Source organism: Heterodontus francisci, unplaced genomic scaffold (assembly GCF_036365525.1).
Source record: "Heterodontus francisci isolate sHetFra1 unplaced genomic scaffold, sHetFra1.hap1 HAP1_SCAFFOLD_214, whole genome shotgun sequence".
In the NCBI taxonomy this organism is placed as follows: domain Eukaryota; kingdom Metazoa; phylum Chordata; class Chondrichthyes; order Heterodontiformes; family Heterodontidae; genus Heterodontus; species Heterodontus francisci.
In genome coordinates this window covers 2,820,862-2,892,950 of record NW_027140909.1, presented here as the reverse complement: position 1 = coordinate 2,892,950, position 72,089 = coordinate 2,820,862, and the positions used below count along the sequence as shown (strand labels likewise).

Sequence of the window (72,089 nt, the reverse complement as noted above, 5' to 3'; positions counted from 1 at the left end):
TCCTACACTAATACTAATTTAAACTGTTTAAATTCCCCTGGCTCTTTAAATCAGTTCATTTTAGCCCTATCTAAAAGTTAACAGTTAGTTTAGTGTATGTTACCTGGGCCCACTGCCCTCCCCCAGCCACACCTGCTCTTTGTTTTCTCAATGAAATTGATCCTGATGAAACTGACGAGCACAGCTGCCGATACTTCAATCTCCGATCCTGCTGTCTTCAAGCTGCGGGACCCGAGAGAAGTCCTGTGAAAAGGTGCCCCGAACACCCAAAACATCCACGAACGCCCCCCCCCCCCGGCCGCAACTTCAAAGCGCCCGCGGGAGATGGCTCGGAGAGCATCTGCAGCGCACTGTCGGCAATGCTGCATGCCTTTATTTAAACCACTGCAGAAAAAAAAAACCCTTAGCAAATGTAATCACCTCTAAGTCTGCCAAATGATGCTTCACCTCCCGAAGGACGTGGATGAGCTTTCCGGACGTCGATGGTGGGCACTGAGGAAATGGCTTATTTCCTGCACCAGATTCCACTCCCCCTCCCCCCACTTTACCCCCCTTCCACCCCCCCACCCCCGTCCCCTTCCCTGCTCCACCCTCTCAGCTCACCCCCTCACAACCCCGTCCCAGCCCGCCCCCCCTCGCACCATCTTCACCCCGCACCCCCTTCCCCTGCAACCCCCCCCACCCCCTCCCTCTACCCCTCCCCCTTGCATCCCCTCCTCCCACCGGCACCATCCTACACCTGTGTAGGGGCCCCAACAACCCCACTGCCTTGTGGGCGTCTCGGGAGAGACCAAGGCTAAGGGAGTAAACCCTAACAGAAAATCCGGAGCGGAACCCCGTAGGCGGTCATGTGTCACCTTTGGCATGTTTCCGGCAGTTCCTGCAGCCATACTGGTGCCAAAGGTCGTGTCCTGCACTCCTTTGGACCCCACCAGAAAGGCCGAGAGGGGGGTTTTGACGACTGGGCAACTCTCAACCTCCATAAATTTGCCCAGGCATGCGCCATGGAGCGGTCACTCCATAGTTGCCTCACAGCGACTAAAACAACACGGAAGGCAGCAGTTACGGGTTATAAGTCCAGATAAATTGGCGTAGAAACTGGGCGCCACGGGTTGCCTTTGTCGGTGGGAGAGGTCATTGCACCTCACTGGACAGCTACCGCCCGCCTCAAACCGGGCAGCCCCCGGTCAATAAGGTTCTGTCCCGCCACAGTCTGCCTGCTTCAATGGGTGCTTGGAGCTCAGGGTCATTGCCCGAAAGGTGGACTGATACACCGCACCAAACAACATGAAAAAAGGAAAGAAGGTACCAGCCCTTCGCTTTGCAAGCTGGAACGTCAGAACTATGTGTCCTGGCCTGTCGGAAGACCTTACACAAATCAACGATTCTCGGAAGACCGCCATCATTAACAACGAGCTCAGTAGATTCAATGTGGACATTGCAGCACTTCAGGAGATTCGCCTCCCCGCGAGTGGCTCTCTAGCAGAGCAAGACTGCACCTTCTTCTGGCAGGGCAGGGATCCTGAAGAACCAAGACAGCATGGAGTGGGCTTCGCCATCAGAAACTCCTTGCTCAGCATGATAGAGCCTCCCTCAAATGGCTCGGAACGCATACTGTCCATCCGACTGCTCACCACCTCTGGTCCAGTACACCTACTTAGCATCTATGCTCCAACACTCTGCTCCGCACCTGAAGCTAAAGACCAGTTCTATGAACAACTCCATAACATCATTAGCAGCATCCCCAACACCGAACACCTATTCCTGCTGGGGGACTTTAATGCCAGGGTTGGGGCCGACCATGACTCATGGCCCTCCTGCCTTGGGCGCTATGGCGTTGGAAGGATGAATGAGAACGGGCAGAGACTGCTTGAGTTGTGTACCTATCATAACCTCTGCATCACCAACTCGTTCTTTCACACTAAACCCTGTCACCAGGTTTCATGGAGGCACCCAAGATCACGTCGTTGGCACCAGCTAGACCTCATTGTCACAAGGCGAGCCGCCTTAAACAGTGTTCAAATCACACGCAGCTTCCACAGTGCGGACTGCGACACCGACCACTCCCTGGTGTGCAGCAAGGTTCGACTCAGACCAAAGAAGTTGCATCATTCCAAGCAGAAGGGCCACCCGCGCATCAACACGAGCAGAATTTCTCACCCACAGCTGTTACAAAAATTTCTAAATTCACTTGTAACAGCCCTTCAAAACACTCCCACAGGGGATGCTGAGACCAAGTGGGCCCACATCAGAGACGCCATCGATGAGTCAGCTTTGACCACCTACGGCAAAAGTGCGAAGAGAAATGCAGACTGGTTTCAATCTCATAATGAAGAGCTGGAACCTGTCATAGCCGCTAAGCGCATTGCACTTTTGAACTACAAGAAAGCCCCCAGCGATTTAACATCCGCAGCACTTAAAGCAGCCAGAAGTACTGCACAAAGAACAGCTAGGCGTTGCGCAAACGACTACTGGCAACACCTATGCAGTCATATTCAGCTGGCCTCAGACACCGGAAACATCAGAGGAATGTATGATGGCATGAAGAGAGCTCTTGGGCCAACCATCAAGAAGATCACCCCCCTCAAATCTAAATTGGGGGACATAATCACTGACCAACGCAAACAGATGGACCGCTGGGTTGAGCACTACCTAGAACTGTACTCCAGGGAGAATGCTGTCACTGAGACTGCCCTCAATGCAGCCCAGCCTCTACCAGTCATGGATGAGCTGGACATACAGCCAACCAAATCGGAACTCAGTGATGCCATTGATTCCCTAGTCAGCGGAAAAGCCCCTGGGAAGGACAGCATTACCCCTGAAATAATCAAGAGTGCCAAGCCTGCTATACTCTCAGCACTACATGAACTGCTATGCCTGTGCTGGGACGAGGGAGCAGTACCCCAGGACATGCGCGATGCCAACATCATCACCCTCTATAAAAACAAAGGTGACCGCGGTGACTGCAACAACTACCGTGGAATCTCCCTGCTCAGCATAGTGGGGAAAGTCTTTGCTCGAGTCGCTCTGAACAGGCTCCAGAAGCTGGCCGAGCGCGTCTACCCTGAGGCACAGTGTGGCTTTCATGCAGAGAGATCGACTATTGACATGCTGTTCTCCCTTCGTCAGATACAGGAGAAATGCCGTGAACAACAGATGCCCCTCTACATTGCTTTCATTGATCTCACCAAAGCCTTTGACCTCGTCAGCAGACGTGGTCTCTTCAGACTACTAGAAAAGATCGGATGTCCACCAAAGCTACTAAGTATCATCACCTCATTCCATGACAATATGAAAGGCACAATTCAACATGGTGGCTCCTCATCAGAGCCCTTTCCTATCCTGAGTGGTGTGAAACAGGGCTGTGTTCTCGCACCCACACTTTTTGGGATTTTCTTCTCCCTGCTGCTTTCACATGCGTTCAAATCCTCTGAAGAAGGAATTTTCCTCCACACAAGATCAGGGGGCAGGTTGTTCAACCTTGCCCGTCTAAGAGCGAAGTCCAAAGTACGGAAAGTCCTCATCAGAGAACTCCTCTTTGCTGACGATGCTGCTTTAACATCTCACACTGAAGAATGCCTGCAGAGTCTCATCGACAGGTTTGCGTCTGCCTGCAATGAATTTGGCCTAACCATCAGCCTCAAGAAAACGAACATCATGGGGCAGGATGTCAGAAATGCTCCATCCATCAATATTGGCGACCACGCTCTGGAAGTGGTTCAAGAGTTCACCTACCTAGGCTCAACTATCACCAGTAACCTGTCTCTAGATGCAGAAATCAACAAGCGCATGGGTAAGGCTTCCACTGCTATGTCCAGACTGGCCAAGAGAGTGTGGGAAAATGGCGCACTGACATGGAACACAAAAGTCCGAGTGTATCAGGCCTGTGTCCTCAGTACCTTGCTCCACGGCAGCGAGGCCTGGACAATGTATGCCAGCCAAGAGCGACGTCTCAATTCATTCCATCTTCGCTGCCTTCGGAGAATACTTGGCATCAGGTGGCAGGACTATATCTCCAACACAGAAGTCCTTGAAGCGGCCAACACCCCCAGCTTATACACACTACTGAGTCAGCGGCGCTTGAGATGGTTTGGCCATGTGAGCCGCATGGAAGATGGCAGGATCCCCAAAGACACATTGTACAGCGAGCTCGCCACTGGTATCAAACCCACCGGCCGTCCATGTCTCCGTTATAAAGACGTCTGCAAACGGGACATGAAATCGTGTGACATTGATCACAAGTCGTGGGAGTCAGTTGCCAGCATTCGCCAGAGCAGCCATAAAGACAGGGTTAAATTGTGGCGAGTCGAAGAGACTTAGTAGTTGGCAGGAAAAAAGACAGAGGCGCAAGGGGAGAGCCAACTGTGCAACAGCCTCAACAAACAAATTTCTCTGCAGCACCTGTGGAAGAGCCTGTCACTCCAGAATTGGCCTTTATAGCCACTCCAGGCGCTGCTTCACAAACCACTGACCACCTCCAGGCGCGTATCCATTGTCTCTCGAGATAAGGAGGCCCAAAGAAGAAAACACTAATCCCATATTCCCAACAAACATCCCCACCTATCCCTATATTTCCCTACCACCTACCGATACCAGTGACAATTTATAATGGCCAATTTACCAATTAACCTGCAAGTCTTTTGGCTTGTGGGAGCAAACCGGAGTACCCAGAGAAAACCCACGCAGACACAGGGAGAACTTGCAAACTCCACACAGGCAGTACCCGGAATCGAACCCGGGTCCCTGGAGCTGTGAGGCTGCGGTGCTAACCACCGGGTTGTTGTGAATCGTCTGTCTGTTCAGCATCTCTCCCCTGTTTTTACCTCAATGGGAGCTAAACTGATGGAAAGCAGGATCCCTGTTCACAATCACCCTGTACAACACCAAGGCAGCAAGTTCAAATCCACCACCGTGAAAAATAAATGGAAAAGGAGATGGAGAATGAGATGCAGGTAGTCAGAAACCAGTGAGAGAGAAACGGAGAGCAGAGGTAACAGAGTTACATTGACAGCTGGAGGTGCAGAGAGTGAACACAGCAACGATATAGATATTGAGAGACGCAGAGATGGAAAGAAGTGGAGGGGCAGAGATACAATGTAAGATGTGTTAACATAATAACGAGTGGTGCCCCGGGGCATGGTGGTGGTGGGGGGAGGGGGGGGGAAGCAGGGATAATCTTTCAGGAAAGGAGGAGCAAAGATGGAAAGAGTCAGGTATCTGGAAGTGACTGAGTGAAGAAATGGACTGAGAGAGAGACAGATAAAGATGCAGAGAGTGGCAGAAAGAGAATGAAAATGAAAACTTGTGAGACTCTAGAGAGGGCCAGAGATAGAAAGATTGTGGAGAGATACAGAGATAGGGATTTAAAGATGTGAAGAAACAGAGCACGGAACATGGAGGAAGGTGCAGGGAACAGGTTGCAGCAAGAGATGTAGAGAGGGAAATCTACGGGATTACATTGACTGTTCTGGATCAGCACTTCCCAAACTATTTGCTTCGGAGCGCCCTCCAGCCCCTCCCTTGTGGTAAAAAAAAAATCGCAGACCCCCGAAAACACAAAACCAAAATACTGCGGATGCTGGAATTCTGAAAAAAAAACCGTGCTGGAAATACTGAGCATTTGCAGCACTTGATTTTTTTTTCTATCAGCCCCGCAAACACACAGTCTTCTTTTCTGTATCTAGAAATGAATTTGACAATGACACATATATCTTTATTACTACTTACCTCAAAGGTTAAAGTTCTTGTCTGACGACTCCACGTGGCCAGAAGATTCTCCCTCTGCATCATCAAAACTGCAGCTTCTAAAAAGATTCTTCTTGGATATAAGGGAAATAAAATTGATTCAAAGAAAGCAAAGCATTTTTGAACAGAAAAAAACACAGCAAGAGCCCAGGACTCCTTCCCTCACTCACAAACACAAAACCATCTCTCAGTGACTCCCCATCTTACAAACACATCCCCCGACACAGAGCTGAAGAATGGGAAGTGTGGATGTGTTTACCCTGTCATTTCCTGTTGTCTCACTCCATCTCTCTCTCTCACTCTCCCTCTATTACACTGTGTGGCTCTGTCCATCTGTTTCTGCCTCTCCTCTACCCCTGCTCTCCCCCTCTGATTCTCTCCATGCTTCCCTCACTCCCCTGCGTCTCTCTCCCTCTTGTTACTCTCATTCAGAAAGACAGATGGAGAGACAGGGAAAGAGACACGGTAATCAACTCTCAGAACCTCACTCTCAATTCAAATGACTGCAGCACATTTCATTTAACACTCAAATTCATGGCACTGCCCAAAGCACCAGCATTATTCGGGAATTATACCGGCTTCACGCTCAGGACATTACTCCCAGGCCTTCTGGAGAGCTTTACACACAATGAATTCACTTCTAAAATTCAGTCACTGTTAAAAGGCAGGGAATTCTGCAGGCAAGCTGTGCACACTAATATCCCAGCAATGGTGACGCAGCAGTAATCAGTTTAGCAAGGTTTTGATTGTGGATTCCTTTATCTCTCTCTCTCTCTTCCTCCATCTTTCTCTGTCTTCCCTCCCTCACCCACACCCCAGCTGCCTCTCTCTCGCTGTCTCTCTCCATCTTTCTCTGCCTTCCCTTCCACTCCCACACTTCGCCTGTCTCTCTGCGTTTAAACTGCCACGTTCAGCTTAGATTAGATTAGAGATACTGCACTGAAACAGGCCCTTCGGCCCACCGAGTCTGTGCCGAACATCAACCACCCATTTATACTAATCCTACACTAATCCCATATTCCTATCACATCCCCACCTGTCCCTATATATTTCCCTACCATCTACCTATACTAGGGGCAATCTATAATGGCCAATTTACCTATCAACCTGCAAGTCTTTTGGCTTGTGGGAGGAAACCGGAGCACCCGGAGAAAACCCACGCAGGCACAGGGAGAACTTGCAAACTCCACACAGGCAGTACCCGGAATCGAACTCGGGTCGCTGGAGCTGTGAGGTTGCAGTGCTAACCACTGCGCCACTGTGCCGCCCCCTGTTTCTCACTCTCCCTCTTTTTCTCTCCATCTGTTGTAATGTAGGAATTGATGTAGGGAATGTATGCACAGCAGGATCCCACAATGTGATTATTGCCAGATATCCCATCACAGTTCTCAGAAAATGCTGAACTCCATCTTTAAACTTCGAACAAGCCTTGACACAGCTTCACGTTCAGCTCTTGTAATTATTGGCCCTCAGGAGCAGTTGACACTCAATAAATTATTTCTTTAAAGTAGCCATCACTGCTGCAATGTCGGAAACCTGCAGGCAATCTTTGCACAGAAAGATCCCACATCCAGCAAAATGATCAGATGCAGATAATCTGTTTTTCGTGATGTACGTTTAGAGATCCCAGAGGGAGGAACATTCCTGCAGTTTGAAAATCTCAAACACCCTTCTCCCTGTCTTTTTTCCTGCTCCGCCATCGCCCCACCGCCCCTCAGCACCCCCGCACTCCATACACATCTGTTTCTTCTTCTCTCGATCTGGGATTTAATCTGGATTGGACTGTCCTGTGAAGTAACTCTATCGCCGTTTAAAATAACCACACCTCACATTGTGGCACCTATTGATTCATGGTTAAAATAGAGAAAGTGTGGGGGAGAGAAAAGCAGAGGAAGATGGAGAGAAAACACAGAGAAATCCACACTCAGACCCTCAGGAACTGAATTTTAAAGAGTCCTCATTGCTGTCATGTATGTAATGCAGCAGTGCACCGGAAGCACAACAAGATCCCACAAGCAGCAATGTGATAATAGCCAGATTTCAGTCACCAGAAAGGGTGAAACTCCCTCTTTAAACGGGAACAAGCTGTTGATTCTGTCTCACCATTTCAAATAACGACATTGCTGTGTGTGTCTTTTTATTAATTTATTAAAGGTTTAAGTGGAGAAGGGGGGTGTGAAACCGAGACAGAGAAGAGAAAGCATGGGCAAGATAGAGACAAAGGAAAAGAATGCGGAGATGGAAGGAATGCGAACCTCAGAACAACTGTAAAATGAATTTAAAGGGGCACCAACAAACCTCACAGACAGCGCTGGAAGGAGCAAGTGGCAAATGGGACTTCCTCCTGGGGCTGCTCCTTCAACCCCAGTCTTTCAACCGATCTAAAACTCCAAGGCCCCAATTCAGCAGGAGCTCGTTAACACGGGGCCCCAGAGAGGAAATTAAACCTCGGGCTAATAAACAGAGACAACTCACTTGGTCCCTTTGAGTGCAGCCTGTGGACAAGGCCTCAGTCTGTCCCCTCTGGAGGAAGCTCCTGTCCAAGGATTTCTCATCCCAAACTTACCCTATCTTCACGATGCAGTTTTCAGAATGAAAATTCCTTAAAGCAAGAGGGACAGAGAGCAAATTGATTAAAAGGCATTGCAAAATACCATAGCACAGCAAGAGCCCATGAATTACCCTCGGTGACACAGAGACTATCTCAGCAACACCCCAAAAACTGAAAAGCGGGATTAGACTGGATAGATCCAGCACAAGGATGATGAGTCGAATGGCCTCCTTCTATTCTGTAAATATTTTCACTTTTCTTTGTTTCTAAAACATTTTCTTGAAGCCGGATATTACCCCGTGAAAATTGCGGAGAGAAGACAGTTGTCTAAACCATGGGAATGAGTGGGAGTTTATGTTGGCCAGCGTGAGCAGCAATCGAGCAAGCTCTGCGTTCATTTTATTCTCTGATTGTTCCCCTTTGCAATACAATACCATGTGATAAATGCTTTCATTTGGCTGGACATGAAAGGTATTAATACAACATAAAACACGAGGACGCCTACTGTGATGAACATATTCAGGTTGTTCACCAGTACTGTGGACAGGAACGTTATCTAACGGACAATGTAATATTCAAGCTGTCCCGAATTCTAACTCGCACCAAGTCCTGTTCACCTGTCACTTCTTGTGCTTGATGATTTACATTAGCCGCTGATCCAGCAACTCTGGCATTAAAAAGATCCTCTTTCTTCAAATCCCTCCCTGGCCCTCACTCCTTTCCCTATCTCTGTGACCTGTTTCAGCACCTACGACCCTCACTAATTCTGTAACCGTCTCCAGTCCCACACTGCTCACTATCTCTGTAACCTTCTGCCGAATCTACAGCCCTCCTTATCTCTGTAACCTCACCGAGTACTACAAGCATCCCTATCGCTGAAACCTCGTCCAGAAGTAAACTCACCCTATCTCGGCAATCGAATCCAGCTCTGTCTCTGTAGACTTTCCTGCAGCCCTACAATTCCTTCAAGATCTCTGTGACCATCCAGTTCTGACGATTTTCGTCCCTGATTTACGTCGCTCCACAATTGGCAGACGTGTCTTCAGTTGCTGACGCCCTGAGCTCTGGAATTCCTTTCTTAAGCTTCCCCACCAACATACCCTGTAATACTTTTCAAATGTATGCATCGTTTATTTATTTCTTTATTTTGCCCTGATGCGGCCTAAAACGGTTGACTCCTTTTGAAGGCTGGAGGATACTACAGAGATAGGGAAGTTTTTTGTGGTTGGACAGGTTACAGAGACAGGGAGGGTTTAGTGACTGTAGGAGGTTACAGAGATAGGGAGGTTTTCAGGGGCTGGAGGATTTTGCAGAGCTGGGAAGGCATTGGAAGAGGTTACAGAGATTCAGAGAGCTGCAGGGTCTGGTGGAAGATATAGAGTTATGATGGTGATAGGGCTTGGAGTAGGTAGGGATTCATGAGGGTATAGGGGCTGGTGGAGCCCACAGAGATAGGGAGGTTTGCAGGGGCTGGAGGAGTTTTCAGAAGTATTGAGGGTTCGTGAGAATGACATGGTGAGTTTTAATTAGTATCAGTGTGTGTGTCTTTGAGATGGTGTTTATTAATGTGACTGCACATTTGTACTTATGTGTATGTCACATTGAGCGGAGTTTGGGTTAAATGTGTTAACCCATGTGGCTCCTAAAAATATCTTTAGTTTAAACATTTTCAGTTTTCTTTCATTCATTTGGAATGATCTGTATTTTAATCTGGCCCTTTTGAAGTTCATTTGTAATTTTTTTTTGGTCTTTGTCTCTCACAAAAATGGCGGCCGCTGACGGACAACAAGACAGGCTAAGGCCGTTATTGTTGGCAAAGCGAATCCGGGAAGAGACAGGAATGAGCCAAAATTATCCGTCTTCTCCAACAGCACCAGGAGGAAATTGTGGCTTTCCAGCTGCAGCAAGCAGATTGTTTTATTTGTTTAAAATAGTTATGAAAGAAAATGCGTTACATTTCTTTCTGGCAATTCCTCAGACTCCCTCATCCAACTGGCCCAGTTTCCACCTGAGAAAAAAAAGACAGAATTTGTTGGCAGGCTATTCTACCATGGAGGGCTGTACAACTGAGCCATATCCTGGAACTCACTCAATAGTAGCATCTGTGGGAGCTCCATTGCCGGGGAAAGAGCAGCTAGTTGAAGCCAGAAGGCTGGGCATTATCTTCTCAAGGGGCAATTAAGGATCGGCAATTAATGCCATAGTTGCAAATGGGAAGCACATGCTGTGAACCAATCTACACAGAAAATATTTTGAAAACAGCTTTATTCTTTCATGGAGTGGCGAATGACACTGCAGTATGTACTTATGATCTGAGAGTAAGTAAGTGTGGTTTATGAATGGGTTAATGTGCGATCTCAATCTAACAGTGCCACTGAATGTGAGCGGGAGGGTGAATAATGTCCATATTCTCCATTGTCTCAGCTCATCTACGGTGGAAACCATCAGACATGACTTTGTTATCTAAAACTTGATAAATCAAATACTCTCCTTGCTGGCCTCCCTATTTTCACTCTCCATAAAGTTCAGTATATCCAACTCCCTGCTGTCCCATCTCTTAACTAGGATTAGGTCCCGTTCACCCACATCCCTCGTGTTTGCTGACCGACATTCGACCCTGGTACAACAACATGATTTAAAAAATAATAAATATTCATCCTTGTGTTCAGATCCTTCCATGACCTCATCCCCATCTCTGTAACCTCCTCAGGCTCTTCACCCCTCCCTATTTCTGTATCCTACACATGCCCCAGCAATACTCCCCAACTGTAGCACCTCCTGCAACCCCTATTACAGTCGCTATTGCTGAAACTTCGTCCAGCCCTGCAACCCGCCCTATCCCTGTATCCTGCTCCAGCTCTGCAACTCCCCCTATCTTCGCAACCACCTCAAGCCAGTACAGCCCCCCACCCCCTTACCTCGGTAAAATCCTCCAACCCTCCAGCCCACCCAATCTCTCTAACTTCCTCAAGCCCCTACAACCCTCCCTATCCCTTTAAAATGTACAAACCCTACAACCATCCCTATCTCTGTTTCCTACTCGAGACCTTCATCCTGTCTGTGTATGGAATCTCTTCCAGCCACTACCAATCTCCGAGATTCTGCACTCCAATAAGAGAGAGAGAGAGAGAGAGAGAGAGTGAGTGAGAGAGAGAGAGAGAGAGAGAGAGAGAGAGAGAGAGAGAGAGAGAGAGAGAGAGAGAGAGAGAGAGCAGTGACCAGGTTGGGGGGAATGTAAGGGAGTCGGAATCAATAAAGTGTCTACAAAATAAGAACGAATAATATTAATAATAATGACTGACACAAAAAGCTTCCCACCATCAGCAGCATTTTGCTGGTCTCGGACCAAGTTTTGTTTTCTGAGCAGCACTGATGAACTGTGAATGGAACTAGTGGCAGTTGAGGGGAGACTGTGATTGCAATTTCTCTTCATATTCTACAGAGGGAATTCTGACTCTCTATCTTCCTCCTTTTCTGTCCAGTGCTCCGAAGGTGAATTCTTGCCCGCCAGCATATTGTTATTTGTCATGTGCAACCATCCACCTTGCCAAACCCAGTCAGTGTATTTCCAGTATCCAAATGTTCACTTCTGGCACAGTGCCCAGCTGCCCTTTGGTGTGTGTGACAACCCTAACACCAGTGGTTTTTCAGTCATCGAGCTGTCTGTCATCTCTTCTCTGCTGCTGCACTGCTCTTTGGCGTGTGTCTCTTCATGACCCCAACCCACCAATGTATTGTGGGTCAACCCGCTGTCAGTCACATCTTTCCCATTGTGGATAAATATTACATTCATGTACTGGAAATACTTGGACCTGCCTTGGACTGCTCTCAGTTGTATTGTTTATTCATTAGTTGAATAATTGATGTAACTGGATATTTCACCGTGCTCTTGAACTGCTCTCTGAACTTGGACTGAGTCACCCCATAAATAAATGTATTTGTGCAGCAACTTAAAATCCGCAACATCCATCCGACTTGTCGAAATATAGATTCAGAACTGTTGTAATCCCTGGGATCAGATAGTGTGATGTTATAATATAAGAAATGTATAACATGCACCAACCATAGAAGTATGAAGCTGCCTGATATGGAGAAGAGTAAAATCACAGACTTCCTTCTGTTCTCCATCTCTGGGTCACTGCGATTCTCTCTCTTGTTTTGACCCCTCAGTACGTTACGGACTCGACTGGCCACTAAAATGTGTCTGACTGTCAGAGCGTTGAGCAACAGAATTGAAGCGAATGGGAGCAATGGGGTTAAAATCTTATTAAACCAGTCGAATCCCACCCATCCATTATCAGTATAATAGCTTGCTTTTATAACACAAAACCATGGTACGTTGTCCATTATCCATATAGGTCCAAGCATAAAGTAGTAGGGGATGTTTTGTGAACAGAGCAGAATGCAGGTTGTTGCGAGAACCACAGCCGCAGTTTTCTCAGTGCAATATTTTGTTTTCAGCTTCTGGCAACAAATGGCCACAAATCGATCAAAGGTGAAAGTGACAGTGAACCAGACAGAACAGTCTGCGGCTGCACAAACCAGGACAATGTTAACACTACACACAGGGGTGATTTTCAGGAAGGAACCTGGGAAATACGATGTACTGATCCTTAACAGTATGACCTCAGTGATAATGACCAGTAGATCTGCCGTTGCCATAGCCTCCAGGTAACGAGTTGTGCAGGTGGAGAGGCCGCATTTTCCCTGAGCCAGGATAACAATCGCGAGTAAATTAACTGGAAGGGAGAAAAGGGAATAATGACTGGAAATTAAGGATCAACATTTTACCGACAGTAAGGGCAGGTTTTTATCACTTCAAATAGGTGAGTTGCTGATGCGTCAGAGGTTAAAATTTTAAAAATCTCACAACCCACCTCTGACCCGTCCATTTCTGGTTTTAATGAAGCTGTGACAGGGGATGGGCAGACCCACGTTCCAAGGAGGCAGGTTAGCAACTGGAATATTTTACTGATGCTGGAAATTTCTGATTTTATGTGTTTGACAGGTTTAACTCTGGCCGGCCCGCTTTCCCTGTTATCATAGGGAACATTTGCATGTCATGTAAAAATAAAGCCAGGTTTGGCCATTCTAACCATCCCCCACCAGAACTGGACCCCGAACGGCGAGATTAAAACGCACTCCCGGAATTAGACCCGCACTTGCGGGATCAGAATTCCCTCCAGGATTGGACCCACCTCCCTTGATCAGACCAGTCGTCGTCTCTTGGATCACATACTCTCCAGGACCCATCCTGCCCTGGCCTGAGATCACACTTCAGGATACGAGTCCCATCCCCTGCTTTCAGGATTGGGAACCCAGTGATCGGACATTTCAAGACACTCTTTCGCTCTAGTGTTAGCCTTTGGAGACCCCAATGTCAGGCAGCTCTTCCCATACCCCGGGGTCAGTATTTGGACAGCACTGATCCTAAGATCTGGTCGACACTTCTTCCTACCCAATTGGAAGCAAAGCCTGTTAGTGTGACATCAGGCGGTGTACCTGTCAAGGATTAAAAAGTTAGTGCGTGCAGTTAAAACTCAGGAACACCTATCCCCACGTATGTCATTCATTCTTTAATATCTATCCCAAAGTAAAAACAAAATATTGACACTGCTGTAAATCTGATTGAAAATCAGACAATGATGAAGAGGAAAATGTGTTGTCGTGCCACTAAGCTAGTAATCAAGAGGACCAAGCTAATGCCCCGGGGTCACGGATTCAAATCCCACCTTGGCAGTTGGTGGAATTTAGATTCAATATAATTAATAAAGTCAGCAAGTCAACAAAAGGCAGGAATTGAAAGTTAGTCTCAGTAATGGTGGTACTCGCATTTATATTGTCAAAACTTATCTGCTTCACTAATGTCCTGTAGGGAAGGAAATCTGATATCCTTACTTGGCCTGGACTACCTTTAACTCCAGTCCAAGCACAATGGGGTTGACTCTTAGCTGCCCTCTGAACTGGTCTGGCAAATAACTCAGTTGTCGAGGGAAATAAGGGATAGCCAGCCAATGCTGGCCTTACCAGCAGCACACACATCCTGTGGCAGAATTAAAGAAAACACTCAGCAGGGCAGACAACATCTGTGGATACAGCAAGGGTGTTAACGATTCAATCTGATAGGTTTTCTCCAGTACTGGGCGATATTAAAGATAAACAGTTTTAAAGCAATGATAGAGTCTGTGAAAAGTCTGGTATGGGGGGAACTAACAATGGGGAAGATCTGTGATCAGTTGCAGGGCAGGAATGATGCAAAGACAAAAAAATATGGCGAATGGGACAAAGAAACAGGAGAGGATTAAAAAGTGGGTTGTTTAAATGGCTACAGCAGATTACAGAAGGAGGGTGGAACCTGGAAAATCTGGCAAATACGAGCCTGGAAAAGTGACTCAGAATGGTGAGTAAACCCACCAGCTGTGTATGAATTGGGAAACCCTGCACCACATCCACTCTGACTGACTCTGGTGTAACCATCCCCCAGTAACAGCACAGGCTGTCCGAGAAAGTGGAAGCAATGTTTATTATCTGAATATTTTAATCTAAGTGTTGAACCCGCGATGCAATAAAACACCTATTCGAAATTAAGCTGCAATGAAAGAGGATAGGGGGTCAGCGGTAGAGAGGTCAGAGTGGAGTAGGATGTAAAATTAACATGAGAAGTGACTGGAAGCTCAGGGTTACATTTTGCAGACTGAATGGACGAGTCATGCAATGCAATCACCCAATCTGCATTTGCTCCTGTCCCAATGTCCAGCAGATTTCACCATGCGCACTGAATACTATTACTAAATGGTAAATAGTACAGCAAATTGTTTTCTGGGAACGATTGTTTGGGGCCCTGGATACCTCTCCTGCCCTTGCATGGAAATGTGACAGGGAAAATTACCTGACATTGTGGGTAATTGAGGAGTGGACCAGGGTGCAGGGAACAGGGTGGCAGAAGAGGAGCCAAATATATGTTTAGTGCTGGACTTAACCGGATATGGTGGAAATGTTGGAGGATGGTGTGTTCATTGTGGAGGCGAGTGGGTTGGAAAGTGTGGACAAGGGGAACATTATGATGGTTTTTGCTGGGAGGGGAATGGGTGAAGGCAGTAACACGGAAAATACGATAGACATGATGAAAGGTCTTGTTAACCACAGTGGCGTAATCTTTGGATGACGGATAATGACGACATTTCTGAAGCACTGGTGTGAAGGGGCGCATCATCGGAACAGACGGAATAGAGATGGAGAAACTGGGAGAATGGCACGGAATCTTTCTAGGAAGTGGGGTGGATGAAAGATAATCAAGGTAGTTGTGGGAGTTGGTGGGATTAAAGTAGATAATCGTGGATAGCCAACCCATGAAATAGAGGCAGTATGGTCAAAGAAGGCAAGGGAAGTGTCAGAGCTGGCCATGAGAAGCCCAAGGACGGAATATATTGAGAGAAAAAGTTGATGAAATTTTCCAGTTCAAGGCAAAATAAGTAAAAAGCAGCAGCACAGTCAGCAAACTATCGGGAAAAAATGTGAAGGAAGGGAACAAAGAATGGTCCCCGTATTCTAAGCAAATGAAGCACTGCTTATCCCATACAGTCTTCCAGAGATATTGTTTGAGTGTGTAATATCCCATTGTTTACACCCGAGGTCCAATTACAGGGAGCAGGGTCAGGAATGGATGTTGCGGGTTCCGGGATTTAGATGTTTCACTAAGAACAGAGAAGATGGTAAAAGAGGGAGGGATGTGGCATTGTTAATCAAGGAAAGTATTACAGCGGCAGAAAGGACGTTTGAGGACTCGTCTACTGAGGTAGTCTGGGCCGATGTTAGAAACAGGAGAGGAGAGGTCACCCTGTTGGGAGTTTTCTATAGACCTTCAAATAGTTCCAGAGATGTAGAGGAAAGGATAGCAAAGATGATTCTTGACAGGAGCGAGAGTAACAGGGTAGTTGTTACAGGGGACTTTAACTTTCCAAATATTGACTGGAAATACCATAGTTCGAGTACTTTAGATGGGTCTGTTTTTGTCCAGTGTGTGCAGGAGGGTTTTCTGACACAGTATGTAGACAGGCCAACCAGGGGCGATGCCACATTGGATTTGGAACTGGATAATGAACCCGGCCAGGTGTTAGATTTAGAAGTTGGTGAGCACTTTGGTGATAGTGATCACAATTCAGTTAGGTTTACCTTAGCGATGGGCAGGGACAGGCATATACCGCAGGGCAAGAATTATTGCTGGGGGAAAGGAAATTATGATGAGATTAGGCAACATTTAGGATGCGTAGGATGGGGACGGAAACTGCAGGGTATGGGCACAATCGAAATGTGGAGCTTATTCAAGGAGCAGCTACTGCGTGTCCTTGATAAGTATGTACCTGTCAGGAAGGGAGGAAGTTGTCGAGCGAGGGAGCCGTGGTTTACTAAATAAGTTGAAGAGCTTGTCAAGAGGAAGAAGAAGGCTTATGTTAGGATGAGACGTGAAGGCTCAGTTAGGGCGCTTGAGAGTTACAAGCTAGCCAGGAAGGATCCAAAGGGAGAGATAAGAAGAGCAAGGAGAGGACACGAGAAGTCATTGGCGGATAGGATCAAAGAAAACCCGAAGGCTTTCTATAGGTATATCAGGAATAAAAGAATGACGAGAGATAGGTTAGGGCCAATCAAGGATAGTAGTGGGAAGTTGTGTGTGGAATCGGAGGAGATAGTGGAAGTGTTAAATGAATATTTTTCGTCAGTATTTACAGTGGAGAAAGAAAATGTTGTCGAGGAGAATACTGAGATTCAGGCTACTAGGCTAGATGGGATTGAGGTTCACAAGGAGGAGGTGTTAGCAATTTTGGAAAGTGTGAAAATAGATAAGTCCCCTGGGCCAGATGGGATTTATCCTAGGATTCTCTGGGAAGCCAGGGAGCAGATTGCAGAGCCTTTGTCCTTGATTTTTATGTCGTAATTTTCGACAAGAATAGTGCCGGAAGACTGGAGGATAGCAAATGTTGTCCCCTTGTTCATGAAGGGGAGTAGAGACAGCCCTGGTAATTATAGACCTGTGAGCCTTACTTCGGTTGTGGGTAAAATGTTGGAAAAGGTTATGAGAGATAGGATTTATAATCATCTTGAAAAGAATAAGTTCATTAGCGATAGTCAGATCGGTTTTGTGAAGCGTAGGTCATGCCTCACAAACCTTATTGAGTTTTTTGACAAGGTGACCAAACAGGTGGATGAGGGTAAAGCCGTGGATGTGGTCCATATAGATTTCAGTAAGGCGTTTGATAAAGTTCCCCACGGTAGGCTATTGCAGAAAATACAGAAGTATGGGATTGAAGGTGAATTAGTGCTTTGGATCAGAAATTGGCTAGCTGAAAGAAGACAGAGGGTGGTGGTTGATGGTAAATGTTCATCCTGGAGTATAGTTTCTAGTGGTGTACCGCAAGGATCTGTTTTGGGGCCACTGCTGTTTGTCATTTTTATAAATGACCTGGATGAGGGTGTGGAAGGGTGTGTTAGTAAATTTGCGGATGACACGAAGGTCGGTGGAGTTGTGGATAGTGCCGAAGGATGTTGTAGGTTACAGAGGGACATAGATAGGCTGCAGAGCTGGGCTGAGAGATGGCAAATGGAGTTTAATGCGGAAAAGTGTGAGGTGATTCACTTTGGAAGGAGTAACAGGATTGCAGAATACTGGGCTAATGGGAATATTCTTGGTAGTGTAGATGAGCAGAGAGATCTTGGTGTCCAGGTACATAAATCCCTGAAGGTTGCCACCCAGGTTAATAGAGCTGTTAAGAAGGCATATGGTGTGTTAGCTTTTATTAGTAGGGGGATCGAGTTTAGGAGCCACGAGGTCATGCTGCAGCTGTACAGAACTCTGGTGCGGCCGCACCTGGAGTAGTGCGTGCAGTTCTGGTCACCGCATTCCAGGAAGGATGTGGAAGCTTTGCAATAGGTGCAGAGGAGATTTACGAGGATGTTGCCTGGTATGAAGGGAACGTCTTACTACGAAAGTCTGAGGGACTTGGGGTTGTTTTCGTTAGAGAGAAGGAGGAGGAGAGGTGACTTAATAGAGACATATAAGATCATCAGAGGGTTGGACAGGGTGGATAGTGAGAGCCTTTTTCCTCAGATTGTGATGGCAAACACGAGGGGACATAGCTTTAAGTTGAGGAGTGATAGATATAGGACAGATGTCAGAGGTAGTTTATTTACTCAGAGAGTTTTAGGGGCGTGGAACGCCCTGCCTGCAACAGTAGTAGACTCTCCAACTTTAAGGGCATTTAAGTGGTCATTGGATAGACATATGGATGAAAATGGAATAGTGTAGGTCAGATGGTTTCACAGGTCGGCGCAACATCGAGGGCTGAAGGGCCTGTACTGCGCTGTAATGTTCTATGTTCTATATACTTATAATTTACAACAGGTTCCTGCGCAGGGGTCAGGATCACAAAACGGGGTTGGCTTTAATTCCCAGGCCAGAGTCACTGCCAAAGAGTGGAATTCCAGTGGAAATGGTGAGAGAATGACGCAAAACCAATCAGGAAATTAGGTGGGAATCAGACTCATTTTGCTGGAACCTGTTCTCCTCCCGAAGTCGTGTTTTGTAGTGCAAGCTTGGAGAATCAAGGCAGAATCATTTCCCACAGAACCTGACACCAGGATTGCAGGTTCTGATTCTCCTGGGAGCTGGATAGGCCAAATGATACCTTCACACCTAGAGGCCAACTGAGGCCCTGGAGTGGCATATTAATGGGGTTACAGCTTCACAGGACTGGAACTAATATCCTCATAGGGAGATTGGACAGTGCTGCTGGGGAGGGTTTGAACAATCCTGTCAGTGGGATGGGAACCGGAGGTATGGCTCAAATTGGAACGATGTGGAGCTTAAAGCAGGAGGTATAAAAGTAGACAGCAGCATTAGAAGGTAGGCGAAATAAAGGCAAGCCTCAACTAGGTTTAGAATGCAGAATAATATTAAGAAGACAAGGTTAAGAGCACTCTACCTGAATGCACACAACATTCGAAACACGGTAGGTTATTTAAAGGCACAGATAGTGGTAAATGGGTATGATCTCATTGTCATTACGGAAACGTGACAGTAGGGTGACAAAGACCGGGAACTGAAGATTCAAAGAGATTCAACATTTAGAAAGGAAAGGAAGGCAGGAAAAGAAGGTGGTTTAGCGCTTATAATAAGGGATGGGATTAAAGCAAAAGTACGGGATGATCTCAGATTGTAAGAAAAACATGTGTTGTTTGGGTGGAGCTACCAAACAGCAAGGGGCAGCAAACATTGGCAGGAGTTGCTTATAGGCAAACAAGCAGTAGTGACAGTTGGGGCAAGGTATTAATCAGGAGATTAGAAACATGTAGCATGTGTAATAGAGTGATTATGGGTGTGTTGAATCTGCAGATAGACAGGGTAAATCTAATGAACACTAATGCTGTGGAGGACGAGACGTTGGAGTGTTAGGAATGGTTTTCTAGAGCAATATGTTGAGGAGCAGACTAGAGAACAGGTCATTATAGATCAGTATTAGGTAACGAGAAAGGGCTAATTAATCATCTTGTTGGTAAAGATGCTTCCGGGATGAGTGACCATATATGATAGAATTTTACGTTATGTTTGAAAGTGAGGTAGTTCAAACTGAAGCCAGGGTGTTAATTTTGGACAAAGGAAATTATGAAGGTATGAGGGGCAAATTAGCTGCGGTGGATTGTGAAAATACATTAAAAGGTCTGACAGTACAGAGGAAATGGATAGTCTTCAAAGAAATATTGCATAGTTTACATTCCCTCAAGGTACAAAAAACCCAACAGTAAAGGCAGTCAACCGTGGCTAACAAAAGAAGTTAAGGGTTGTATAAGCTAAAAATAAAATGCCAATAAAGTTACCAGAAATAGTAGTAACCAGTTGAATGGGAAGATTTGAGAATACATTAAAGCAAGACCAAAAACTGATAAAGAAACAGGGAACAGAAGATGAATGTAATAATCAAAAAACAAACAAAATAATGCACTGAAAAAGCTTCTATATGTCCATAAAAAGGAAACGTTTGGCTCAGTTAAATGTGGGTCCATTACAGGCAGTGTCAGCAAAATTTATAACTAGAACAAAGAAATTGCAGAGAAGCTAAATTATTTCTTTCTGCATTTCTTCACTAAGGAAGATACAAGAATTCTCCCAAACTTAGAAATCCAAGGGACTCGGGAGAAAGAGGAGATGACGGAAATTAGTGTGAGGATGAAGACTGTATTGGAGAAATGAATGGGGCTGAAGGTTCCTGCAGGTTTGAAGGTAGCAAATGTCACACCACTATTTTCGAAGGGAGGGAGAGAGAAAACCGGGAACTATAGACCTGTTAGCCTTACATCAGCAGTAGGGAAAATATAAAAATCTATTGTACAGGATGTGATAAATGGACACCTGAATAATGATGATCTGATTGGGCATAGTCAACATGGCTTCATGAATGGGAATTCATATTTGACGAACCTTTTGGAGCTTTTTGAGCATTTTACCAATAGAATTGAGAAAGGGGAGTTGGTGGACCTGGTATACCTTGATTTTCCGAAGGTTTTTGAAAACGTCACCCACAGCAGATTGCTAGCAAAATTAAAGCACGTGGCAATATACTGGCATGGATTACGGATGGTTAACAGGCTGAAGACAGAGAGTAGCAGTAAACGCATCATGGCATTGGCAGGTTCCCATTGGCAGGCTGCAAATAGTGAGGTACCACAGGGATCAGTACAAAGGCCCCAGCTGTTCACAATAAATATTAATGTTTTGAATGTGGGGGCCATATGTAATATTTTCAAGTTGTCGGATGACACAAAACTAGGTGTGAATGTGTGTTGTGAGGAATATGCAAATTGGCTTCAAGGGGATTTGATCAGACCTACTGAGTGAGCAAGAAAGTGGCAGATAGAATATAATGTGGAAAATTGTGAGGTTATCCACTTTGGCAGGCGCAGCAGATATGCAGAGTATATCTGAAATGGCACGAGATTAGAAAGTGTAGACGTACAAAGGGACCTCCATATCTTTGTCAATAAGTCACTGAAAGCTAACATGCAGGTGCAGCACGCAATTAAGAAGGCTAATGGTATGTTAGCCTTTGTCACAAGAGGATTTGAGTGCAGGAATAGTGATGTCTTGCTTCAATTGGCTGGAGCGCACCAAGATTATTGTGTGCAGTTTGGTCCCCTTGCCCTCGGAAGGATCTTATTGCCATAGAGGGAGTACAACGAAGGTTCACCAGACTTGCTCCCAGGATGGCGGGACAGTCCTATGAAGAGTAATTGCAGAAACTGGGCGAGTATTCTCTCGAGTTTCGAAGAATGAGAGGTGATCTCATTCAAACCTAAAAAATACATAAAGGGACAGACAGGGTAATTGCAAGTAATGGGTGGGGAGTTTAGAACCAGAAGACACAATTTCAAAATAAGAAGGAAATCATTTAGGAGAGAGATGAGGAGAAATTCCTTTACTCAGAGGGTTGTGAATCTTTGGAATTTCCTGCCTTCGAGGGCTGTGGAAGCTTAGTCATTGAGTATGTTCAAATCAGAAATTGTGAGATTTCAAAATACGACATAAGGAGATATCGGGATCGTGTGCAAAAAAGGCATTGAAGTGGATGATCAGCCATGATCGTACTGAATGGTGGAGAAGGCTCGAAGGGCTGAATGGCCTACTGCTGCTGTTCTGTTCCTAGTACCGGTAGTGGCCACCGCTCCCGGTGCTGCTGCCGTTACCGCTGTGCAGCCGGCCTTTGATTGTGCAACCCACGGCCCTATAAAGCCTTTAATGGGATGGGGATCCTGTCTCGTTAAACTTTACACGAAAAGACAGGAGGGTCGGTCCTGGGGACGGCGGCGGAGGAGGGGGAGGGGTGAGGGGTGACATTTCAGGCCGACTCTGGGAATCTTGCCTCCTGCACAGGACCCAGCCCATCACGTCTGTCAGGAATGATCCCATCCACTGAGTTTAAGGACAGCTCGCATTTACTCGGCTTTGGAGCAGCCAGGACAAACTAACATGGACAAACATGTAAATGGATTTCTGGAACACATCTGCTAACTCAGAAGATAGGAAGCTGCATGTCTTTTGGGACAGTCAGGGAAACATAAGCCAGGGAATGAGGAGTCTGAGCCTGAAGAAGGAGAAGAGAGGTCTCTGAGGGGAAGAAATAACTGTCCAATAATAGTGAATAAATTCCAATAAAATACATCTCACAACATTTAAGGTAGAAAGTGGTAAATATTTGAAAAAGTAACAAAGCGTGGGAAAAGTCTATGGTTCGGATTCATTGTGTCTGCACATACTAAAAATATAGGAAAGAAGCACAAGAGGCATTATTATCGGTTCATTAATAATCATCAGGTAAGGAAACAGTCTCAGAGGACTGACGGACAGTTTATGTGGTTGTTGTATTTAACACGTAAGGCAGAACATGTCCAAGTAACTATATATCAGTTAGAGTCAGCGGCACAGAAGTTACTTGAATCCCTTTTCTGAGATGCAACGGATAAACACCTGAAAACACAGAATATAATGAAGAATATTCAGCACATATTCCAAAATGAGGCTCAAACTTGACCAACCTTATTGGATTTTTGAATAATGTCAGAAAGCTTAGATATATGTAATACAGTTTAAGTAATGGCCATTAATTTTCCAAAGGTAAGGGACCATGTATCAGACTGATGACTAATCTCAGAGCAAGTGAATTTTGGGATCAAATAGCAGAATGGACAACAATCTGACTACAAAAACAGAAAACAGGGAATAAGGGTTAAAGGTATTTTGTCAGATTGGCAGAAGTTGGGAAGTGGTTTTCCACAAAGGGCAGCGCTGCGAATACTGTCCTTCACCATTTAAATAAACCATCTGGAAGTGGGAAGCAGAAGTACAATTTCACAATTTTCAGCCAAGTCCAAATTCAGAGTACAGTTGATACCGAGTAAGAATGCAACTAAATACCTGAAAACATTATTAATAAGAGTTGATAAAGTTGCACAAAGGGCATTTAAATGTCAAATTATTTTGAGGAGTGCTAAGTGTGAGCTGCTTAATTTTGTTCTGAAAAACAAGCATCTCAAATAATGCTTGGACGACAAGAGTCTGAATGGGGTCAAAGGGGAAAAGGGGTTCAGGGGATAGATTCTCAAATCATTTAAAGGAGCAACACGTGTTAACAGGCCCGTAAAATACAAAACAATCACAGCAATTCATTTCCAGAGTATTGGAATAGAAAAGCAAAAACAAAGAGCTGATCTTATACTGAAATAGAACCATGGTTTTACTAAACTTGGCGCAGTGTGTGTAGTTCTAGTCTCCAAATTACAAAAAGGATACTGATGCACTCGAGATGGTTCAAATATTTTTCACAGGATGACACCAGAGCTGAGAGAAGTTTATTTCACCATTCATATTTTACTAAGTTATTATTTACATAATTTGGTCTGATCTCTGTATTATGAAAACCGGATACATATGTTCATTAGCTATAGGTATCTCCTCATAGGGACACAACTCACTGAGCCAAGGGCAGAGATTGGTACAGGTTACATCTGGTGAGATTCTGAACGTGAGACATGAACTGATCCATCAAAGATGAATCTGTTACAGCAGTGGACGATTCAACAAACACAGCCCAATATTTATCCTGTGCCATTAATAGGTAATTGGTTTCAGCACACGTAACCCACAGCTTCGCAGGACTATGTTGGGTGAAGGGATTAATCAGCAATAAAATAAATAGTGTTTATAGTAACTGTACTCAGCTTAATAATTAATTATTACAGTATTAGAATACTGTATCAGTGCTGTCCTGCGGTTCAATTGTCGGTAAATAGTTAGCATCTGTTTCAGTCGGAACATTTCAAAAGGAAACAGACAAATATCAATACATTTAAATTTATCCATGGATTAGAAGACCTCAGTTAACATCTTCCGCTTGGCAATCAATTCTTAAGACCCAAAGGTATCTCAATAGAGAGATCTATCATCTGAAACAAAGATTTCAAAATAGAAACTGATTGGTCAATTGCAGTCATTACAGTAAAACATGCTCACTGGGATCAGGTGTCCCACTCCAGTTCATGACCAACACTGTGCACAATTCCACAATGACAGAGACTCCCAATAGTACATGACCACTGGAGTCAGATGTTCTGCTCCAGTTAGTGACCCACACTCAGTACAATTCTACAGTGACAGATAGTCCTAATAATACCTTATTTTAAAGATATGGCTTCAGTGGTATCTAAGTTAACATTATGCAATTTTTCACTGAATGCAATAACTTGACAATTCAGGGAGCCTATCAGTTACAATTAGAGGTTTATTATCAGTTCAGTGAATACAATAAAACCGCAGCGATAATGCAGGATGTTTGACATAAGAAAATGATATTAGTGATCGGTTGTCTGTATATCGCTGCCCACTAGATCACCAATTAACATTCTTTATCAGATAAGAAATATAGACCAGCTCACACACGGTTTTACACAACTTCAATGGTAATAACCACTTACCAGGAACACCAATGATGGCAAGGAACAGGCAATATATTTTCCAGATACTGCTCAGTGTTTCAAGCATTTTCTGTATGAAGTGATCTTTCCCTTTGTACTGCAGGCAATCTCTCTATATTAAACTCTGAGGTGATACATTCCCAGAGCCTATAATTTATACCCTGTGGTATCTCCACGGGGAAATTGAAATTGCAACTTTTAAAAAAATTTGAACAAACAAATTACGACATCGAGTTTTGTCCCTATTATAATTAAATACATATGTTTCTGAAGTTGAACTGGAAAACTGCCAAGACTGGACTATTCTAATCACATCAATTAACACATCGAAATTAGAAGCCTTATTCTCCCAGCAATGAGGTTGTACTTTCAAACATCATCCATCATATCTTCCGGCACAGTGGCGCAGTGGTTAGCACCACAGTCTCACAGCTCCAGTGACCCGGTTTCAATTCTGGGTACTGCCTGTGTGGAGTTTGCAAGTACTCCCTGTGTCTGCATTGGTTTCCTCCGGGTGCTCCGGTTTCCTCCCACAGCCAAACGACTTGCAGGTTGATAGTTAAATTGGACATTATAAATTGTCACTAGTATAGGTAGGTGGTAGGGAAATATAGGGACAGATGAAGATGTGATAGAAATATGGGATTAGTGTAGGATTAGTATAAATGGGTGGTTAATGTTCGGCACAGACTCGGTGGGCCGAAGGGCCTGTTTCAGTGCTCTATCTCTAAATCTAAATCTAAATCATATCTCTAGTCTCATGCTGTTTCAGTGATGTCCTTCACTCAACTGTGACCATTCAGAAATTTAACTCCAAATGAGTGCATGTTTCCTTCAGGGCTGCTATACTTCACTGTGGACTCGGGATGTCCCCTTTAACTTTGATCATTCAGTAATTAAATACCAAGTGTGGAATATCTCTCTCAAGGCTGCTTTTCTTCATTATGTGATATGGCTGCTTCTTTAACTGTGGGCTTTCAATTAAGTGATTAAAACGAGTTATTTTTGACGATGCAGTGCAGAATTGAACTGATGCAGCAACTAATTCTTCATTACCAATGCTACCCCACATCCTTTTCCTTTTTCCTATCCTTCTGAAATAGGGAATACCCTTGAAATTTCAGTTCCCAGCTTTGGTCAGCTGAGGCCAAGTTTCTGTAAAAGATCATCCTTGGTAATTAATGTTCCATCAATTCATCGATTCGACCCGAATGCGAATTCTGCATGCAGTCGATAGAGTGCCTTAATTTTGGCCTTTATAACTTGTTTCCCCGTATTTTGACCTGATTTGATAGTGGCCTTTGTTTATGCAGCCTTCCACTTTCGTTTACTTCCTTTGTTACTGCCATTACCAGCTTTGTTTTTCTCCTATCTGAAATCTGGGAAGGAAAGTTTCAGTTTCAAGTACGTACCTTTTGTTTCCGCAGCTTCTTTTAGATCAGCGATAGTGCGAGCGCGGGGGCAGCTGGGAAGGTAACTTTCAGTTTAAAGTACTTCCCTTTTGTTTCGGCGGACACGGGGACTGCTGTGTAGGTAAACTTTCGGGCAGTGGCTCAACCCACAAAACTGCAGGTGTAGTGTCTCCCACCCATCCTTCTCCTCTAACCAAAAAAAAGGACTCGTGTGGAGGGTTGGTAATTTTTTTTAAATCTCTGTTGTCAATTTAGTGTGGAGGCGATGGAAGCTATGGCAGTTGCATGCTCCTCTTGCAGGATGTGGGAGATAAGGGTCACCAGTTGTGTCCCTGCTGACTTCACCTGTGAGAAGTGCACCCAACTCCAGCTCTTCGCCGACTGCGTTAGGGAACTGGAGCTGGCGCTGGATGAACTTCGGATCATTCAGGATGCTGAGGGGGTGATAGAGAGCGGTTATAGGGAAATAGTGACACAGAAGTTGCAGGATAAAGGTAGCTGGGTGACCGTCAGGGGAGGGAAAGGGAATAGGCGCACAGTGCTGGGATCCCCTGTGGCCTTTCCCCTCAATAATAAGTACACCGTTTTGGATACGGTTGGGGGGAACGACCTACCAGGGGAAAGCCACAGTGGCCAGGTCTCTGGCACTGAGCCTGGTTCAATGGCTCAGAAGGGAAGGGGGAGATTAGGAGAGCGATAGTGATAGGAGATTCAATGGTTCGAGGAACAGACAGAGATTCTGTGGTCGCGAATGAGACTCCCGGATGGTATGTTGCCTCCCGGGTGCCAGGGTCAGGGATGTCTCGGATCGAGTCCACAGGATTCTTAAAGGGGAGGGGGAGCAGCCAGAGGTCGTGGTACACAACGGTACCAATGACATCGCTAGGAAAAGGGATGAGGACCTGAAAAGCGAATATAGGGAGTTAGGTTGGAAGCTAAAAGGCAGAACGAGCAGAGTAGTAATCTCAGGATTGATACCAGTGCCAAGTGCTAGTGAGGATAGAAACAGGGAGCGAGTACAGTTGAACACGTGGCTACAGAGCTGGTGTAGGAGCAAGGGCTTCAGATATGTGGATCATTGGGATAGCCTCTGGGGAAGGTGGGACCTGTACAAGAGGGACGGGTTGCATCTGAACTGGAGGGGCATCCATATCCTGGGCGAGAGGTTTGCTAGCCCTCTTCGGGAGGGTTTAAACTAGTTTGGCAGGGGGATGGGAACCGGAGCTACGGATCAGTGGATGGGGTAGCTGTTGAACAGGTAGATACCGAGTGCAGAGAGTCTGTGAGGAAGGTTAGACAATTGATCCGACAAAGTTGCAGCCAGTATGATGGGTTGAAGTGTGTCTATTTTAACACAAAAGTGTCAGGAATAAGGGTGAAGAACTAAGAGCATGGATCAGTACTTGGAACTTTGATGTTGTGGCCATTACGGAGACGTGGATATCACAGGGGCAGGAATGGATGTTGGATGTTCCGGGGTTTAGATGTTTCAAAAGTAAAAGGGAGGGAGGGAAAAGAGGTGGGGGAGTGGCATTGCTAATCAGGGATAGTATCACAGCTGCAGAAAGGGAGGTCGTCGAGGACGGTTTGTCTACTGAGCCGTTATGGGTGGAAGTCAGCAACAGGAAAGGAGCAGTCACTTTGTTGGGAGCTTTCTATAGACCCCCCAATAGCTACAGAAACACGGAGGAACAGATTGGGAGGCAGATTTTGGAAAGGTGCAGAAGTAACAGGGTTGTTGTTATGAATGACTTCAACTTCCCTAATATTGATTGGAACCTCCTTTGTGCAAATAGTTTGGATGAAGCAGCTTTTGTCAGGTGTGTCCAGGAAGGTTTCCTGACTCAAGATGGAGATCGGCCGACTGGAGCGGAGGCTATGTTGGACTTGGTGCTTGGCAACGAACCAGGAAAATCTCTCGGTGGGAGAGCATTTCGGTGATAGTGATCACAACTCCCTGACCTTTACTATAGTCATGGAAAGGGACAGGAGCAGACGGGATGGGAAAATATTTAATTGTGGGAGGGGGAATTACAATGCTATTAGGCAGGAACTGGGGAGCATAAATTGGGAATAGATGTTCTCAGGGAAATGCACGACTGAAATGTGGAGGTTGTTTAGTGAGCACTTGCTGCGACTGCTGGATAGATTTGTCCCGATGAGTCAAGGAAGGGATGGTAGGGTGAAGGAACCTTGGATGACGAGATGTGGAACAGCCAGTCAAGAGGAAGAAGGAAGCTTACTTAAGGTTGAGGAAGCATGGATCAGACAATGCTTTAGAGGGTTACAAGGTAGCCAGGAAGGAACTGAAGAATGGACTTTGGAGAGCTAGAAGGGGACATTAAAAAGACTTGCTGGGAGGATTAAGGAAAATCACAAGGCGTTATACACTTCTGTGACGAACAAGAGGATGGCCTGAGTGAGGGTAGGGCCGATCAGGGATAGAGGAGGGAACTTGTGTCTGGAGTCGGAGGAGGTAGGGGAGGTCCTAAATGAATACTTTACTTCAATATTCAATAGTGAGAGGGACCTGGTCGTTCGTGAGGACAGCGTTGAACAGGTTGATATGATCGAACAGGTTGAGGTTAAGAGGGAGGATGTGCTGGAAATTTTGAATGATATGAGGACAGATAAGTCCCCGGGGCCAGATGGGATATACCCAAGGATATTAGGGGAAGCGAGGGAAGAGATTGCCGCGCATTTGGCGATGATCTTTGTTTACGCACTGTCCACTGGAGTAGTACCGGATGATTGGAGGGTGGAAAATGTAATTCCCTTGTTCAAGAAAGGGAATAGGGATAACCCTGGGAATTATAGACCAGTCAGTCTTACGTCGGTAGTGGGCAAATTATTGGAGAGGTTTCTGAGAAACAGGATTTATGATTATTTGGAAAAGCAGAGTTTGATTAGACACAGTCAGCATGGAATTGTGAGGGGCAGGTCATGCCTCACAAGCCTTATTGAATTCTTTGTAGATGTGACAAAACACATTGATGAAGGAAGAGCAGTGGATGTGGTGTATATGGATTTTAGCAAGGCGTTTGATAAGGTTCCCATGGTAGGCACATTCAGAAAGTAAGGAGGCATGGGATACAGGGAAGGTTGGATGTCTGGATACAAAATTGGCTGGCCCATAGAAGTCAGAGGGTGGTAGTAGATGGAAATTATTCATCATGGAGCTCGGTGACCAGTGGTGTTCTGCAGGGATCTGTTCTGGGACCTCTGCTCTTTGCGACTTTATAAATGACTTGGATGAGGAAGTGGAAGGCTGGGTTAGCAAGTTTGCTGATGACACGAAGATTGCTGGAGTTGTGGATAGTGCGGAATGCTCTTGTAGGTTGCAACGGGACATTGACAGGATGCAGAGCTGGGCTGAGAAGTGGTAGATGGAGTTCAACCTGGAAAAGTGTGATTTGATTCATTTTTGAAGGTCGAATTTGAATGCAGAATACAGGCTTAAAAACAGGATTCTTGGTAGTGTGGAGGAACAGAGGTATCTTGGGGTCCATGTCCATAGATCACTCAAATTTGCCACCCAAGTTGATAGGGTTGTTAGGAAGGCGTATGGTGTGTTGGCTTTCATTAACAGGGGGATTGAGTTTCAGAGCCGCGAGGTTATGCTGCAGCTCCATAAAGCCCTGGTTAGACCACACGTGGAATATTATGTTCATTTCTTGTCGCCGCATTATAGGAAGGATGTGGAAGCTTTAGAGAGGGTGCAGAGGTGATTTACCAGGATGTTGCCTGGACTGGTGGGTATGTCTTACGAAGAAAGATTTAGAGAGCTAGCGCTTTTCTCATTGGAGCAAAGAACGATGAGCAGTGACTTGATAGAGGGGTACAAGATGATGAGAGGCATAGATACAGTGGATAGCCAGAGTCGTTTTCTCAGGGCGGAAATGGCTATCACCAGGGGGCGTAATTTTAAGGTGATTGGAGGAAGGTTTCGGGGAGATGTCAGAGGTAGGTTCTTTACACAGAGAGTGGTGGGTGCGTGGAATGCGCTGCCAGCGGTGGTAGTCGAAGCAGATACATTAGGGACATTAAAGCGACTCTTGGATAGGTACATGGATGATAGTGGAATCAAGGGTCGGTAGGTAGTTTGATCTTAGAGTAGGTTAAAGGTTAGGCACAACTTCGTGGTCTGAAGGGCCTGTACTGTTCTATGTTCTATGTTCAATTATGTACATTATACATAACTGTGGGATGTGTCAGTCCAGGCGGGGGAACTGTGTGTCCATTATTGCATATTATATATAACTGTGGGATGAGAGAGTACGGGATGTGGGATTGTGTGAACTTTATTACACAATATACATAACTGTGGGATGTGTCAGTACAGGAGGTGCTACCGTGTGTCTATCATTTACATATTATTTATGGCTGTGGGATGTGTCTGTTCTGGAGATGGGACCGTGAGTGCATTATTATCTGTTATATATAATTGGGTTGTGTCGGTGCGGGAGGTGGGACTGTGTGTCCATTATTGTACATTATATATAACTGTGGGATGTGTCAGTGCAGTAGGTGGGACTGTGTATCCATGATTATGCATTCTACATACAAGTGGGATGTGGCGGTGCAGGAGGTGATCCTTTGTCCTCTGAGTACTTCATAACATAGCCCATTTTTGACCTCGTTCTCCAGTGAGTTGATGCACGAGTTCTCATTTCTCCCTGGCCTGGCTGCAGCTCACTTGTGCTCAGTGACTCACCACGTGCAGATTCCGACTATATACCAGGCTCTAGGATACAAGCAATGTAAGAATTTGTTCTGGTGGCTGCGAGTATCAGGCCAAGTGATGGGGCTTCACCATCCGTGCTGTGCCGCTGCTCTCTCTCTCTCTGTCTCCTGGAAACTGCTGTGACTGGGAAACTGGCCGTTTTGGGTTATCATTGGGAAGTATCAAATCAGAAGGGGAGGGAGGAGTGAGGGATTGGGGGTGGGATGTAAAGAAAGAGGTCACACTGGATCATGGAATCACAGAAGTGCTGCATTTCAGAAGGAGTCCATTCGGCCTATCATTTATGCACTGGCTCTCCGAATGAGCAATTCATCGAGTGCCATTCCCCTGCCTTCTCCCCCTACTGTATCACTTCGCATTTCTGCGGAGTGCACCTCATCTTCCATTTGGTCTCCCATTCCAGCAAATTGTCTATGTCTTTTTGTAGTCCCTTACTATCCTCTTCACAGTTCGTAATTGTTCCAAGAACCATATCATCCACAAACTTTGAACTTGTGCCTTGTGCACCAAGGTCCAGATTATTAATATATATCAGAAAAAGCAAGACTCCCAACATTGACCTCTGGGGCACTCCATTGCAAACCTTCTTCCAAGCAGAACAAAAAAAATCCATTAACCACAATTCTCTGCTGTCTACCACTCAGCCAATTTCGTATCCATGTTTCTGCTGTCCCTTTCGTTCCCATGCACATTCTTCCTTTTCAGATGACAGTCTAATTCCAATTTAAATTTCTCAATTGAGCCTTCCTCCACCACGCTCTCAGGCAGTGCATTCTAGATCCTAAGTACTCACTGCATGAATGCTTTTCCACATGTTTCTTTCAAATCTTTTACGAATTAATTTAAATCTGTGTCCTCTCGTTCTTGATTCTTTCACGAGTGGGAACAGTTTCTCGCTATCTACTCTTACAAAGACCTCATGGTATTGAATGCATATGTCAAATCACCGCTCAGCCTTCTCTTCATCAAAAAACAATCCCAACATCGACAATATATCATCATATCTGGAGTTTTACATCACCAGAACTATTCTTGGGAATCTTTCCTGTACTCTTTCCATTGCCCTTCTGTCTTTCCTGTAATGCGGTGCCCACAACTGGAAGCAATACTGCAGCTGATCCTAAATTTGAGTCTGATACAAGTTTAACATAGCTTCCTTGCTCTTGTGCTCCATACCCAAATTAGTTATGCCTAGAGCACTGTATGCTTTCTTAACTACTCTTTCAACTTATTCTGCCACCGTCAATGACTTATGCGCATATGCATCCAGGTCCCTCAGCTCCTGCACCCTCTTTAGAGGTGTACCCTTTATTTTATATTGTCTCTCCATGTTCTTCCTACCAAAATGAATCACTTCACATTTCTCCGCATTGAACTTCATCTGCAACTTGTCTGCTGATTCTATCAACTTGTCTCTGACCTTTTGACGTTCTAAACTATCTTCCTCACAGTTCACAATTGTTCCAAATGTCGTAACATCTCCAAACAACAATGCCTAGATCATTGATATATGGGATCACCAATTTGGAACGTAATTCACCAAGACTTACAACCCAGCTATTTGTTTATTCCGATGAGATCGCTACTTTAAAAAACACCATTCTAAAACTGGTTAGCCGTTGTTTCTTTGAATGTATGTGCATGGGTGTGAGGCCTTAAACGGACTAAGAAGTCATAACTTATCTTAGATAGAGTTCTATCTCAATAATACTTAAGATCTAGTTTCTTCACAAATTGTTATTTTTTTGTGTTGCTTAACGACACCTGGTTCAGTGTGTTTAATTTTGTGGGATTAGTACAATGTTTAATTTGGCGAATTTCTGACAAGTAGGAAAACTTTAAGCATATGCTGCCACTTGTGGAGTATTGGCACGGTATTGACAGTGCATTACTCCCGCCACGGTCGTAACATTATACATAGCACATGGAACCTGGTGAACAGTATAATTGAGGCGACTGTTGTGCTCCATGTATGGTTTCATATACAGGGCACATGTTACCAGTGAGCAGCAGAGGTGAGGCAAGAGTGCTCCCATTATGGTTCAATAGACAGGGGTCCTGTCACCTGGCGAAAAGTATAAATGAGGTGAGTTTACTCTTGTGATGGTTAATACACACGGGACCTATTGCCAGGTGAACTGTATAAGTTAGGTGAGTGGGGTCCCATGATGGTTAATACACACGGGACATGTTCCAAGGTGAAAGCTATAAGTGAGGGGGGTTTGCCCCCTTGATGGTTCGAAACACACAAGACGTGTTAGCAGGTGACAGTATACGTGAGGCGAGTGTGTTCTACTGATGGTTTAATACACACGGGACAGATTCCCATGTGAGCATGAAAAGTGAGGTGAGTATGTTCCTCTGATGGTTTATTGCACGCGGGAGAAGTAAACCAGGTCAGCAGTATAAGTGAGACGAGTCATTTCCGCTGATGGTTTAACCGACAGTACATGTTACCAGGTGAAAAATATATGTGAGGTGAGTCTGTTCCCCTGATGGTTTAATACACACGGGACGTGTTACCAGGTGAACAGTATTAGCGAGGTGACTGTGTTGCCCTGATAGTTTAATACACACGGGACATGTTGCCAGGTGAACACTATAAGTGAGGCGATTGTGCGCTCCTAATGATCTCATATACACTGGTCAAGGGACCGGGTATACAATGTAACGGAGGTGAGTCTGCTCCTGGATGGTTAATACATATGGGACATGTAACCTGGTGAACGGTATATGTGAGGCGACTGTTCTCCCCTGATGTTTTAAAACACGTGGGGCATGTTGCCATGTGAGCTGTATAAATGAGGCGATAGGGCTCTATTGGTTATGTAGTACAAAGTGGATATACTACGAGGTAGTCATCATTCGTGTGGAGACTTTGCCCCATTGATGCTCAGATACATATGTAACATTTCACCAGGTGAACAGTATAAGTGAGGCGACTGCGTACCTCTGATTTTTTACTACACAGAGGACCTGTGACCAGGTGAAGACTATTAGATAGGCGGGTGTGCTCCGCTGATGGTTTAATGGACAAAGGATTTGTCACCAAGTTTCTAAACCCATACCCTCTCCATCACCCAGACCATCTACTTCCACCTCCATAACAACACCGGCTCTGTTCCTGATTCCAAACCTAGATCCTCCCCATCACCCAGACCACCTATTTCTACCTCCATCACATCACTGTCCCTGTCTCTGATTCCAACCCCAGATCCTCTCCATCACCCATATTGTCTACTTCGACCTCCATAACATCACCGTCCATAACCCTGATTCCAACCCCAGATCCTCAAATCATGCAGATTACCTACTTCCGCCTCCATATCATCAGCATCGTTGTTCATGATTCCAACCCTAGATCCTCTCCATCACCCAGATCACCTGCTTCGACCTCCATAACGTCACCGTCTCTGTCTCTGCCTCAGCTCCTCTGCTGTTGATTTCCTCAGCTGTGCCTTTCTCAGCTCCACATTCGACTATTGTTATGCTCTCCTCGCTTGCTTCCCACCTTGTCCCTTCCATGAACGTCAGCTCATCTAATACTCTGCTGCCTGTATCCTAACTTGCACCAAGACCCGTTCACCCGTTCACACTGTGCCCGCTGACCTACCTTGACTCTTGGTTTGGTAATGTCTCAGTTTTACTTCATATCGTCCTGTCCAGCCCCAGCTCATTACAAATGACATGTGTCTTTGTAATGACAAATCACTCGAAAGTGAACTGCATCCCGAAATAGTAACCGTTATTGTTTAGCTTAGTTTAGTTCAGAGATACAGCACTGAAACAGGCCCTTCAGCCCAACGAGTCTGTGCCGACCATCAACCGACCCATTTATACTAATCCGACACTAATTCCATATTCCTACCACATCCCCACCTGTCCCTATATTTACCTACCACCTACCTATACTAGGGGCAATTTATAATGGCCAATTCACCTATCAACCTGCAAGTCTTTGGCAGGTTTGTGTTTTGTATTTTAACATGAGTACTTTTCATGTCCAGGGTAGCAGTAGGATGGGATATGAATTCAGCAAAGACTCTAACACAAATCGCCATCTCTTTCACATTCCCCTCCTCCAAGCCACACACCATCTATGTTTGGACATATGTCAGCGTTGTTTCTTCGACACTGGGCCAAAAGCCTGAAATACTTTCAATAACAGTATTGTGGGAGCATCTTCACCACACAGACTGCAAGGGTTCAAGATGAAGGCCCACAATTTTCTCATGGCAACCAGTGATGGAGAAGTAATGCTGGCCTTGTCAGTGTCACCCATATCTTGAGAACAAATAGACATAAAATAATATAGGAACAAAATCAATGATTTTGTAATTGACTGATGGAAACCAGGCGAGGTCTGTGATCACAGCGGGATGTTATTTACCGATAAACAAGTTGTCACCATAACTTGTGATAGGTAGATTTGCCGTTGTAAATTGCCCCTAGTGTAGGGAGGTGATAGGAAATATGGGATTACTGTTGGGTTAGGATAAATGGGTGGTTGTTGGTCGGCACTGACCGGTGGGCCGAAGGGCCTGTTTCAGTGCTGTATCTCTAAATTAAAAAAAAATCAATAAAACTTGTCTTGCCAGCCCCTTGTGTTCTCCTTTCTTCTGTTGTCTTCATCAGAAAACAAGTTAATCTTAACCTCTGGCTTTAAACATTGTTGAACGCCCAGTGGACACATGAGATACGTTCTCAATTGCTTCTCTTACCAGTCATGGACTCGCCTCCGTGCTCACTGATGTACATTGGCTCTCAGTCTGATCGCACGTTAATTTTAATGTTCTCATTCTTGCGTTTGAATTCCTCCATAATGTCACCTCTCATATTAGTCCCATTCCCCTGTCCATTTCCCATGTTCTTGCACATCTTATGCCTTCGAGTCTTTTTCCAGTTCCCTTTTTAAAGTGAGTTGCTTTCACTCTCTAATTACCCCAGCTGTGATTTTCGCGGTACGGCAGCACTGGTGCCAGCGTTACAGAGGCCTGCAACTATAAAATGGCATGGAACGCACAGCCGACCACTTCGAGTGTGCCCAGCATCGTGTCACATTCTGGGCAGGGCTCGAGCCCGAGCACACCGTCTGAAGTCATTCCAATGGGACACGATGGCAGCTTTGATGTACGTCTTTGAAAATTGGTCTGTGCATGACCCCTGACCACCTGTGTTCCTCACTCTCAGCTGAAAATATATTCAGCAGCACGAAAAACCCCCTCTAGCATTATTTAAAAGATTAGGCATCCTCCTTTCATGAGAGGGGCTTTTGACTTACTTCTGCTGTTTGGACCTTGTTGGCGGATGTTGTGTTGTGAGCTGCTGCAGACATTCAGGGAGGGCAGAGGATTTGGTGACCTAACATTGGACGAGGTATGGGGACGGTAGTTACAGTGTATCTGGGTCTTCAGCAGGACCAACAAATGGAGCAGAGGCTGCAAACAGGGATGGAAGAGGAGGGGATCTGTCCTTCACTCACCGGGTGTTTTGAGAGAACATTTCCTTCCTAAACCGAACCCAGGGGCAGTTTGTGAGGTGACTCTGATTAAATAAGGAGGTGGTCACAGAGCTGTATCACCTCCTGAAACACGACCTGGAGCTTGACACCAGAGTGAGGACGGAGGCCGTTAAGGTCACAGCTCATTGAACTTCAATGGATCCAGATTTTTCCAGGTATGAGGAGGCGACATTTCCATTATCTCCCGGTCCATTGATGAATCCATTAGGCGACGTAGGTCACCTATGCTGAGTAAGGTGAATACATCATTTTCTCCTTCAGCAGCAAGAAGCTGGATGAGAGGTCCCGTGGCTTTGTCGGGATAGCGGAATTCCCGATGGTGTATGTTGCTCTGTGGGGTCCCCCATGTCAACAGGGAGAGGTGCAGGAACTGAAAGAACTCTCACCCCATTAATGTACAATTGGAGCAGTTGGACACAGGACATGTTACTATTGAACATTATAAGTCCGGTGAGTGGGCTCCCCTGATGGTTAATACGCACGGTGCAAGTTGCAACATGAACAGTATAAATGAGGCGAGTGTGTTCCCCTGATGGTTAAATACATATGGGACATGTCACCAGTTGAGCAGTATAAGGGATGTGAGTGTACACCCCTGATGGTTTCATGCACACATGGCATGTTACCAGTTGAACAGTATAAGTGAGGTAAGTGTGACCCAACTGATGGATTATACACACGGAAGATGTTACCAGTTGAACAGTTGAAGTGAGGCGAATATGCTCCATTCTTGGTTCAAATGACCATGGTTTTGTTACCAAGTGAACAGTCCATTTAGTTTCTCCACTGATATTAATTACCTTAATTTTCCCTTTTTCGGCTCTAGGTTACCCTTTATTTCAGGTACGCAACTTGTGTCTTCTGTGTTCTATAGTGTTGTGTCGACTGACATAAACCAATTGTTCAATGTCACTGCTATTTCCTCATGCTTGTTTTTTTTGCCAATCGCCTTAAATCTGTGCCCTCTGTTTAGAGGCCCTTTGGACACTGTAAACAGTTTTTCTTTTTTTTTATTTTTCTAAACCCTTCATAATGTTAAACACCTCAATTAAATCTCCTCATTAAGATCTTTGATCTAACCATAACAACACCAGCTACATAACTATAACCCCTCATGTCTGGATAAATTCTATTAAAACAGTTTGACATTTAATCTCTCCCCTCTCTGACCCATCACAGTCCAGCCTTCGTGTTCTCCTTCCCCTTCCCCTCTTTCACCTGCTCAAAGATTGTTCCATTTCTAACTTTTGCGATTTCTGATGATGTGTCACAGACCAGAAGCTTTAACTCTGTTTCTCCCTGCACAGATGCTGCCAGACCTGCTGAGTATTTTCATCACTTCCTGTTCTCGTCCATAAGCTCTGGAATTCCCTCCCTAAACCCTAAATAGAGTAAGTTGCACACAGTCCCGTTTCTGGGAGTATTGCTTTTACAGAATATTAAATGCATTAAGGTTAATGAGGGGCTGAATTTTACGAAATTTCAGAGTTTATCTGTTTCCAAAATTTAGTTAATTTTCACATGTATCATTTCACATAACTTTAAGCTGAAGTTGTAGTTTCTTTCTCAGTCTGTTTGTGACAGCTGGGTATTTAGATGATGCTTATGAACAGAAGGGTCAGAGTCAGCTTGGGGAGAGAGAAAAAAACTGTCTTAATTACAGAGAACAGTGAGATGAGGTAAATAATTGTTTTTCAGACAGGCGGAAAGTACACAGTGGGGTTCCGAAAGGCTCAGCGTTAGGACCACAGTTTTTGTTCTGATATGGATAACGGATTTGGATATTGGAATACAGAGCAAGATTTCACAATTTGCTGATGATACCAAACTTGGAGTTGGGGCAGACAGTGAGCTTGATAACAACAGATGCGACAGGATATAGATAGACTGGCAGAATGGATAGACGAGAGGCAGATAGAATTTAATATAGACAAGTGTGAGCTGATGCATTTTATCAGAAATTACAGGGAAAGGCAATATACACGTAATGGTACAGTTCGAAAGAGTGTGCAGGGAGAGGGGGACATGGGGTTCATGGACATAGATCCTTGAAGGTTGCAGGACATACTGAGCGAACCGTTAGTAAAGCATATGGGATCTTGGGCTCCATAAATAGAGGTACCAAAGAAGTAAATTTATGCTGAACCTTTATGAAGCTCTGGTTAGGCCCCAACTTGAGTACTGCATCCAGTTCTAATCACCACACTTCAGGAAGGATGTGAGAATCCTTGACGGGGTGTCGAGGCGATTGACCAGAATGGATCTAGGGATGGAGAGTTTTAGTTACAAGGTTAATCTGGAATTGTTTTCCTTGCAGTAAAGGAGTTTGAGGGGAGATTTGATAGAGGGATGCAAATGATGACATGTTTGGATAAGGGAGCCAGGGAAATATGTTCCCATTAACTAATGGCACAAGGACTTGAGCTAAAGTCGTGGGTACGAAATGCAGGGGGATTTGAGGAACAAGGTTTTGACACTGCGAGTGGGAATTACCTGGAAATCACTGTCAACGAGAGTGGTGAAAGCAGAGATGTTGAATTATTTCAAAAGGATATTGAATGACCACTTGAGGGAAATAAACTGGCAGGAATATGGAGACAGAGCTGGTAAATAAGACTGAGGGGATTTATCAGCAAATAACTGGGATGGACTCGATGGGCCGAATGGCCTCATTCTGTGCTGAAATGACAATCTTTCTACGACTCCAGGATAGGAGAATGCGATTACTGGTGCTTTCCTATACTGGTGAGGTTTACCATGGACTGGGCAGTATCACCCTGCTGAGCCCCGTGATGTTTGATGCCCCAGAGCGTGGTTAACAAATGTCCTTCACAAACAGTGTAAATCAGTACAGCCCCACTCACAATTCTGCAGTCATTCACAATGGCGAGTAGTTTCTCCTGCTTTTCCCTGCATAGGACAGTAGTCAGGCTCTTCTCTCTTTTCTTTGCCTTCGTGTGGAAAGCCTTGTCAAAGTTAGGTGGGATAAAGCACGTTTCTGGGCAACAGCTTTCTTCAGTTGTGTTACTGCTTCCGTGCTCTATTCAGTCCAGCAGGATTAGTCCTGGTCATCCTCACTATTAGGTAGTTCATAAAGAGGAGGCATAGTCTCTGCAAATCGAGGGATGAGGATCCGCTGAAACCCCACCAACCTGCGGATAGGACAAAGGGCAGTCTTTTAGGGGGACAGTGGTAGACACTGGAGGAGCATCCACTGATACCCCGCCAGCCTGAGGTAGGGACCGGGGCAGGCTTTGAGGTTGTCAGGGGTGGACACTGGAAGGTCTCAACATGATGTTGGTCAGGCCTGATACTGCATGTTCCAATATGGACACCTAGAAAAGTGACGCCATCTTCCATGACACCATCTTCCACCAGCTGTGCCTTGCTTGGATGGTTTTGCGGTCCAGCTCCCAAAGTAGCTGCAACAGTTCCTGGAAAAGGGTGAAGTGTGTTGTCACGGTCCGTGGTGATGCGGAGGAGTTCATCAACATGTTGCATCAAGCAGGAAAGCTGAGAAAGCTCATTCTGGCCCCAGTCATACGTTTGTGGAAAATAATGGAGTTATTGTGGACCTCCTGGTGGCAGACATATCCAGGGATATCTCCGGTCGTCATAAGTGAATGTGAATTTAAATTGTTTCTCTGGTGTTACTGGTATACTCCAAAAACCATTCGAGATTTCCAGGGTGGAGAAGACAGGTGGGAATCCGGGATGGCAAGATGGTGCCTCTCAGACAACTGGTTCACAGAGGAGTGACCGAAGAGTGTTTCTTGTGGTCAATAGTCAGTCACCAGCTGCCATCGGGTTTTCTAACCAGTCAAATCGGGGAGTTATTAGTGAATGTGTCTTTGTCACTGATGATCTCGAGCCATTTGTCCGGGTACCTGATGCACTATGGGAACTGATGAAGCTCCATTACTAATCTGCATAACCTCTATTGCTGCCTCCATCCTCTCCAGCCGCTGCTGAACAAGATCAGGACCCCTCAGTCTCAATGGATAGCGGGAATCGCTGTTACTGTCAGCATCTGTCGGCACAGTGGCGCAGCGGTGAGCACTGCAGCCTCACAGCTCCAACGACCCCGCTACTGCCTGTGCGGAGTTTGCAAGTTCTCCCTGTGACCACGTGGGTTTTCGCCAGTTGCTCCGGTTTACTCCCACAGCCAAAAACTTGCAGGTTGACAGTTAAATTGGCCATTATAAATTGCCCCGAGTATAGGTAGGCGGTAGGGGAATTGAGGAAAGTTGGGGATGGGGTAGGAATATGGGATTAATGTAGGATTAATATAAATGGGTGGTTGTTGGTCGGCACAGAAACGGTGGGCCGATGGGCTTGTTTCAGTGCTGTATCACTAAATAAATAAATGAATAAATAAGTCACCATAGTGCCTGTTGCAGCGGTCACAGGCACAGTGGTCCAGCCTGGAGGATAGCGGGAATCACAGTTACTGTCAGCCTTACTAATCCACCTATTGCTTCAGTCACAAGCATAGTAAAGCAGGCAGTAACAATTAAAGTAGTGCACTGAGGCAGTCTTTCACTGGCACAGGGGTTCCAGACCTGATCTCTGACAGTATCATAAAAATCGAGTCAAAACCAATGGAGGCGTACTTGAAAGTAATGTTTCATTTTGATGCTGAGTTCGAAATGTACAGAAGCTTCACTTTCACAAACAACATGCAATCATGGTGTCTAGAAACACGAAGATATTGGCATGGCTGAACATTGTTTAAAATGGCAATTCAGCTGCCCGACGTGGCCCAACTTGTTTTGAAACGCTGCAAGAGAGCGACATAAACTGACATCGATTGATGACGTCAGGGTTAACTTTTCTTTGGTTTGCAAAGAAACTAGAATTTCCCTAAGCAACATTTGTAAGATGTCAGGAATTTAAGCGACTTGAGTTTATAATGTGTCTGTGACCAGGAAAGGAAGCTGCTTGTGTGTGCTGATACCGATCCTGAGACATCTGTAACATCTACAAGGGGAGTTGAAATTACCGAAAGAAATGTAAACACATGCTCAATGTCAAAGCAGTCTCTCATATCATAGACTGAACAAAGAATTGGACATCTCATTCGAACATTGTAGCTTTTGGTGTATTTTCATAGTATGGTGTGATCTTGTCAATGAAACATCCATACAAATCATTGCAAATAGTTATTCAGTGTTTAGGTCGGGTAATTGGTCAGCTACTGAACAGAATTATCAGCGGGGAGGCCTCTGCTCACTGGGTGATCATGCATGTACGGCTCCTGGTAACGTATTTTGGTCTAATGGGTATATTGATAATAGATGTATTGTAAATGGGAGTTTTTTTACATTGCTGTTAACTGGTAGTATTCCTTCTGAATCTAGTAAAGTCACAATGGTTTAATTTCAGCTTTGAGCGCTGTCTTTTTATTTCTTGTTATTCTCATCGACAAATCAGAGATTTAATCAGTCGAGTGCAAATGTTCACTACATCTAACTAACAGTTGTTAGATATGTGGACATGAAGCTCCACATTATCAGGTCCAGGAATGTCGACACAAAGACGTGTGTCCAGAGTTATGTCCATGACTAAATAACAACACTTGTGAACACCTTACTCGACCTCAAAGTACTGTTCTATGTCTGTGTTAGGTCTTGAAGGTTGTTGCAGAATTATTCATAATGAGAGACAGAGTCCATTGTTATCAAACAACCTCTTTTTATGCAGTTTGCTGTAATTCTAGAGCACTATTACAATGACCATTTCTTACAACATTCCCTAGAATGTAGAAGAGTGAGTGATGATCTAATTTAAACATATACAATTCTTCAGAGGTTAGTCAAGATAGATGTTGGGTGAACAAAGAACAAAGAACAGTACAGCACAGGAACAGGCCATTCGGCCCTCCAAGCCTGCGCTGATCATGATGCCTGCCTAAACTAAAACCTTCTGCACTTCCGGGGACCGTATCCCTCTATTCCCATCCTATTCATGTATTTGTCAAGATGCCCCTTAAATGTTGCTTTCGTACCCGCTTCCATCTCCTCCACGGCAGTAAGTTCCAGGCACTCGCCACCCTCTGTGTAAACAACTTGCATCGCACATCTCCTCTAAACTTTGCCCCTCGCACCTTAAACCTATGTCCATCGTAACTGACTCTTCCACCCTGGGAAAAAGCTTCTGACTATCCACTCTGTCCATGCCGCTCATCACTTTGTAAACCTCTATCATGTCGCCCCCCACCTCCGTCGTTCAAGTGAAAACAATCCGAGTTTATCCAACCTCTCCTCATATCTAATGCCCTCCATACCAGGCAACATCCTGCTAGACCTCTTTTGTACCCTCTCTGGTAGTGTGGCGACCTGAATTGCACGCAATATTCTAAGTGTGACCTAACTAAAGTTGCTGCTGCAACATGACTTGCCAATTTTTATACTCTATGCCCCAACCGATGAAGGCAAACATGCCGTATGCCTTCTTGACTATCTTATCCACCTGAGTTGCCACTTTCAGTGAGCTGTGAACCTGTACACCCAGATCTCTCTGCCTGTCAATACTCCTGAGGGTTCTGCCATTTACTGTATACTTCCCACCTGCATTATATCTTCCAAAATGCATTACCGCACATTTGTCCAGATTAAACTCAATCTGCCATTTCTCTTCCCAGGTCTACAACCGATTTATATCCTGCTGTATCCTGTGACAATCCTCATCATTATCCGCAACTCCACCAACCTTTGTGTCCTCTGCAAAGGTGGTGGGAAAGGGTGGGCCATTTCCCTTGGCTATTGAGTAGACAGTGGTCACAGTCTCAGGACAAGAAGATAGTCATTTTGGACTGAGATGAGGAGAAATGTCTTCACTCAGAGGGCAGTGAATCTTTGGAATTCTCGACCTTAGAGAGCTGTGGCTGTTCAGTCGCTAAATATATTCAAAACAGGATTGATGTACTTGTGAGCACTGAGGGAATTAAGAAATATGGCAGAGTGTGGGAAGGTTGAGTAGAGGTGCAGGATCTGCCTCGAGTTTATTGAATGGCAGAGCAGGTTCGAAGGGCTGAATGGCCTAGTATTGCTCCCATTTCCTATCGCCATATCTTCTTAGAGATCAGGAAAGAGGGAGAGAAGGTATTATTCGAGAAGGAAAGAGAGAGACTTGGGAGCAGCAAGTGTGAGAGAAAGAAAGGGAGAAGGTTAGGGAGAGGGAGAGAGCACAAGAGACGACAGGTGAAGAAGAAAGAAGAAAACAAAAGAGAAAGATATAAAGGCAGACAGAGATGAAAAGAGATAGGAAGATAGAGACAGAGAAGGAGCGACAGAGTGAAACATGAGGAGAAAATAGATTGAGAGGGAGAGAGATAGTGAGAGTGGGCGAGGGGCAGAGAAGTGTCTATAGAGGAATGCAAAGAGTGGGAGGAGTGGTGACAGACAAAATGAGAGAGACAAGGAGATTTAGAAAGTCAGGGAGAGGGAGAGAAATAGGGATACAGAGATGGAGAGACAGGCAGAAAGCAGGGTATGGAGACACAAGGGTAGAGAGAATGAGACAGAGAGAGGTGCAGAGATCGTCGCAGAATGCGATACAGGCAGACATTGAGAGAGAGAGAAAGGTAAAGTCAGAGGCAAGGATATATAGAGATAGATAAATCGACATGGAGAGAGAAAGAGAGAGGGAGAATTTCAAGTGTCAGAGTGGAAGAGGGCGTGAAAGAGAGAAGCAACAAGAGAGGTAGTCAGAGGAAGAGAGGGAGAGAGACAGAATGAGCGAGACATGGGAAATAGGTGAATATAGAAAATGAGGAGAGCAAGAAAAAAGGGGAATGAGGGAAATGGAGAGAGAGAAGGTGAGATAAACAGTGTGACAGTAATAGGCTGAGAAAGAGAGATAGTGATGGAAAAGGAGATAGGGAGAGATTGAACAAGAGTGAGCACGAGAGAGACAGTGAGAGAGACGCAGCTCAGCCCAGCTGCTGCTGAAACCCTCATCCATGCCTTTGTTACCTCAGGACTTGCGTATTCACACACAGTCCTGGCAAGTCTCCCACTTTTGACTCTCTGTAACCTTGTGGTCGTCCAGAACTCTGCGGCTATCTTTTGAATTGCACCAAATTCTGTTCACCAGGCATCTCTGTGCTCACTGACCTACATTGGCTTTTGATCCACCAACACCTCAATTTTAATATTCTCAATCGTGTGATCAAATCCCTCCATGGCCTCACCCCTCTGATTATCCCAATCCCCTGTCCATTTCCAATATTCCTGCAACTTGTTTGTCTCAGTGTATTTTTTCCAGTTCAATTTTTAAAGTGAGTTTATTTCCCTCTGTCTCTCCCCCTGACCACACATTACATCTCTTCAGCTCCACTGGTGCTGTGGAAGTTTGGATACATAAAATGGTGTGAGCTGCACTGTTGGTCACATCTATCACATTGTGCAGGACAACCAGGCTGGCCGGGGCACTAGCGTGGGCGTAACGTTTGTGTATGTAGTGTGAGGAGGGGTCTGAATATGGTGTCAATCAGCCGTTCCAGCAGCTTTGATGCACGTCTTTGAATCTTAGTCTGTGCATGTCCACTGACTGCCTTTGTTCGTCACTCTCAGCTGAACATACATTCAGCAGCACGAGAAACCCTTTCTGGTGTTATTTCAAAGGACCAGGCATCCAACGTACAGGTGAGGGGCTTTTGATTTACCACTGAGATTGTAAAATTAGTGGAGGTGCTGTGGATGGTTTTCTAGAGGTTGTGTCGTGAACTGTTGCAGACATTCAGGGAGGACAGAGGATTCGGTGACCCAACTCTGGACGAGATATGGAAACTGTAGTTGCAGTCTTTCTGGGTCAGTAACATGGCAAACAAATGGAGCAGAGGCGACAGAGAGGAGAAGCTCTGTACAGAGGGAGGAGGAAGGCACTCTGCCCTACTCACCCGGGATTTCCAAGGGCAAAAAGAGCAGTGGTCCTAATACCCGACCCATGGGAAAACCGCTGTATACTCCCATCGAGTCTGAACAACAATGCTTTTACCATTTCTCTCTATTTACTGTTCCTTAGCCAATGTTATACCCACACATCTCTGCCCCTTTAATCCATAGGGTTCAGTTTTCCTAACCTGTCTGTTGAATAACACTTGATTAAACGACTTTTGAAAGTCCATACATATAACTTTAATCACACCACCCTCATCAACCCACTTAATTGTTTTATCAAAGAACTCCATCAAGTTTACCTCAGCACCACCACTCTCCACTCCACCAATGTTGATAAATTATCAGACTGCTCATCTGACATCCAGTACTGGTTGAGCAGAAAGTTCCTCTAATTAAATATTGGGAAGACTGAAGCCATTGATTTCACTCCCCACTCCAACTCTGTTCCCTTGTTATTGATTACATCCCTCTCCTTGCTACAATTTGAGATTCAGACAGTCTGTTTGCAAACTTGATGTCACATTTGGCCACAAAATGAGATTCCAAAGTAATTTTCAGTATATCATTACAACCACCTATTTCCACCGAAGTATCAGCGCCTGACGTCACCCCTGTCTCAGCCCACCTGCTGCTGAAACCTCATTCATGCCTTCATCACCTCTCGATGTGACTATTCCAACTCACTTCTGGCTGATCTCCCACATGCTACTGTCCGTAAACTTGAGGTCATCCAATGCTCTTCTCCCCATGTCTTAGCTCACAAAAAGTCCAGTTCGTCTATCGCTGACTGACATTGGCTCCCAGTCAAGCAATTGTCTTGATTTTAAAATTCTTATCCTTGTTTACTGATCCCTCCATGGCCTCGCCCCTCTCTACTTCTGTAATCCTCTCCAACTCCGCAACCCACTGAGATATCTGTGCTCCTCTAATTCTGGCCTCCTGTGCACCCCTGATTTTAATCACTGCAGCACTGGCGGTCGTGCTTTCAACTGGCGGGTCCAAAGCTCTGTAATATCCTCCCTTCACCTCTTCGCCTCTCCACCTCGCTTTCCTCCTTTAAGACACTCCTTAACACCTTCCTCTTTTGACCAAGCTGCTGGTCCTCTGACTTAACATCGCCTGTTGTGTCTCAGTGTCATACTTTGCTTCATAAGACTACTGTGAAACACCTTGGGAAGTTTTATAACGTTAAAGGCACTATATAAATATAAGTTGTTGTTGCTGCTGAAATTTGACAGGCATCATTTGTCATTAGCATATCCTGGTTTCTATCCAGTTACTATCCATTGTTTTTCCAAGCAACAAATATTTTTCTCCTGGGTGGTCACCTCTAGAAATTTCCTCAGTTGTGACGCTAGTCTGACTGCTCAGTAGGAGCAGGCTATATCACATTTCTCCTTTTTTATATAAGGTGTAACATCTACAACCCGCCAGTCCTTAGTCATCGCTCCCATATCCAAGTAGTATTGGAAGATTCTGGCTAGTGCCTCTGTTATTCCACCATTCCTCCCCTCAGCAGCCCTCATACATCCATCTAGACTGGGTAAATGTTCGACTTTATTGTGGTACAAAAAGTAAAGGATTGAAAGGAATTAACAGAACCTGTTTGTTCAGTGACTGTAATTAATGTCAGTCTCCATGGACCCTTATTGTGTCACTGGAGGGTTTTCATCTTCTATTAATACAGGACTCCATTCAATGTGTATCCCATAGTGTCAGCAGGAGCATGAAACCCGGCACTAACAGGGATCAGCGGCTCCAGAGATAGGGAAAGGATAAATCAGAATCTGAGAGCAATGGATTTGAATGCTTCAACAATGGGCAGGAGTTTATCCTCGGATCTTTACTTTTTTTCTACATATTATGATTGGCTCTCATTAGACAATCGTATCGATCATGCACTTCAGATTATTCAATACATTTACTATCCCATGCTCACTGTTGTTGGTGTCCCTGGTAAGTCACTGTGCAGAGCTATTAATTCAATAAACCATGTTTAACTGCATTAATGCTCCAGTAATTTAATCTGCCCATCTTGCTGCTGTTGTTATTCCTGGTGAATCTTTATCTCCAGCTATTCACTCTATAACACATTGCTGACTGTATTCTAGCTTGTGTAATTCAATCTCATCTTTGCTGCTGTTGCTGCTGTCTCTATTTCCAGCTAGAAGATCTGCAAACCCTGGTTCACTGAAATATTTTTATGCGATGCTATTTTTGGGAAGAGTGAAGCCAGTGCCATTGGTCTCCATTGCAATTTCCAGCCCCTATCCATGAACCACGTACCCTTCACTGCCCAATGTCTGAGGCTGAACTAGACTGTTTACAACCCCTGTGTTCTATTTATACCTGAGATGAGCTCATCTCCATATTCTCTCCATCATCAATCCTGTCTACTACCAAAACTGTAATATCACCCGTCTCCACCTCTGCCTCAGCCCATCTGCTGCATAAACCCTCATCTGTGCCTTTATTGAACCACACTTGACTATTCCAATGCTATCCTCGTCACCTGCGCACTTATAAACCTCCATAAACCACCAGAATTCTGCTGCCTGTATCCTAACTCACACTAAATCCCAATCACCCGTCATCTCTTTGCTCACTGATCCACATTAGCTGGAAGCACCTTAATTTTCATATTATCTTTCTTGTGTTTGAATCCCTCTATGGCCTCACCCCTCCAATTAGTCCCATTCCTCTGTCCATTCCCATGTTCCTGCAAATCTTTTGCCTTCAATCTTTTTTTTTTCAATTTTCCTTCGAAAGTGAATTTCTTTCTCGCTGTATCTGTCCTTAGCCACCATTTGTGACTTGTGCTGACGGCAGAGAAGCTGGGATCCATAAAATGATGTGGCTCACACAGCTGTCCACTTCTACTGTGGCCAGCATAGTGTCCCATGTTGGGCAGGGCACTAGTGTAGACAGCAGAGTGCCCCATGCTGAGCAGGGCTCTGGCCCAGATGTACCATGCATGTGCTGCTCATGTGATCAGTACAGCCGGCCAATCCAAGTGTGACCTGTGCAGTGCCCCATGCTGGGCAGGGCTCTAGCCTGGGTGTATCACGTATGAGCTGTTGGTGTGATCTGCACAGCTGGCACTTCTAGTCTGGCCAGAAGAGTGTCCGATGCTGGGAAGACCTCCAGCTCAGTCATACCAGGTATGTGCTGCTCATATGAGGAGGGGTTTGAATGTGATGTCAGTGTACCATTCCATCAGCTTTGATGTACGTCTTTGAAACTTGGTCTGTGCATGTCCCCTGCCTGCCTGTGTTCGTCATTCTCAGCAGAACATACATGAAGCAGCACGAGGAACTTCCTCTATGGTTGTTTAAAAGAGCAAGCTTACAGGTGGGAGTCTTTTGACTTACTTCTGCTATTGTAAAGTTAGTGGAGGTATTGTGGATGTTTTTTTGGATGTTGTGTTGTGAGCCGCTGCAGACATTCAGGAAGGACAGAGGATTTGGTGACCCAACTCTGGCCGAGGTATGGATACTGTAGTTGCAGCGTCTGTGGGTCTGTAACATGACCAACACATGGAACAGAGGCTGCAAAGAGGGGGAACTCTGTAAAGAGGGAGGAGGAGGAGGATCTGCCCTACCCACCCCATGTTTTCCAATAGCACTTATCCTACCTGCAACAAACCAAGGAGTAATATGTGAGGCAACTCTGATTCAATAAGGAAATGGTCACAGAGCTGTGCTGCCTCCAACAACACGTGTTGCCTCCTGTAGCACGAGCTGCAGCCTCACACCAGGGTGAGGACGGAGCTGCCAGTGTCTGTTAAGATCACAGCTTCATTGAACTTTTATCTATCTGGATCTTTCCAGGCAGGAGCAGCTGGCTTTTCCAACACAGAGCAGTAGAGATTCATGGAGTCATAGAGTCATTTACGACACAGAAGGAGACCATTCGGTCCATCAAAACCATTCAGGCTCTCTGTGGAACAATCCAATCAGTCCCACTCTCGCACTCAATTCCCGTAGCCCTGCAATTTAATTTCCTTCTGGTGCCCATGCAATGTCCTTTTGAAATCACTGATTGTCTCGGATTCCAGCACCCTTATGGGCAGTGAGTTTTTGGTCATTACCATCCACTGTGTACAATAAAAGCTTACTCATTTCCCCCCTGCATCTATTGCCCAATATCTTCCATCTGTGTCCCCTCATCCATGTTTAATCAGTTAATGGGAACAGATTTTGCTTGTCTGTCTATCTAAGCCTATCATAATCTTGCAGACCTCTATCAAATCTCTTTCAAACTTCTTTGCTCCAGTGAGAATAACTCCAGCTTCTCCAAACTAACCTTGTAACTAAAACGCCCATCACTGGAACCATTCTGGTAAATCTCCTCTGCACCCTCTCAAACACCCTCACATCCTTCCTAACGTGCGATGACCAGTTCTGGACAAAGTTCTCTAGTTGGGGTGCAACCAAAGCTTCATTAAGTTTCAGCATAACTTCCCTGCTTTTGTATCTTTGCCTCTGATGATGAAGCCCAAGATATGATACGCTTTGTTAAGCACGTTCCTAATATGTCCTGCCACCTTCAAAGATCAATCCAGATGGAACCATGGGCCCCTCTGTTACTGAAAACTCTTTAGAATTGTGCCATTAAGTCTGTATTGCCTTCCTATTCCTTCTGTCAAAATGCATCACCTCTGAATCCTAAATCATAAATTTCATCTGCCACTTCTCTGTCCGTTCTGCTCGCCAATCTATATCCCGTTGCAGGCTGTTTGTAGCATCCTCACTGTGTACCACTCCCCAATATTGGTATCATCAGACAATTTGGTATTTCACTCGCTATTCCAATATCCAGATCATTCATTTTTAGCAGAAAAAAAAGCACTGACCCTTGGGGAACATCACTGTCCAACCGTCCTCCACTCGAAAAAACAGCCATTTACAACGACTCGCTCATTTCTGTCCTTTAGACAATATTTGATCCAATTGGATGCTATTCCATGAGCTTCGATTTTGAGAACCAACCTTTGTGTGCTACTTCATAAATCGTTTTCTTAAAATCCACGTCGACAACATCCACCACATTCCCTTCGTCAACCTTCTGTTACTTCATCAAGGAAAATAAATTAGCTTAGTCAAACATGACTGCGTCTTAAAAATCCCTGCTGACAATCCTCAATTAACTCAGACTTCTCCAAGTGCGTAAATTGCATGTTGATTTTTCTCACGATTATTGTTTTTAAAAACTTACTCAGAACTGATGTTAAACCAAGTGGCCAGTAGTTACTCGGCCTGTGTGTTGTCCATTGATACTTCTGGGAGGTGGGGGTGGCCATCTATGTCATCATTTCCTCCCTCAGCTGGGAGAAGCAGGATGAGAGGTATTTTGGCTTTGTCCGGAGAGCGGGATTCCTGACGGCGTCGGTGGCTCTGCGGGGCCCCAGTGTCAACAGGGAAGGGTACAGGAACTGAAAGAACTCTCAATCCATTAATGTACAATTTGTGTGTGAGTATGCCCAGTACATCATGTTGGTGAATGTCCACTATCCTGGCAGCAGCCACGATACATTCATTCGGAAGCAGTCAGCCAGTCCCAACACTTGGGGCTGCCATGTAGAATCAGAATGTGGCTCCAAGGAGACAAAGGAAACCCCCTATACATGAAGCTCATGTTCCCACACACAAACCAGTCTCCCAATGTCAACGAACCTCATGCAATTAACATGTGTTTACCGTGAGCAATGGAGTTACCAGGACCATCATGGAACAGACCATTGGTGTGATGAAACAATGCTTCCGATATCTGAACCTCCCGGGGGGAGCCCTCCAGTACACACGGGAGCAGGTGTCCAAGTTCATGGTGTTCTGCTGCACCCTTCATATCATCACCGTCATGAGGACACAGGCATTGACACCAGGAATCCAGAGGGCACCTGAGGAGGAGGTGGAGGAGGCTTCAGACCTTCACTAAAACAGCCTAACTGCACCAAGAAAATCATAGGATGTTTACAGCACAGAAAGAGGCCACTTGGCCCAATGTGTCTCTGCCCACCAAAAAAACGAGCCTCCAGCCGAATCCCACCTTCCAGCATTTGGTCCGTAGCCCTGCAGATTACAGCACCTGAGGCGCATCAAGCCACCTTTTGAAGGAGATGAAGGTTTCGGTCTCTACAATCCTTTCAGTCAGTGAGTTCCAGACCCCCACCACACTCTGGGTGTTTTTTTCCCCTCATATGTCTTCCAATCATTCTCCCAATCACATTAAATCTATGTTCCCTCATGGCTGATTACTCTGCTGAGGGGAATAGACTCTTCACCTCCATTCTATCCAGTTCCCTCTACATTTTTTACATTTCAATCCGATCTCCCCTCAGCTTTCTTTGTTCCAAGGAGAACAATCACAGCCTATTCCAAACTTTCCTCATAGTTGCATTTTTCCAGACCTGGCAACATCCTCTGAAATCTCCTCTGCACTGTCTCCAGTGTAATGACATCATTTTTGTGATGAGTTGACCAGAAATGCACACTGGACTCAAGTTGTGGCCTAACTAATGATTGATATAGCTCTAGCATAGCCTCCCTGCTCTTATGTTCTATATCTCGGCTAGCAAAGGAAATGATTCCATATGCCTTCTTAACCACTGTTTCGACGTCTCCTGCAACCTTCAGGGATCTGTGAACATCTGTGAACCTCCCCAAATGCATGACCTCACACTTCTCCAAGTTGATTTCCATTTGGCACTGTTCTGCCCATCTGATCAGACCATCAATATCTTCCTGCAGCCTACAGCTATCCTCCTAGATATCTTTGCATCATCTGCAAACGTATTGATCATGCTTATACATTTAGGTCCAAATCGTTAATACGTACGTGAAAAAGCAGGGGACCCAGTACTGAGCCCTGCGGAACGCCACAGGAAACAGCTCTCCAGCCACCAAAAAAAAGTCTCAATTACCTTTGTTTCCTGCTACTGACACAATTTTGCACCCACCTTGCTAGATTGCCCTGGATCCAATGGTATTTTATTTTGTTAACCAGTCTTCCATGTGGGACCTTGTCAAAAACTTGCTAAAATTCATGTTGGCCACATCAACTGCACGACTCTCATCTACCTAATGGGCGGCACAGTGGCGCAGTGGTTAGCACCGCAGCCTCACAGCTCCAGGGACCCGGGTTCGATTCCGGGTACTGCCTGTGTGGAGTTTGCAAGTTCTCCCTGTGTCTGCGTGGGTTTCCTCCGGGTGCTCCGGTTTCCTCCCACAAGCCAAAAAAGACTTGCAGGTTGGTAGGTAAATTGGCCATTATAAATTGTCACTAGTATAGGTAGGTGGTAGGGAAATATATAGAGACAGGTGGGGATGTCTGGTAGGAATATGGGATTAGTGTAGGATTAGTATAAATGGGTGGTTGATGTTCGGCACAGACTCGGTGGGCCGAAGGGCCTGTTTCAGTGCTGTATCTCTAATCTAATCTAATCTACCTTCCTTGCTACTTCTTCAAAGCATGCATGCAAGTTAGTCAGACACAATCTTCCCTTAGCAAATCCATGCTGCCGATTCTTGTTTAACCTTTGCCTTTTGAAGTTACAGTTTTTCAGACTGTCTTTCAGAATTGATTCCAATATTTTGCCTACTAATGAGGTTAGACTGACTGGCCTGTAATTATTCGGTCTATCCTTCATTCCCTTTTTAAACAGAGATAAAATGTTAGCAGTTCTCCGATCCTCCGGCACTACATGTGTATCCATTGAGGACTGGTAATTGATGGTCGGATCTCTGCTATTTCCTCTCTTGCTTCTTTTAATAGTATGGGGTACATTTCATCCGGATCTGGTGATTTATCAACTTTCAAGGATGCTAATCCGACGAACACTTCCTCGTTCCCTATGTTTATCACATCCGATACTTCACACTCTTCCTCCTTAACTACAATGTCTGCATCGTCCCCCTCCTTTGTGAAGGTCGACACGAAGTATTCATTAAGAACAATACCAGTATCTTCCTCGCGTACACATAGGTAATCTTTTTGGTCTATTATGGGACCTACTTTCCCCTTCGTTATCCTCTTGCTCTCATTGTAATGTAAAAAAATATCCTTGGGTTCACTTCGATTTTGCTTCCCAATATTCTTTCATGATCTCACTTTGCTTTCCTAATTTCCTTTTTGATCTGAGCCCTCCCCTTCCTATACTCTCGGTTTTATCCAGTATCGCGTTATCAGTGTCAGACATAAGCATTCCTTTCCGGCCATATCTTTCCCTGCAGGCTCCTTGACATTCATGGGGCTGTAGATTTGGCCATCTCGCCATTTTTTCTTTGTGGGAACATTTTTACTCTGAACACCTTGAATCTTCCCAAAGATCTGACACTGATTCACCTTCAAGTAGCTGTTTCCAGTCCACTTTCGCTAAATCACTCCGCAGTTTAGTAAAACTGTCCTTGCCCCAATTGAAAACTCTAACTCCTGTTCTATCTCTGTCATTTTCCCTAATTATGGTAAAAATAACTAAATAGTGATCACGACCACCAAAATGCTCTCCCACTGCCAGTCCTTCCACCTGCCCATCTTAATTTCCTAAAACTAAGTCTCAAACTGAGCCCTCTCTTGTTGGATTTGCTGCAGGTTCTCCTGAATACGGGCCAAAAAAGTTCTTCATAACATCTCTGAACTTCACTTCTGTCTCACAACTCTGTTCACAATTCTCATTCATGTATTCATTTCCTTTAGACTTGACCATTCCAATACCCTCCTGCTGATCTCCCACATCCCACTGTCTGTAAACTTCAAGTCATCCAAAACTCTGCTACTGATGTGTTAAATCACAGTTACTCCCGTTCACCTATCACTCCTGTGTTTGTTGACACAGATTGGCTGTCGATTAAAACAATGACTTGATTTTAAAATTCTCATCCTTGTTTTCAAATTCATCCATGGCCTCACCACATCCTGGGCTGGATTTTATGGGCCCCCGTAAAATGAGTTCGGAGGCGGGTGGCCCAGGGAATCGCGATGGGTGTGGTGGAAGAAGGCCTGTGGTTATCCCATCGCCAAGTGATCTTCGCGGGGTGCGGATAGGCCGACAATGACTTTCCCACCAGAGGCCAATTGAGGCCCTTAAGTGACCACTTAACGATCTCTCCCACGATTGCTGAGATCTAACGAGCGGCAGGGGTACTTATGTGTCATGGAGAGGGCACCTTGTAAAACGGGGTTCCCTTCCTGCAGGCTTGGGGAGTCTCCCTCCTGCATGGGCTATCTGTGGCTCACAGAGGGGCCCATGCAGTAAACAATGAGCCTGCCAGGACACGCCATTCGCTGGGCTTTCAGACTGCCCATCCAATGCCCCTCACCAGGGCATTCCAGACTGGCCCCAGTGATCCGACACGCACACACACAAGTCAGACCCCAGATACTGAGTCAGCCAGATACACAAGTGCGCACGCGCAATCACACGCTCACACACAAACAAACACACAGCCAAAGATGTAAAAAAAAATAATTAAGGAACGTACACATATACACACACACCGATCAGACCCCTGGCAGTGCGCCAGACTGATATACAAACACACACACACACACACACACACACACACACACACACACACACACACACACACATACACACACACACACTGATCACACCCCAGGCTAACAGACATAGACACGCACACGTAAACACACGCACATATAGGCAGCAACACTTGCGTGCTCACACAGAGATACACACAAACACACACACCAATCCAAACACAGGCACTGTGCCAAAAAGGGATAAAAACACGCGCGCACACACACAGATGCAAACCGATCGGACTCCAGGCACTGAGACAGATTGATCTACAAATAAATACATGCACACAAGTAGAGAGAAACAAACACAAATACAGACACATATACACTGACACAGATCAGACCCCAGGCACTGAGCCAGACGGATCCACACAAACACACACACACGTGCAAACACACAAGTGCAAACACACACACACGCACACACACCGACACAGATCATAACCCAATCCCTGAGGCAGACACACAAATGCACAGCACAACAGAAACACGGCAGAAACAGACACACACACATGCACACAGACAAATGCACACAAACACACAGACGAAGGCATATAGCAGAACCCAGGCCCTGAGACAAACACGCACACACTTGGCATCACAGGCACTGAGTCAGGCATACACACATGCACACATGCATAGTCACACAGACAAACATACATGACAACCCAGGAATTGAGCCAGACAAGCACAGATGCACAACACACACACACACAGACATACACACTCACACACAGAGACATGCACATGCACACACACACACATAGACACACACACATTGGCACACACATTCAGATAGAAACACAGCACAACCCAGGCGCTGAGACACAAAAGACACACACACACACACACACACACAGCCAACGCAGGCCCTGAGCCACAAAACACACACAGACACACAGCACAATCGAGGTCCTGATACGCAAACACACAGCACTGCAGAATGCACGCCCTTAATGCGAGATGCACACACAGACAAACATATGCACACACGCAGGCACACACACTCACACAAAAACACATAAACATAGCACAACGCAGACCCTGGTACACACAAGCATACAGAAACACACAGACATACAAACACAGACACACACAGAGCACAACTCAATCCCAGAGGCAAAAACACGCACACATCCACACACGACAGACATACACACGCGCTACCACGGGCAAATACACAATAATCATCGATATACACGCATAGATACACACAGGCACAAAGCAACGCAACACAGCCCAGGTGCTGAGACACAAAACACAGACAGACACAAACACACTACAGCACAATGCAGGTCTGAAATACAGGAATGCACACACACACACACACACACACACATACACACACACACACACACACACACACACACACACACTCACACACACACAGCACAACTCAGGCTCTGTGACACACCAGCGTACATAAACTCACAGTCATACAAGCACACGCACAGACAGACAGACAGCACAACCCAATTCCAGAGGCAAAAGCATGCACACAAAAACACACACACAACCCAGTCCCTGAGACACAAAACACACACACACAAAAACACTGCAGCACAACCCAGTCCCTGAGACACATAAATGCATATTACACACATAAACAAACACATAGACACACACACAGAGCACAACCCAGGCCCTGAGACACTGAACACTTACACACACACAAAGATACGCAGCACAATCTAGGTCCTGATACACAAACACACCACACAGCAGAACTCACACCCTGAATACGAGATGCACACACACACAAAGACACACAATCACACACACAGAAACACAGACACACACGCACGGATGCACATAGAAACACAGACACACAAACATACAGATACACAGCAAACGCACGCCCTGTCACACAAACACACACACGCACACTTTAACAAAGGAACTGATACCAACACACACACACACACTCTCGCACATAGACGACACATACACGCACGCACGCACACACACATCACGTCACATCGCAGATACTGAGCAAGATACCCAGACAAAGAGACATACATGCAGTCACTCAAAGACACGCAGAGATAACACACCAGCAATGAGCCAGACCCACACACGCAATCACACGCTCACATACGCACACACAAACATTGGTCACAGCCCAGGCACAGTTCCAGACACACATGTATATGTACATACACCCACACACATCACACTCCAGGAACTGAATCAGATACACACACACACACACACACACACACGAAGACACAAAGCACAACATATGCTTTGAGACACACATACACACAAACACATGCAAATACATACCCACACAGAAACACTGTGACTGACACACGCACACACACACACAGAGCACAGCCTAGGCCCTGAGATGTACACAAGCAAGCAAAGCATAACAGAGGGCCTGAGGCACACACACACACACGCACACATAGAAATTCACACACTCACACATAGATCACATCACACCCAGGCACTGAACCAGATACACGCACGCACACACACACACACACGAAGATCATACCACAGGCATTGAGCAAAACCTGCAGACACACACACACACAGACACACAGGCTGCACAGCCCAGTTCCTGAGACACACAAACAAACAACACAGGTCTTGAAACAGATTCACCACACACATTAACTTTTTACACAACAGACGCTGAGCCAGATGCAAAAAGGACACACACACCCACACGCACACACGTACACACTCACACACACGTACACACTCACACACACACACGAAGACACAAAGCACAACATATGCTTTGAGACACACATACACACAAACACATGCAAATACACACCCACACAGAAACACCGTGACTGACACACGCAGAAACACACACAGAGAGCACAGCCTATGCCGTGAGATACACACACGCAAGTAAAGCATAACAGAGGGCCTGAGGCATACACACACACACGCACACATAGACATTCACACACTCACACATGGATCGCATCACACCCAGGCACTGAACCAGATACACGCATGCACACACACACGCACATGAAGATTATACCACAGGCACTGAGCAAAACTTGCAGACACACACACACACATGCACACAGGCAGCACTGCCCAGTTCCTGAGACACACAAACAAACAACACAGGTATTGAAACAGATACACCACACACATTAACTTTTTACACAACAGACACTGAGCCAGATGCAAAAAGGACACACACACACACTCACACACACTCACACACACACACAAACACACACACACACACACACACATATCACACCTCAGGCAATGAACCAGAAACACACACAAACAGAAACAGAGTTCACACCCCAGGAACTGACAAACACACTCACACACAAACATACAGATCGTGCCACGGGCACTGAGCCTGACACCCACACCCACACACACACACACACAGCCACAGAAACATGGAAAGAAAGAAAATAGGAGCAGGAGTAGGCCATTCGGCCGTTCGAGCCTGCTCCAACAATCATTATGATCATGGCTGATCATCCAACTCAGTAACCTGTTCCTGCTTTTCCCCCATATCCTTCGATCCCTTTCACCCCAAGAGCTACATCTAACTCCTTCTTGAAAACATGCAATGTTTTGGCCTCAACTGCTTTCTGTGATAGCGAATTCCTCAGGCTCACCACTCTCTGGGTGAAGGCATTTCTCCTCATCTCAGTCCTGGAACGTTTACTTCGTATCCTTAGACTATGACCCCTGGTTCTGGACTCCCCCACCATCGGTAACATCCTTCCTGCATCGAACCTGTCAATTCATGTTAGAATTTTATAGGTTTCTATGAGATCCCCCCCTCACACTTCTGAACTCCAGCAAATATAATCTTATCCGGCTCAATCTCTCCTTATCCGTCAGTCCCGCCATTCCAGTAATCAGTCTTGTAAACTTCGTTGCACTACCTCTATAGCAAGAACATCCTTCCTCAGATAAGGAGACCAGAACTGCGCACAATATTCCAGGTGCGGCCTCAGCAAGGCCCTTTACAGTTGCAGCAAGACATCCCTGCTCCTGTACTCGAATGCTCTCGCTATGAAGGCCAATATACCATTTGCCTTTTTACCACCTGTTGTACCTGCAATTTTACAGGCTAATCTGTTATGTGGGACTTTGTCGAAAGCCTTCTGAAAGTCCAAACAAACCATATCCAGTGGCTGCCCTTTATCAACTCTACTCGTTACATCATCGAAGAATTCTAGCAGATTTGTCAAGCATGCTCTCCTTTCCGTAAATCCTTGCCTACTCAGCCAGATTCTACCACTGTTCTCTAAGTGCTCTTCTATAAAATCATTGATAATGGACTCGAGCATTTTGTCCACTACCGACGTCAGGCTGATTGGTCGAAAATTCCCTGCTTTCTCTCGACCTCCCTTTTTAAATAGTGAGATGATATTAGCTACCCTCTAATCTGTAGAAACTGTTCCAGAGTCTATAGAATCATGGAAGATGAACACCAATGCATCCACTATTTCTAGGGCCACTTCCTTTAGGACTATGGGATGCATACCATCAGGCCCTGTGCATTTATCGGCCTTCAATCCTATCAATTTCCTCAACACCATTTCTCTACTAAAACTGATTCAGTTCCTCCCTCTCAGCAAAAACCGTGCGTTCCCCAACATTTCTGGTATGATATTTGTGCCCTCCTTTGTGAAGACAGAACCGAAGTATGCAATTAGTTGATCAGCCATTTATTTTTTCCCCATAATAAATTCCCCAGTTTCTGACTGTAAGGGATTTGCATTTACCTGCACAAATCGTTTTCTCTTCACATACCTACAGAAACTTTTACAGTTTTTTAATGTTCCCCGCAAGCTTACTCTTATACTCTATTTTACACTTCTTAATCAATTGCTTGATTCTGTTTTGCTGAATTCGAAACTGCTCCCAATCCTCAGGTCTGTTGTTTTTTCTGGCGAATTTGCATGCCTTTTCTCTGGGTCTTATGTTATCTCTAATTTCCCTTGTAAGCATGGTGTGGCTACCTTTCCCGTTTTACTTCTGCGCCACACAGTTGTTGAAGTTCATCCAGGCCCTCTTTGAATGTTTGCCATTGCCTATCCACCCTCATCCCTTTAAGTAACGTTTACCAATCCATCATTGCTAACTCGCCCTTCATACCTTCGGAGTTTCCTTTATTAAGATTCAGGACCCTCGTCTCAGAATTAACTATGTCACTCTCCGTCTTGATTAAGAATTCTATCATATTATGGGCGTTCGTCCCCAAGGGGTCTCAGACAACTAGATTGTCAATTATTTCTCTATCATTACACAATACCGAGTCTAGGATGGCCTGTTCTCTAGTTGGTTCCACAATGTATTGGTCCAGAACACCATCCTGTATGTACTCCATGAATTCCTCCTGTACGGTATTGTGACTAATTTGATTTGCTCAATCTGTATGCAGGTTAAAGTCACCCATAATTACAGATGTTCCTTTATTGCATGCATCTCTAATTATTTCCTGTTTAATGCAATTCCTCGCATCACCATTACAGTTTGGAGCTCTATATACAACCCCCACTAACGTTTTTGCCCTTTAGTGTTTCTCAGCTCGACCCATACAGAGTTCACATCTTCAGAGCTCACATCCTTGCACACTACTGTGGAAGATTGAAACGGCATTTCAACTCCACCGCCTTTTACTTTCTGTCTGTCTTTCCTAAATACTGAATATCCCTGGATCTTCATTACCCATCCCTGTTCACCCTGAAGCCATGTCTCCGTAATCCCTCTATTTCATACCCGTTTATATCTATTTGCACGATTAATTCATCCACTTTATGGTGAAAGTTCTGTGCTTTAAGGCAAACAGTCGTCAGGCTTCAATTTTTTAAATTACTTGTCACCTTCCCACTATTTTTCACGGTGGCCCTGTTTGATTTAGGCCCTTTATTTCGCTGCTTATCACTTTTCTTATGCTCATGACTGTCTATTGTTCTTGTCTTTTATCCACCTCCTTTGACACCTTGCACAGGTTCCCATCCCCCTGCCATTTTAGTTTAAACTGTCGCCAAACACTTGAGCAAATACTCCCCCTTGGACATGAGTCCTGGTCCTGCCCAGATGTAACTGTTGTACTGGTCCCACCTCCCCAGAACAGGTCCCAATGCCCCAGAAATCTAAAACCCTTCCCCTCATCGCATCTCTTCAACCACGCATTCAACCTATATATCCTGTTATTTCCACTCTGACTAGCACATAGCATTGGTAATAATCCTGAGATCACTACTATCGGTCTTACTTTTCAACTTACTTCCTTACTGCCTATATTCTGCATTTAGGACGTCATCCTTTTTTGTATCTATGGCATCTGTACCAATCTGTACCATGGCCAGTAGATGTACAACCGCCGCCACCCCCACCCCCTCCCCGCCCCTTCAGATTGTCCTGCAACCGCTCTGAGACATCCTTGACCATAGCACCAGGAAGGCAACATACCTTCTTGGAGTCCCAACTGCGGCCACAGGAAAGCCTAACTATCCCACTTCAAATTGAAAACCCTATATCTAATACATTCCCACATTTCGTTTTATTCATTCATGGGATGTGGGCGTCACTGGCTATGCCAGCATTTATTGACCATCCCTAATTGTCCTTGAGAAAGTGGTGGTGAGCTGCCTACTTGAACCGCTCCAGTCCATTTTGGGTAGATAGACCCACAGGTCTGTTTGGAAGGGAGTTCCAGGATATTGACCCAGCGACAGTGAAGGAACGGCGATATAGTTCCAAGTCAGGATGGTGTGTGACTTGGAGAGGAACTTGCAAGTGGTGGTGTTCCCATGTATTTGCTGCCCTTGTCCTTCTAGTTTGTAGAGGTCGCGGGTTTGGAAGGTGCTGTTTAAGGAGCCTTGGTGCATTGCTGCAGTGCATCTTGTAGATGGTACACACTGCTGCTACTGTGCGTCGGTGGTGGAGGGAGTGATTGTTTATAGATGTGGTGCCAATTAAGCGGGCTGCTTTGTCCTGGATGGAGTCGAGCTTCTTGAGTGTTGTTGGAGATGCACACAAGGAGGCAAGTGGAGAGTATTCCATCACACTCCTGACTTGTGCCTTGTAGATGGTGGCAGGCTTTGGGGAGTCAGGAGGTGAGTTACTCACCTCAGGATTCCTAGCCTCTGACCTGCTCTTGCAGCCACGATATTTATATGGCTACTCCTGTTCAGTTTCTGGTCGATGGTAGCCCCTAGGATGTTGATAGTGGGGGATTCAGCGATGGTAATGTCGTTGAATGTCAAGGGGAGATGGTTAGATTCTCTCTTGTTGGAGATGGTCATTGCCTGGCACTTGTGTGGCGCAAATGTTACTTGCCACTTGTCAACCCAAGCCTGGATATTGTCCAAGACTTGCTGCATTTCTACCCGGACTGCTTCAGTATCTGAGGAGTCACGAATGGTGCTGAACATTGTGCATTCATCTGCGAACATCCCCACTTCTGACCTTATGATTGAAGGAAGGTCATTGATGAAGTAGCTGAAGATGGTTGGGCCGAGGACACTACCCTGAGGAACTCCTGCAGTGATGTCCTGGAGCTCAGATGATTGACCTCCAACAACCACAACCATCTTCTTTTGTGCTAGGTATGACTCCAGCCAGCGGATGGCTTTCCCCCTGATTCTCATTGACCTCAGTTTGGCTAGGTCTCCTTGATGCCATTCTCGGTCACGGCCTTGATGTCAAGGGCAGTCACTCTCACCTCACCTCTTTAGTTCAGCTCTTTTTTCCAATTTTGAACCAAGGCTGTGATGAGGTCAGGATCTGAGTGGCACTGGCGGAACCCAAACTGAGCGTCAGGGAACAGGTTATTGCTAAGAAAGTGCCGCTTGATGGCACTGTTGATGACACCTTCCATCACTTTCCTGATGATTCAGATTCGGCTGATGGGGCGGTAATTGGCCGGGTTGGACTTGTCCTGTTTTTTGTGTACATGACATACCAGGGCAATTTTCCACATTGCCGGGTAGATGCCAGTGTTTAGCTGCACTGGAACAGCTTGGCTAGCGGCGCGGCAAGTTCTGGAGCACAGGTCTTCATTACTATTGTGGAATATTGTCAGGGCCCACAGGTTTTGCAATGTCCAGTGCCTTCAGTCGTTTCTTGATATCACGCGGAGTGAATTGAATTGGCTGACATCTGGCATCTATGATGCTGGGGACTTCAGGAGGAGGCCGAGATGGATCATCAACTCGGCACTAATGGCTAAATATTGTTGCAAATACTTCAGCCTTATCTTTCGCACTGATGTGCTGGGCTCCCCCATCATTGAGGATGGGGATATTTGTGGAGCCACCTCCGCCAGTTACTTGTTTAGTTGTCCACCACCATTCACGGCTGGATGTGGCAGGACTGCAGAGCTTAGATCTGATCCGAAGCACTTGAGGAAGTAGGAAGGAACTTAAGCAAGGAGTTAGGAGGGCCAAAAGGGGTCGAGAAATGTCATTGGCAAACAGCATTAAGGAAAATCCCAAGGCTTTTTATACGTATATAATGAGCAAGTGGTAAACCTGGGAAAGGGTTGACCCACTCAAGGACAGAGATGGGACTCTATGTGTGGAGCCAAAGGAAATGGGCGAGGTGCTAAATGAGTACTTTGCATCAGTATTCACCAAATAGAAGGACTTGCTGGATGATGAGCCTAGAGAAGGGAGTGCAGCGGGTCTCAGTCATCTCATTATCCAAAAGGAGATGGTGTTGGGTGTCTGGCAAAGCATTAAGGTAGTTAAGTCCCCAGGGCCTGATGGGATCTACCCCAGAATACTGAGGGAGGCAATGGAGAAAATTGCTGGGGACTTGACAGAAATCTTTGCATCCTCATTGGCTGCAGGTGAGGTCCCAGAGGACTGGAGAATAGCAAATGTTGTTCCTTTGTTGAAGAAAGGTGGCAAGGGTAATCCAGGAAATTATAGGCCGGTGAGCCTGATGTCAGTGGTAGGGAAACTATTAGAGAGGATTCTTCGGGACAGGATTTACACCCACTTGGAAACAAACGAACTTATTAGGGAGAAACAGCATGGTTTTGTTAAGGGGAGGTCGTGTCTTTCTAATTTGATTGAGTTTTTTGAGGAAGTGACGAAGCTGATTTATGAAGGAAGGGCATTGGATGTTATTATATGGACTTTAGTAAAATCTTTGACAAAGTACTGCATGGCAGACTGGTGCAAAAGGTGAAGTACACGTGATAAGAGGTGAGCTGGCAAGAGGGATACAGAACTGGCTCGGTCATAGAAGACAGAGGGTATCAGTGGATGGGTGTTTTTCTGAATGGAGGTATGTGACTAGTGGTGTTCCGCAGGGATCAGTGCTGGGACCTTTGCTTTTTGTCGTATCGATAAATGATTTGGAGGAAGATGTAGCTGGTCTGATTAGTAAGTTTGCGGAGGACACAAAGCTTGGTGGAGTTGCGGATAAATGATGAAGATTGTCAGAGGATACAGCCGGATATAGATCGTTGGTTACTTGGGCGGAGAAATGGCAGATGGAGTTTAATCCGGACAAGTGTGAGGTAATGCATTTTGGAAGGTCTAATGCAGGTGGGAGGTATACATTAAATGGCAGAACCCTTAGGAGTATTGACAGGCAGAGATATCTGGGCGTACAGGTCCACAGGTCACTGAAAGTGGCAACGCAGGTGGATAAGCTAGTCAAGAAGGCATATGGCATGCTTGCCTTCATCGGTCGGGGCATAGAGTACAAAAATTGGCAAGTCATGTTGCAGCTGTCCAGAACCTTAGTTCGGCCACACTTAGAATATTGCGTGCAATTCTGGTCGCCACACGACCAGAAGGACGTGGAGGCTTTGGAGAGGGTACAGAGGAGGTTTACCAGTATGTTTCCTGGTCTAGATGGCATTAGCTATGAGGAGAGCATGGAAGTACTCGGATTGTTTTCACTGGAACGACGTAGGTGGAAGGGCGACACGATCGAGGTTTGCAAATTTATGAGCGGCATGTGCAGAGTGGAAAGTCAGAAGCTTTTTGCCAGGGTGGAAGAGTCTGTTACTCGGGGACATTGGTTTAAGGTGCGAGGGGCAAAGTTTAGAGGGGATGCGCAAGGCAAGTTTTTTACACAGAGAGTGGTGAGCGCCTCGAACTTGCTGCCAGGGGAGGTGGTGGAAGCAGATACGATAGCGACGTGTAAGAGACATCTTGCAAAATACATGAATAGGAAGGGAATAGAGGGATATGGGCCCTGGAAGTGCAGAAGGTGTTAGTTTAGGCAGGCATCAAGATCGGCGGAGGCTTGGAGGGCCGAATGGCCTGTTCCTGTGCTGGAATGTTTGTTCTTCTTTGTTCTTTGATCCGTTGGTTATGGGATCGCTTAGCTCTGCCTATCGCATGCTGCTGACGCAGTTTGGCATGCAAGTAGTCCTGGGATGTAGCTTGATCAGGTTGACACCTCATTTTGAGGTATGCCTGGCGCTGCTCCTGGCATGCCCTCCTGCACTCTTCATTGAACCAAGGTTGGTCTCCTTGCTTGATGGTAATGGTAGAGTGGGGGATATGCCGGGCCATGAGGTAATAGATTGTGGTTGTGTACAATTCTGCTGCTGCTGATGGCCCAGAGAGCCTCATGGATGCCCAGTTTTTCATTGCTATATGTGTTCGAAATCTATCCCATTTAGCACGGTGAGAGTGCCACACAACACGATGGATGTTATCCTCAATGTCAAGGCGGGACTTCGTCTCCACAATTACTGTGTGCTGGTCACTCCTACCAATACTGTCACAGACAGAAGCATCTGCGGCAGGCAGATTGGTGAGGACGAGGTCAAGTATGTTTTTCCCTCGTGTTGTTCCCCCACAACCTGCCGTATACCCAGTCTAGCAGCTATGTCCTTTAGGACTCGGCCAGCTCGATCAGTAGTGGTGCTACCGAGCCATTCTTGGTGATGGACATTGAAGTCCCCCACCCAGAGTACATTTTGTGCCCTTGCCACCCTCAGTGTTTCCTCCAAATGGTGTTCAACATGGAGGAGTACTGAGTCATCAGCTGAGGGAGGGTGGTTGGTGGTAATCAGTATGAGGTTACCATGCCCATGTTTGACCTGATGCCATGAGATTTCATGGTTTCCGGAGTCGATGTTGAGGACTCCCAGGGCCACGCCCCCCTACTGTATACCACTGTGCCACCACCTCTGGTGGCTCTGTCGTGCCGCTGAGACAGGACATACCCAGGGATGGTGATGGCAGTGTCCGGGACTTTGTCTGCAAGGTATGATTCCGTTAGTATGTCAATGTCAGGCTGTTGCTTGACTAGTCTGTGGGATAGCTCTCCCAACTTTGCCACAAGCCCCCAGATGTTAGTAAGGAGAACTTTGCAGGGTCGACAGGGCTGGGTTTGCCGTTGTCGTTTCCGGTGCTTACGTCGATGCCGAGTGATATTTCACTCCTCCCACGGGCAGCAAAGCCAACCATGGTGCAACGGATTGGGCTACTGTTCTTTTTCCCTGAGGGGCCACCCTGCAGTATCCAAAGCAGTATATCTGTTTTGCAGGGGATTCCTGCCTAGTCATCTTGCTCTGCCTTGTGGTGTCCCATTTCCTTCCTGCCTGTGGAGTCTGAGCCTGCGGTGTGGCTACCTCTCTATGCGATATCCACAATATTATCCACCTCGTGGATTCTCCATGCACACACACAATGTATACGCCAGCGACAGAGTAAGATACAAACAAACAGAGAGAGAGAGACACACACACACAAACACACCCTTCAGACACCAGGCGATGAGTCATGCACAGACAGACACACAAACACACATGCACAATCTTTGCACGCCAGGCACAGAGCCAGATGCAAAAATGCACGCACGCGCACACACATCCTTGCATGCACGTGCATTGATGCAAACACACATATAAACACACACATACTCACCATTCCCCAGGCACTGAGACACCGATACAGAGACAACACAAACACTGAGGAACACCCACACAGACACAAACACAGATACGCAAACATACACACACACACACACACAAATACACGCACGCAGCCCAGGCCTGGAAACAAAGGCACACGTACACACACACAACGAAGCACACATGCACACACACACACACACGCATATCTTCCCGCAGCCACTCAGCCAGACGCACGCATATACACACACACATGCACACACACACACAAAACACATGTCCACACACACACACGCACACAAACACATGCATGACATCATACCCCAGGCAGAGAACCAGATATGCACACAAACACATACTTGTTCATACGCACACGCACACTCACACGCTCAGAGACACACATTATAGCTGAGGTTCTGAGCCACACAGACTCACGCCAGGCACTGAGTCAGATACACACACACACACACATCCACACATGCAGACCACATTGCAGGCACACAGTCAAAAAGACAGACTGTGTCACACACATACACACACACACACACACTGGCACACACGCAGACCAATCACACCCCAGGCATGGAACCAGACACACACACACACGCGCACGCACATCAAATCACAACAGATCACAGGCACTAAACCAGATACAAACATACACACACAATAACTCAGACACACGCACACACATCACAGCCCAAACACAGAGCCAGCTACTCACACACACAAGCAGACATAATGATTGGCACGGGTGTCCTTGCCGCATCTAGCCGTGGTCCGGGTCTCCAGTCAGGTTCGTGGTCCCTGCCCTAGTTCATTAGCAGCTGTGGCTCCGGCAACCTACTAGCCCTGGTGTCCTCGACACACTGACCTGGGAACTAAGGCGCCAGCGATGGCTCTGGTCCCAGGCCTGGTGCAGTAGTGGCAGTTCCATGGCTCCCGGTGGAGTTACTGATACTACTTCTGATTGTTCAGCAGCTTTGGCAGGCGGAATCCCCATCCTTAAAGGCATGTGGGCCACGGCACTGGGCAGTTAATTGCCTGAGCGCCACTGATGTGCACATGGCGGTGGCTCCGAATTGCTGAGGTTTTGATCTCCTCACCTATTCGTCCATCGTCGGGACCCCGCTGGCGCCGCTAAATTCAGCTCCCTGTTTCCAGCAGAAATCACTGTCACGAGTACAATAATTAGCACATACTGAATGTGGCAACACATGGACAAATGTCACCCCGAAATCCTCCAATCGGATGCATTAATTCTCGCTAATTCCCGCTGTTTACAGTTAACTTAGTGACGATTGAGATTATATGTTTCATTGATTTCTGATTAGACTCATTTCCAATTATTGCTTTGGAAAAATTGAATTCCGTGCTGCCGGAAATTGAATTTCCGTGGTGAGACAATCAGTCAGTCCAACATTTAATTGTTTCTATACAAGAACAAAGATGCTGGAAATCTGAAATAAAAACAGAAAATGCTGGAAATATTCAACAGGTCTGGCAGCATCTTTGGAGAGAGAAAAAGAGTTAAAGTTTCAGGTCAGTGACACTTCATCAGAACTGGGAGAGATTAGAGATGGAACAGTTTTTAAACCAGACAGGGGAGGGAGGGAGTGGGAAGATTATGATCTACATTGAGTTTAACAATGATCATATCATCCTTATATTATTTAATCTCCCCTGCCTTCCAACGTATCACAGACCTTCCCATTTGTTCTTTCAGTTCCAATCATTTCAATCCATCACTGGAGACAGGAACACATTTATAAATCTCAAATAATCCTCAGTCAAACTGGTAACTTTGCTCCTAGCCTGATGTATAATTTATCTACTTATTTCTCTTCCTCATAGTTAACTTGCTGACGATTGGGGTCCTGTCTCGGGGAAAGTGCGGTCTCTCCAAATGTGTCACTCGCTACCTGGTGGCCATGTCAGCGGCGGATCTACTGGTCATTATCCTCGACCTGATATTGAGGCACATTCCCATTGTTTATTGGGAACAGTTTCGGTTCCTGTGGTCCATCCCCGTGTGTAATATCCACGCCGTTCTGCTTTATGCAGCCACAGACTGTTCTGTCTGGTTCACCGTCACTTTCACCTTTGATCGATTTGTGGCCATTTGTTGCCAGAATGTGAAAAGCAAATATTGCAGCGAGAAAATGGCCGCTGTGGTTCTGGGAACAGTGACTGTGCTGAGCTGTTTAAAGAATATCTTCTGGTATTTTATGTTCACAAGCCGGTACTGGAGGATGAACGTCCCCTGGTTTTGTTTTGTAACACTGGCTATTGTGGAATCTCATGTCTGGGCAGCAATCGTGTTCCTCCACAACATTCTAACCCCGGGGCTCCCATTTGTGGTCATTCTGCTGCTCAACGCTCTCACCATCAGACACATTTTAGTGAGAAGCAGAGGACGCAGAAGACTCCAGGCTCTCAGAAGTGGGGAGACTCGCAGAGACCCAGAGATGGAGAGCCGAAGGAAATCCATCATTTTGCTGTTAGTTATCTCGGCTAATTTCATCCTGTTGTGGGCCGTGTTAATGGGGTACACGATATCGAGACGGATGCGTGATTTAGGGTATCAGTCTGTGCATCTACCCCTGTTTCTGCTGGAATTGGGCTTCATGCTACAACTCCTGAGTTGCTGCACAAACACTGTGATTTACGCTGTGACCCAGACTCAGTTCAGAGAGCAGTTGAAGAATGTGCTGAAATATCCCTTTACTCCAATTGTTAAATTCATTCAAGATGAGAGGAACTGAATCACGGACTATTTCCAACAGTCGGAAGGCGGGGCCTGTCACTGTGGAGACAGAGCGTGGCGGGCCTTTCTCTGTGGAGACGAGGAGGGAGCGGCGCCTGCGTCTTTGGACACAGAATGTGGGCATGGCGTGTCGCTGTGGCGACACAGCGGAGCAGGGCCTGTCGTTCGAGAGAGACGCGGGGCGGGGCCTGTCACGATGCCACAGAGCGGGGAGGGGAGCCTGTCGCTATGGAGCCAGGGCGAGCGGAGCCTGTCGTTATGGTGACAGAGCGGGTCCGTGGTCTGCCGCTATGGAGACAGAGCGGAGCCCTGCCTGCCGTTGAGGAGACAAAGGGTGGCAGGGCAGGTCACTACGGTGACAGAGAGGGGGCGGGACCTGTATCCAGTGTGGCGGGTAGTGGGGGCGGGGAATGTATCCAGGTTCATGCGGTGTGGCGGGCGGGGAACGTTTTACATGGTGACCGGGATAATGTGCCGGGTCTGTTTCCCAGCGTGACTGGGAGCGGGGATTGTGCCTGTTTCAAAGGTGATGGGGAGTGGAGGCGGGGCCTGATTCCCAGGGTAACAGAACGCTGCAGCCAGAATCCTTCATAATCAGATAATCTTTATAATCACATTATAATGCAAATAAGCCTCTATAACCGTTTATCATCATTTATAAACTTTTTCAGCCCTTAAGAACCTTTATAAACTGTCGATAATTATTCATAATACTTTATAAATCTTTATAATCGTTTATGAGTTATTATCCATTATGAGCCTTTATGGTCTTTTCTAACCCGTTGCAGCTCATACATTTGCTGCCGTGGACAGAAAACATTGAAAATCATCACCGTGGATTGATCTAATTCCACCAGGCCACAGTGCACATCATTTAAAATGACCACAGGGCATATCATTTCAAATGTCTGCAGTGCAGGTCATTTCCAATAGCCACACGTTATATCACTTAAAATGGTAATATTGCATAAGACTTCACATGTTCGAAGTACATATCACTTAAAATGGTCTCAGTGCATGTCAATTAAAATGGCCACACGGCATGTCACTTGGAAAAGTTGCAGTACAGGTCACTTAAAATAGCCATACTGTAAATCATTTAAAATGGTCATACAGCTTATCACGTAAAGTGGCCGCAGTACATGTCACTTAAAATGGCGGCAGCGCATATCACTTAAAATGTCCATAGAGCATGTCACTTAAGATAGTCGCTCTGCAGATCATTTAAAATGGGCGCAGGGAAGGTCATTTAAAATGGCTGCACTGCATAACACTTGAAATGGCCGTAGAGTATAACATCAAAAATTGCCAAAGTGCAAATCACTTAAAATGGCTGCTGTCCAGAGGGCCACACGGCATGTCACTTAAAATGGAAAGACTGCATATCACTTAAAGTGGGTACAGTGCATGTTCCTTAAAATGGTCGCAGGGCCTATCACAAAAATTGGAGACACTGCCTGTCACTTAAAATGCTCTATGCTTATCACATAAAAAGGCACATCATTTCAAATGGCAATGCCAAATATCATGCAAAATGATCGCACTACAGATTACAAACAAACCAGGAAAGTGCCAGTTCAAATCAGTCCTCTGTTAATCCAATCTGGAAAGGCACTGAGTTCCACACAAACACCAGGAAAGTGCAAATTCAAAGCAGGGCAATGTTAAACCCATGTGGTGTGGCACTGAGTCCCACTCTCACATCAGCAAAGGGCGAATTCAAGCCAAGCCTGTATTAATCCCAGCTGGACTGGTACAGAGCCCCACGCACAAACAAGGAAACCACAATTCAAACCTAATTTGTGTTATTTCAAGCTGGAGTGATACTGAGTCCAACTCATTCACCAGAAAATGGGCAATTCAAACCAGGCCTCTGTTAATCCCAGCGGATTATTACTGAGACCCACTCACATACCAGGAAAGGGCCAATTCAACCAGGCCTCTGTAAATCACATCTGGAGTAGTGCTGAGTCCCACTCACACACAAGGAAAGAGCCAATTGAAACCTGTGTTAAATCAATCTGGAGTGGAACTGATACCCACTCAACAACAGGAAAGGGCCAGTCAAGAGAGGCCTTTATTAATCCTGGTTGGATTGGTACTGATTCCTACTCACAGACCAGGAAAGGTCAAATTCAAAGCAAGCCAGTTTTATTCCCAGTTCGAGTAGTATTGAGCCCACTTACACACCAGGAAAGGGCTTTTTCAGACAAGGCCTATGCTAGTACCAGCTGGAATGGCACTGAGTCCCTAGTACACTCCAGGAATGGACAAATTCAAAGATGCCTATGTTAAATCCAGCTGGAGTGCGACTGAGTGCCACTCACATAGGAGGAAATTGCCAATTCAAACCAAGCCTCTGTTACTGCCAGCTGGAGTAATACTGGGTCACAGTTAACACCAACAAATGGCTAATACAAACCAGGTCTATGTTAATCGTAGCTAGAGTGGCACTGAAACCCACTCACACACCAAGAAAGGGCGAATTCAAACCAGGCCGATGTTAATCCGAGCTGGAGTGCTGCTGGGTCACAATCAAACAC

General features: G+C 45.7%; 1 protein-coding gene across 1 annotated transcript; it reads left to right on the top strand.

The window, feature by feature from the left end:
* Positions 1-43,076: 43,076 nt before the first annotated feature.
* Positions 43,077-69,544, top strand: LOC137361378 (probable G-protein coupled receptor 139). The gene is made up of 3 exons (XM_068026248.1): positions 43,077-43,221; positions 47,273-47,347; positions 68,634-69,544. Exons 1-3 carry the CDS (start codon positions 43,077-43,079, stop codon positions 69,542-69,544), a joined length of 1,131 nt encoding a protein of 376 aa, XP_067882349.1.
* The last annotated feature ends 2,545 nt before the right edge of the window (positions 69,545-72,089 follow it).

What these genes read in the sequence shown, in the direction of transcription:
- LOC137361378 (XM_068026248.1), top strand. Translation starts at nt 43,077, where the DNA reads ATGCATTACCGCACATTTGTCCAGATTAAACTCAATCTGCCATTTCTC. An exon ending in TTGTGTCCTCTGCAAAGGTG is followed by an intron (nt 43,222 to 47,272) that starts GTGGGAAAGGGT and finishes GGCTCTCATTAG; the next exon opens with ACAATCGTATCGATCATGCA. An exon ending in CACTGTTGTTGGTGTCCCTG is followed by an intron (nt 47,348 to 68,633) that starts GTAAGTCACTGT and finishes TCTTCCTCATAG; the next exon opens with TTAACTTGCTGACGATTGGG.